The 72,089-nt window shown below is 34.3% G+C and overlaps 3 protein-coding genes across 3 annotated transcripts; 2 read left to right on the forward strand and 1 right to left on the reverse strand.

Moving 5' to 3' along the window:
- Positions 1-17,767: 17,767 nt before the first annotated feature.
- LOC100243967 (photosystem II 10 kDa polypeptide, chloroplastic) lies at positions 17,768-19,070 on the forward strand. The gene is made up of 5 exons (XM_002271755.4): positions 17,768-18,118; positions 18,251-18,309; positions 18,466-18,521; positions 18,679-18,731; positions 18,859-19,070. The coding sequence occupies exons 1-5, from the start codon at positions 17,962-17,964 to the stop codon at positions 18,951-18,953; spliced, it is 420 nt and encodes a 139-aa protein (XP_002271791.1). The 5' UTR covers positions 17,768-17,961; the 3' UTR covers positions 18,954-19,070.
- A 2,431-nt stretch (positions 19,071-21,501) lies between these two features.
- LOC100249133 (DNA repair protein recA homolog 1, chloroplastic) lies at positions 21,502-32,071 on the reverse strand. Its single transcript, XM_002271691.5, has 13 exons — positions 31,663-32,071; positions 31,375-31,466; positions 31,126-31,201; positions 28,261-28,323; positions 28,010-28,139; positions 27,789-27,874; positions 27,578-27,703; positions 27,261-27,365; positions 27,102-27,158; positions 26,424-26,486; positions 26,266-26,342; positions 23,272-23,344; positions 21,502-21,878 (listed from the first exon to the last, which is right to left on the reverse strand). Exons 1-13 carry the CDS (start codon positions 31,852-31,854, stop codon positions 21,771-21,773), a joined length of 1,248 nt encoding a protein of 415 aa, XP_002271727.1. The 5' UTR covers positions 31,855-32,071; the 3' UTR covers positions 21,502-21,770.
- A 30,150-nt stretch (positions 32,072-62,221) lies between these two features.
- LOC100257731 (protein root UVB sensitive 1, chloroplastic) lies at positions 62,222-71,118 on the forward strand. The gene is made up of 7 exons (XM_010646734.3): positions 62,222-63,434; positions 63,522-63,797; positions 66,024-66,080; positions 66,285-66,483; positions 67,310-67,425; positions 67,704-67,880; positions 70,319-71,118. Exons 1-7 carry the CDS (start codon positions 62,661-62,663, stop codon positions 70,601-70,603), a joined length of 1,884 nt encoding a protein of 627 aa, XP_010645036.1. The 5' UTR covers positions 62,222-62,660; the 3' UTR covers positions 70,604-71,118.
- Positions 71,119-72,089: the final 971 nt, after the last annotated feature.

Here is a 72,089-nt window from a genome sequence, read left to right on the forward strand (position 1 = left end):
ACCAAACCTAGAATGGCTAGCCTTGAGGCATATTAGCCAAAAAAAAAAAAAAAACCATCCAAAAGCCTTAGAATGACTCCTAAAATCCATAGAATGGTACCTAAAATCCTTAATATGACACTTCAACTTAAAAAAATGATAAAATGTTTTAAAACAACTACCTGATGTAATATCTGTGACAAAACAACTACCTCCAATAATACCAAGATTCATATGTATGCCAAGATATTATGGAACCTTCAACTTTATCCTCACTAAGTTGAATGTAGAATTTTGTATTTAGCCTGAAATATGCACAAAATGTCGTAACTAATCTATGAAAAATTAAGCATTGCCGAGATTGTAAACAAAATACAAACCAAAACAAATTTGAAATCCCTTTCCAATTGAAATTGATAAATCAAAACTTTAAACTAATTAAAACCTAATTATATCTCAAATAACCATTAATCAAACCACCCAATCGAACCTTTCCCAATTTGGTCTCGCCCTTTACAATGCACCGAATGAATCCCAAAGACAAATTATAACCCTAACTAAACAACTTATTATATAAAAAAAATCATTGAAAATAAATCCAACTCAAAACACTTGATCTATTCCAACAAAATTTACAAACAAATCAAACTCAAAAATGGAAGAAAAAGAAAAAACCAAAGCCACCAAAACCCTAATGGCAAAATTATTCACAAAAAAAAAAAATCAAAAGAAAGTTTAAACTCATTAAGACCTAATTACATCTCAAACAACCATTAATCTAACGCTAAGACACCAAATGAATCCCAAAGACAAGTTCTAACCCTAACTAAATAATTTATTAGTTATTACAAGGTAAATTAAAAAGAAATTGAAAACAAATCGAACTCAAAACACTCAAACTATTCCAACAAAATTTTACAAACAAATTGAACTCAAAAGGGGGAGAAAAAGAAAAAAAAAAAACCAACAAAGCCCTAATGGAAAATTATTCACAAAAAAAAAAAAAAAAAAAAAAATCGAAAAAAAAGTGAATATGAAAAATCAAAATCAAATAAAGAAAGTGAAAATAAATATGCTAGAAATGAGACACACCTCAAAATCACTATGACTAAAAGCTCCCAAAGAAAGATTTAAAAGGGCACTCTTAATTGGTGTTGAAGATGAAAATAGGGAAACTATCTTAGTGCTTTTCTCAAGAGCTGAAAAGAAAAGGGGAAAGCAAACTTAGGATCTAGGTAATGAGAGAGAAAAATGAGTAAGGTGGTCACAATCTTAAATTCTTTTTTTTTTCTTGTTTTTATAATTATATTCTAATATGACATGATGTGCAATATATTATATTTAAACATTTTAAGGATGTATGAATATTTCTTTTTATTTCCTTTTTTTTTTTGTTAATACAAGATTTGGTGGTATTTCCTTCTCTAATTGAGTTTGTTTCTATATAATTTTTTTTTTTAATAAACAAAGATCATATTTATTGCATTCCCATATTTTTCCATCAAAACAAAATTTTCATTTAATTTTTGTCAATTGATAATATGGAAATTAAATTGATATAATAACAATAGGAAAAATAAACTATGAAAAATAAACATGGGAATATCTCAAAATCATTTACTAATTTTAAGTTACAAAGACTGAATAAAAAGAAAAATAAATAGTATAAAAATAAAAAAGTAAAATACCAAACATGAGGAATAAAAAATGAGAGCCTAGATCTAGAGATCAAATGTCTTAGCTATGATATGGATGTTCCCAAATCAATTCCAATTAGATGAAGAAGTTCCATAGGCATTGTAGTTCTTGTAAACTGAATAGCCTTCCGCTTGGTCATTCTTTCTCATGGATCTAAGTGCTAAAGAAGGATGGTCTTCTCTCTATAAGGGAAGACTAGGGTTTTTCTCTAGAATCTAAAAAACAAGAGTGTAGAATGAAGCTCTAGAACCCCTAAGGGGGTTTATATAGGCTTTCTTATAGGCTTAAGCAACTTGAGTTCAACTTAGGCTTAGATCACTTCATCTAAGCCTACTTGAACCCTAATTAATTAATTATCCCAATTGAACTTCAATTAATTAGTTAGCCCTGTTCAAAAAGACTATTCATAAGATCTAATGCAACCTTATATTTTCACCAAAACACCATGTCGCACACATATTCCCTTAAAAAACCATGTCACCAAGACTAAGGTGCTCAAGCAAGGACCACATAGACCCAAAGGAAAATGTTGGCTCCAAAACCCAATTTAAAAGTTGACTCAACATCCTACTATTGAGAGTCAACTGCATTCTAGCATCCTATGATATTACAATGAAATATAACTCAACTATGTGACATCCTATCTACTACATCCAAACCCATGAACTAGTGTTCATAATTTAATAAGGTATTTACTATCATTGTCTCAAGATTAGCTCCTCATTCCTTAAATTAAAAATCCTCTTATTATGTGATCAATGAACATGCCCTAACTCACAAAGAGTATATGTCAAATTCCAATTAAGCAACTACTATGGTCATAATTTTCCTGATCATATGTCCTTAATATTACCAAAAATAACACATAGTCTTAATCTTATGAGGTATCATGGTGCCTTTATCTAGAATACTTATTGTCACCTTTCTTAATCAATAGTGACTCAATCCATAGGAAATATATGATCAATTAGGGTCTTAATATCCTCACCAAGTTGAAAGTCCATGTAGTATAGTAGCTTGGTGAGTAATGACTATCCAATAGCTAATGTCATGATTCATCATAGGTCCTACGCAATGTGTAATGATACTTTCTAGTGCACTCACCATAGGAAAACTATCATGATGACTATGAAAAGTTATTCCTCCAATTATGAGGTAATGCACTACAATCTCTAATGGATTGCCTAAATCCATGAACCGACTATAAACTACTTATCATCTAGCAAGGAAGTCATGACTTGGATCTTCTATACAACTCCTAATACACTCAAGTTATGTACAATGCAAGTGATAAGGGCTTGAATGTTCATATAACAATTCATGCAAATAATGATAGAAAAAAGGAACCAAAATCATAATAAATAAATGTGTTAATGAATCTATATTCTATTACATCATTTTATGCTTTCAAAGGTTCTATCCTAACACCTTAGCATGCTTAAATTAGGAAACCTAGATTGCTTTGTTCCTTAGCTTCAAAGCGATAGCCATTGTAGAACTATCTACTCAAAGTTCTCCCACTCAATCACTCCCTCATGAATCCTAGCACAATAGAAAGATGGGATTCTCTTCCTTTCTTAAGGGTGGCTAGGGTTTCCCTCTTACACTATCTTAAAGACGATGGTGAACATGGTAAAAGCCTTAACCCTAAACCCTTATGGGGGTTTTTATAGAGCTCCTTATGAACTTAAGTGACTTGAGCCCAAATTGGGCTTAGGTCACCTAATCTAGCCTATTTTGATCCTAATGAATTCCAATTAATTAATTAAAACAAACCATCAATCTAGAAAAATCATTCATATGATCTAGTGCAACCTTGCTTTCTTACCAAAATGCCCTTAGGCACACTTATAAACTAGAAATCTAAACCCCTCAAATAAAATGTGCCACCATGAACTAGGATCTCATACAAAGACCACTAAGACCTATAAGAAAATACTAGCTCCTTTAAAATCCAATTATGAAGCTAACTCAATACTCTACTAAAGAAAGTCAATTGCACTCTACTCTAATATATTATGAAATATTGACAAGAAGTTAAATCTCAAGTATGTAACCTACTATTCATTGCATGCAAACTCCCTATGAATTGGTGTCCATAATCTAACAAGGTAGTCTTATCAACCCATCAAGATTACTTCTTCAATCCTTGAGTTACATATCCTTCTATTATGCAATCAACTGACATACTCTATCTCATAAAGACCATATGTCAAATTTCATTTAAGGAATTACTACAACCACAAATTTCATGGTCACATGTCCTTAGGATCACACAAGGAGATATGTTGTCTCAATTCCATGAGATATCATAGTGTCTTTATTGAGAATACTTATTGCCACAAACCTTCATTAATAATGACCCCATCCATAGGGAATATATGACCACTTTAAGGTATCACCCATAAGTTAAAGCCTCTTATTGATTTCAGCATAAGTTCAATATCCTCTCAAGGTTGAGAGTTCATACAACATAGTAGCTTGGTGAATCATGATAACTCGATATCCATACGTCATGATTCATCGTAGGTCCTGTCCAATGTGTAACCATACACACTAGTGTACTCACTAAGAGAACCTCATCCTAATGGCCAAGACAAGTCATCCCTCTAATTAGGAGTTAATACACTACAATCTCTACTTGATTACCCAAATCTATGAATTGACTATGAACTAATTTTCATCTTGTAAGGAATTCATGACTTGTATCTTTTATGTAACTCCTAATGCAACTAAGTCATGTACAATGCAAGTAATATGGGTATGAATGTTCAAGTCAATATCAATGCAAAAGCAGTTAGCATGTGGAAGGTCATGTCTAACTTTGTTACATCATGTCTTGTTTTTAAGGGCTTTATCACAACTTAATCCCACTTGCTTTAAAAGCAAGTCGGATGCCATAGAAAGAATCTGCTCCATACCCACATTACCATATCTCACATTAAAGGTAGTACTTCCTCTCTATGTGTTTTCTCTTCAAGCGGTAGCTTGGTTCTTTAGTGTGTGTCAACACCCTACTATTATCACATTGTTAGCATCTAGGATGATATAGCCAAGGGAACTACCCTTAATTCCATAAAGAACATCCTAAGCTAAACAACTTCCTTTGCTACTTCAAAAACAACAATAAATACCACTTAAAGTATATGCATACCTAAAGGTAGATTTACAAGAGCCCTTATCAGATTGAAAGTTTAATTCCAGGCACCCAAGAAGTATAACTCATTGCAAAGATCCACAAGCATATATTCTCTCATTCTCCTAAAATACTTGAGTATATGTTTGACATCCACCTATAGTTCTAATCATGGATTGGACTAATAGCTACTCATTATCCCTATAGCAAAGCAAATATCAGGTTTAGTACATAGCATCACATACAAAAGGTTACCAATTGTAAAGGCATAAGGTACTTACTGCCTTAATGCAATTTCTCTTTTTAAATGTCCAAGGACACCCATATTGAGAAAGACAACTCCAAACTGAATGGTGGAAAACCCTTCTTGGAGCCCTACATCATAAACTTAACCAAATGTTTGTTAGTGTAGGTGATATAACGTAATTTTCTTATTCTTACATTCCTAGAGGACTTTAATCTCAAGAATTTATTACTCCCCTCCTAGATTTTCATCTAGAATTTAGTAGATAACCAAATCTTAATTAATGGCAATATCCTTGCATCATTCTAAAAATATTCTCTTATACCAACAAGATCTAAGAGCATCACCATGTTTCATTAGGCCTTCTTATACACACAAGGCCCTTTGCCAAATATGAGCACCAACATTGTTCATTGTTCATCATAATTCGTAGGATACAAACCTCTCACTATGATGAAACACTCATGTACTAGAAGTATTGGGAATGACATGTGCTTATACCTTTGGATCTATAGTATCTTATGCAAAAGTGGGACTATCTTGTAATGTATTCCAATATATATATATATATCATTTTTTACCTTATTACTTATAGTCTTCATACAAAATCTGGCACTTGTACTAACAAACACCTTATGATTATCCTGACTATAAATAAATAACCCCCAAAATCCTTTTAGATATCCTATAAACAAATATACTTCTTAGGTAAGGAAGATATAACACAGTCTCCAAGACATATCCCCAAAAGAATATGGGAAGTGATGAGAAATCAATCATCCATCTCACTATGTCTATTAAAGTTTGATTTTTTCTTTCTTCCACTCCATTTTTCAATGGAGTTCCTAGTGCACACAATTAGGATATAATCTCGTGCTCCTTAAGGAAATAATCAAACTTACTAGACATACCATCTCGATCCAATCAAAGTGCCTTGATATGTTTACCCAATAGGTTATCCAATTCCACCTTAAATTCAATGAATTATCTAAGGCATTGGATTTCCTACGTTCTAAGTGTTGGAAACCTCAATTTACTTCATTCCTATGCTTGGATCTCGTAGGGTGCATGCATCTATCCCTAAGCATTTCTAAGTCTATTGCAGAGGAATTAAATAGCAATAAAAACCATTATTAACTATAGATCTAGAAATATAGTACTCATACCTAGATATGAATGTTCCCAAATCAATTTTTCATGGTGAAGAACATGCTTGAATAGTCTAGAAGTCTCGTTCACCCAATATCTTCCATCCAATGACTCAAACCATGATCTTGGTATTCCAAAGTGTGGGTTTTGGAAAAATGAAAACCTTATCTTTCTCTTTTTCTCTCTATCTCTCAAGAGGTGGAAAACAACTGTCTAAAGCCATGGAAATCCTAACCCTAACCCCTAAGGGGTATTTATAGGGTTCCCTTACTAGGCTTGAGTGAATTAAGCTCACTAAGGCGTAGGTCACTTAATCTAACACAAAACAAGTCCTCATTGATTAATTTACCTCACAAGGTCATCTCATTAATCAATTAGCCAAATCCAAAGACTTTGTTTACTATCCCCCGTGCAATCTTGCATAATTATCAAAACACCCTTATGCACAAAAGTGAACCTAGAGTCGATTCAACCCTCACAACTTGTGTCAACATGGTATATGAGCTCAAAGTGGAGACCACTAGGACTCATAGGAGTACTAGCTCCCTCAAAATCCAATTCTAAATTTGATTCAACATTCCACTATAAAGAATCAACTACATTCCAGTACCCTATGTAAAGAACAACGAGACAAAGCTCAAGTTTGTGACCTACTATCCACTATATGCAGACTCTCTATGAAGTGGTGTGCATAATTTCACAAAGTAATGTTTTCACTTATCAAGATTACTTCTCCAATCTTTGATAAACAAATCTCACTTATTATGTGATCAACTGACATAATGTAGCTCTAAGGAGCATATGTCAAATTCCACTAAAGGAATTACGGCAGCCACATATTTCATGATCACATGTCCTTTGGATCACCAAATGAGACACATTGTCTCAATCCCACGAGATATCATGGTGCCTTTATTGAGAATACCTGTTGCCACCAACCTCCATCAATAGTGACCTAATCTATAGAGATATATGACCACTTTAGGGTCTCACCCATAAGTTAAAGCCTCCTGTTGATATTTGCGCAGACTCAATATCTTTTCAAGGTTGAAAGTTCATGTAGTATAGTAACTTAGTGAATCATAACAATCGATAATCTTACGTCATGATTCACCGTAGGCTTTATCCAGTGTGCATCTCATACACTAGTGCACTCACCATAGGAAACCCATCCTAATGGCCAAGACAAGTCATCCCTCCAATTAGGAGGTTATGCACTACAATCTCTATTGGATTGCCTAAATCCATGAACTGACTATGGAAAACTTATCTATTTAGAAGGAACCCATGACTTGTATCCTTTACGCAACTTCTAATGTACCTAAGTCATGTATGATGTGAGGTATATGGGTTGAATGTTCAAATACAATGTCAATGCATAAAGGGGATAGCAAAGGAACGGTCAACTTTGATTTTGTTATATCATGTCTTGTTTTTAGGAGCTTAATCCCAACACTTGGTATATATATCCAAACCTAGAGTATTCATTATACTCTCTCCATGCATGAACACTAAAAGTTCCATACATATCAGTATGCATTAACTCCAAACATTCCATGGCTCTAATATTTATAAATAAATAAATAAATCAATGGTCATCTTAGTTACTTTACCATCTATGCAGGATTTTCAGACTAAAAGATCCTCCAAAATCAAAATGTGCAAACTTAACCAATTTTTGGATCTTATTTAGATAAATATGACCTAGGTTTAGATATCAAATGTTTGATTAGCACTAAGTTCATTTCTTTGGTAAGATCTAACTATTCTCATTACTTGGCAAAGTGATCATGGATCACACATAAAAGAGAAAATTAATAACCCTCACTAGTCTGCATAGTTATTCTTGTAACTCAAGCTAAGGTAAGTACAATCCCATCATTTAACCAAACTTAAAGTATTCATTAATAAAAATGATGAAATACTCATACTCTCTCCATGCATGAACACTAAAAGTTTCATACATATCAATATGCATTAACTCCAAACATTCCATGGCTCTAATCTTTAAGGAAAAAAAACCAAAAGTACTCTTGGTTATTTTACCATCTATATAGGATTAGTAAACAAAAAGATCCTTCAAAATCAAAATGTCCAAACTTAACCAATGTTTGGATCCTGTTTAGATTAATATGACCTAGGTTTAGATACCAAATGTTTTATTAATGCTAGGTTCATTTCTTTAATAAGATCTAACTATTCTCATTACTTGGCAAAGTGATCATGGATCACACATAAAATTGAAAAGTAATAACTCTCACTAGTCTACATAACTATTCTTGAAACTCAAGCTAAGGTAAGTATAACCCCATCATATAAACTTTTCTCTTGTTTAAAACCTTGTAAAGTCTTATAGATAGTGGGCTTGGAATCTATCCACCATAATTGATGAAATCCACCACTATATATTCACAATGAGAAAATGATGTATACTTTCCTTTTTCCTTAGGTAGTCTGGACATTCCTTTTCTAGTGTCCTAAAAGGCTTCAAATGTATCACTTACCCCTAAACTTGCTCTCTTATTTCTTCTTCTAAATTTTCCTTATTTGGTGTTGTTCTTCTTCTTCTTGGTAGAAGAGCTTAAAGAACCTTTGACTGTCCTATGAACACCTCATATATTCTTTAAGAATCTCCTTAGCCATTCCAAAGGAATCTCGTAAGGTTTTAAGATCATATAAACTTTGGCATTCATAACAGTCCTAAGGGGCAACTTGTCTAAGCTGACTTGCCCTTATGACCAAATAACCCTTGCAAACTAAAAAGATAATATCAAAGTCCCTAGTAATAGACATATGTTGCTATTGCAACCCATTATCCAAAAATCTAAATATAAGACACTTAGTCTTCTGATTCATCTAATTCCTCCTTTGATACACTTTTTCTTCTTTCTAGGTTAGTTCATAAGGAATAGCTAGCTTTATCTAAACTAGCTTCTTTACAATTAGTTACTATATCTAGATTGTTATTCAATCCAAAAGAATAATTGAGCATGGTCTAATAACTAAATATAAGAAAGAAAGTGATAACAAATGCACATGATATCCTTACAAAGAAAGCAGCCATGCATTTAATATAATTGATCATTCAAGGTAAACAAAAATTTAGCAAAAATATAGTGTTTTTAGGACTACATATCCTTTTGCAAGGTATCGTAGTATCATAAGAATCAAGCCTACTTTAGGCAAGTCATGATTCTTATTACTAGGGCAAAGACCCTCTCTAATTAATCAACTTGCCTTAAACTTTAAAAGTTATCCTAAGGTATTGATCAACATACCTTTATGTTTAGCCCTTAGCCCATGCAAGTGGAACCACTTTGATTCTACCACTTCGTGTTTAAGTTAAGTATTTAACCAACATCCTTGACGTCAATGTTACTAAGTGAAGGGTTTCATCTTTAGGATTTGTCACTCCCACTACAAACATATATAGGATCTTGTCTATAAAGTATAGTCTATATCCTTCGATTCCTTAGGTTACCCCATCTTCGAGATGGTGATGTATCCAAAATCAAAATGGGTTTAATCTTGGAGGCTATGGGCTTGCTTGTGGTCCTCTCCTACTTAGCATTTTGTAAAAGAGGCTTCTTTAAAACATTAGTAATTAACTTGATGAATAGATTATTTACTTTAAGAATTTGCAAAAATATTTATTTCCTAATTGGAAACCTAGTCTAATAGGAGAATATCAACATGAAAATTTTAAAATTTCCATGAGAGTATTTTTATTTAAAAATAAATTTTGATAAAATATCTACTCTCAAATTTTAAAATCTACTTTCATAAAAAATTATCCCTTTCTACACAATTCCAATTAATAAATATTTTATCTAGGAATATTTTTAAAGAAAATTATTTCCATAAAATTACTATGTATCTTTTGGTTATACACTTTAATGATAAATTATTTCTAATGAAATTTTTCATAATATTTATTTTCCAATTGGATAACAAGTGTAATAAGGAAATCACCAATTTATGAGATTTTGAAAATCCTAAGGGCACCTTATCCAAGAAAGGAACTTTAACTTCTCATATTTGAAAATCCTCACAACAATTACTTTCCTTATTTCTACATCTTTCCAATTTAATAAATATTCTTAGACATGAAATTTAATTTCCATAATAATTTATTCCATTAAAATTACAAAAATCACAACCTTTAGTAATTCCTTAATGGGTAAATTATTCTCTATGAAAAAGTTTCAAAAATGTTTACTTTAAAAAATGAATTAAATAGTCTATTTTGGAAAGTACTTTCAAAATATTTTATTCCCATTAAATTACTACAACTTCCACAAAATAATAAATAAATAAAAATTTGGTTACCCTTCTTAATCATGAATTCACCATCATGAAAGTTTTCAAAACCTTTATTTATTACTTGAATTGGAACACTTGGGCTAATTGGAAATTGTTCTCAATTTCCTCGTCATTGAACTTTCATTATCCAAGCATAATCTTTTTTCTCTCAAGGAGGAGAGTCTGAAGGACTTGGTGCTATCCTCCTTCTCTCAAGGACGAAAAGCTTGGAGAACCATCTATCCCATAACAAAAGGATTTCAAAAAATAATAATAATAATAACAACCTAAAAATTAGCAACATCCAATTCTAAATAAATAATATTTGAAAAGATACTTCTCATGAAAATGTATTAAGAGTACCAAAATACTTTATCTTATAACACTTATTTTGTTAACCTTCTTAATTATAAATTATCTATCATTAATTTCTAAAAATTAACTTATTTTCTTTAAATCAAAATCTTGTGCAAAATAGGAAAAATCTCATTTTATAAAGATTTGGAAAATTAAGAACTCTTCATTAAAAGGAAAAAAATTATTCTTAGAGACCTCAAAGATTTGAGTATATTTTAAATAAAATTAAAATATCCAAAAATTAATTTTGAAAAGGGAAAGGAGATCTTAATCCTTTTCCAATTTATCTTTTTCCTAACATAAAAATTTTCTAATCATACACATTCCAACTTAATAAATCATCTATTTTTAAAAAATTACATAAAATTTTACTTCCTTAAAAATAAAAAAACTATCTAATTAATGCTAAACACATGCCTAAAACACATATAGCACAAAAACATAAAAGCAAACAAAATAAAATATTCTCCCATGGCCTTTCAAGGATTGTTGCATATTTGGTTATTAAATTTTAGATAAAATCTAAAATAGCCCTACAACCAAATATTAGGGCTAGCGAAAATTGAAAAACCCTAAAATAAAAATTTGGCGCCAAAAATTGAGCCCAACAAGAGGCCTAAAATTGGGCCCAAACAACCAAAAAGAACTTTGCCTAAACTCAATCCAAAACAGCATGCCCTTGATGCAACCTTGCTTCAATATCAATCATAACTCCCTTGTTTCAACTCTGATTTGCAAACCATTTAAAGCGTTGAATTCTTGACTTCTTAATCTTCAAAACCATATATGGTTTGCTCCAAAAAACTCATGGTAGGTATCTCAAATTTTGAGTCAAATTTAAGGTTCCTATGTTGCCATGGATCTTTAAAAAGAAAAAGAAAAAGAAACACTTCTAAGACCTATCTTCTTTTCTCTTAGGTCACTATAGATGGAGAAAAAATGAAATTTTTACAATAATAAAAATTTCTATGCTCCTATAATGGATCTTACAACTCATCTATTAAAAAGAAAAGATCTTTACAATGAAATAAAAATGACATACCCCTTATAAGGTATACAACCCAATCTAAAGAGAAAAAAAATAATACAACCACATCCATCCATCCATATTCAATATATGAATAATTAATAATCATTCATTCATCCCATAGGATCATGGGATGAATGAAACAACTCTAAAAAAACTAATTTAGCATGTCCTAGAAAGGATCTAGCATGCAAGAACCTAATTTAGGGCTTTGATACCAGTTGTTAGGAAACCTAGATTACTATGTTCCATGGCCCCAAATCATATGGGATGCATGTATTCTATCTTAAGCTTCTCTAAATCTAACATGGCAAAAACATATGGAATCAAAAATCCATATTAAGATCTAGATCCAAAGGTTAAAGTTTCATACATGCGATCTGGGTGTTCCCAAATTGAATCCCATTCAATGAAAATGTTGAAATAGTGGTAGTCGTCATAGAACTCGTCTACTCAAAAGTCTTCCACCCAATCACTCCCTTCATAGATCCTAGCATAAGAGAATGGTAGATTTATCTTCCTCCTAAGAGGGTGGCTAGGGTTTCTCTATTACTCTCTCTTAAAGAAAATGGTAAAAGTGGTAGAAGCTTGAACCCTAAACCTCTAAGGGAGTTTTTATAAGGCTCTTTGTAGGCTTAAATGACTTGAGCCTAAATTGGGCTTGGATTACCTAATTTAGCCCACTTAGGTCCTAATTAATTAATTATCCCTATGGGCTTTAATTAATTAATTAGCCCAAACCATCAATCTAGAAAGACCATTCATAAGATCTAGTGCAACTTTACATTTTTACAAAAATGCCTTTATGCACACTTATGAACTATAAACCCAAATCCTTTAAATAAAAATGTCACCATGAATTGGAAGCTCAAGCAAGAACCATTAGGGCTCATAAGAAAATGTTGGCTCCCTCATAATTCAATTATGACATTAACCCAATACTCCACCAAAGAGAATCAACCACACTCCAATATCCTATAAAATATTTGCAACAAGCTAAAGCTCGAGTTTGTGACCTACTATTCATTGCATGTAGACTCCCTATGAAATGGTTTTCATAATCTAATAGGGTAGTGTTATGAACTCATCAAGATTATCTTTCTAATCCTTAAGTAACAAATCTTCCTATTATATGATCAACTGGAATACTCTAACTTACAAAGAGTATATTTCAAATTCCACTTAAGGAATTACTACGACCACAAATTTCATGATCACATATCCTTAAGTTCACACAAAAGGACACGTTGTTTAATTCTATAAGATATCATGGTGTCTTTATTGAGATACCTATTACCACAACCTTCATCAACTATGACCCAATCCATAGAGAATATATGACCACTTTAGGGTCTCGCCCGTAAGTCAAAGCCCCTTATTGATTTTAGCATAGACTTAATATCTTCTCAAGGTTGAGAGTCCATGCAACATAATAGATTGGTGAATTATGACGACCCAATAATCCTATCTCATGATTCAGTGTAGGTCTTGTCTAATGTGTAACTATACACACTAGTGCACTCACAACCCTATCAAGACAACTAAGACAAGTCATCCCTCTAATCAGAGGGTAATGCATTACAATCTCTACTGAATTGCCCAAATTCATTAACTAACTATAAACTACTTATTATCTTGCAAGGAACCCATTACTTGTATCTTTTGTGTAACTTCTAATGTACCCAAGTCATGTACAATGCAAGTGATATAGGTTTGAATGTTCAAATCAATATCAATGCAAAAGCGAATAGCAAGTGGAAAGTCGTGTCTAACTTTGTTACATCATGTCTTGCTTTTAAAGGCTCTATTACAATAACTTGCATGTAGCTATCCTATGAAATTCATGAGAACTAAGCCCATTAAAAAGGCTATAGAGAGCCCAAGCATTCTTTTCACTACCCTTATGGTCCAATTTCCCTAATTCTTATTGGGGATTAAGTTTTCCAATAGATCTCCCAATTTCAATGGTGGCCCCCATCCAAATTCTAGTGAATTCCAAAGCGGTTTTCCTTTCATCTTTAAGAAAAACTCTATACGGGACTTCCAATGAGGATAGATGTTGCAATCAAAATAAGACAAATTATTAATGGAAGATCCAATCCTCGATGGTTCCATAACTTAGATCTAGAAAGATCGAGAAAAAAAATTATTTTTAAAAGTTTTTCTATTGTAATACCAAGTAAAAGTTTAAATATCTATATTAAAGAACACCTAAAACGAGGTGAATAAGTGTTAGGAATTGTTTAACCTAGAATTAAATATTTTTAATTCTTTGAATTTCACCTTTGATCTAGGGAATAAAAAAATAAAATCCGTGGACAAAGATTTTTTATGTGAAAAAACCACCCACACCGTCTCTTAAAGACTATGCGGAAGTAAAAACCATGGGTCAAAAGACCTCTAATCAAAAATCCACTATTTGAAATAATAATACACAATTTTACCTAGCGCATGTTATCACTAAGTCTTACTCCTGAATACCTACTTTGAACTTCACGTTTGTGATGTAGCACCATGCGTGCTTGTAGTGGATTCTACCTCAACACCTAAGGAGATCTAGATATCATTCTCAACCCAACAAGTGGAAAGACAAACGTCTTAAGAGTTTTGAGACACAAAGAAGGCTAATTAGGTTTTTATCAATATTCACCTCAAAAAATTAAAACCCTTTTTAGCATGCTTTTATAGAATTCAAATACCTAGTCGACTAAAACTCAAATTTTCAAAATAAAATCCATTAAATATAGAAATAAGTATAATTGCAGAGATTAATGGAATTTTTGACGCCAATGCATGAGCACCCTTAGGAGCGCTTGAGTGCTCAAAAGTTTTTTAAAACCATTTTAGCTCAATTTAGAAAACCTCCAATCAACTTCATGCCCAAACTAAATCCAATTAGCCTTTCCCAAACCTTCAAAATACATGCCTATATTATTCCGCTTGATCACACAACAACTTCAAGTCTTCAATGGAGAGTAAGACATAATCTAAAAGTCCTAAGCCAGAATGAATGGAACAAAATTCACAACATAAAAAATACAGTCTAATGTACTAACAATTTGTTTGAGGATGTACCATGTGTTGATGTCAAACTTCAAATGGTGTCTGGCTAGATTGGATTGCTACAAAAAATATGATCTAACTTCTTTTCCAAAGCATATAGTTCTCCTTGTCTATGTATTTTGGTTACAGCTTAGTGCTTTTGGTCCTTTGAAACAAAGCCATCTGATAAGAATTCAACTAAGCATGAATTATCGGTTGTGAGTTGTCCAATAGATAGTAATTTTTTCTTTATTTGTGAAGCAACTAAGACTTTCCTTAGATCAAGATTATCATGAGCAATTTTTAACTTTCCTTTTGTAGAGAACGAAAGATTTTTAAACTGTCTCCATTTCCAAAGAGAAAAAAAAAAATTGAATCAGTACCTCTATTTGGAAAGTTTTTGGACATTATACCTAGAGCATTTGTAATAAGCAATATTTTAGTGTTTATATCTTCATAAAAAGTGGGATCACTTGCATCCTCATTCAGGATCATTGCAGGATAGGCCTTAGAAAAATCTTGAGATTGGAACAAATAGTCAAAATGTTTCCAACAATCCACCCTAGAATGGTTAGCTTGATTACAAATTTGATAGATAGTTGTACCTTTAGGTCTTGAAATATATTGTTAGATCTACTAGCAAGAGTGAATCTTCCTTATTTCAAACTAAACCTTCCACCATGACTCCTTCCCCTACCTTGTAAGCTATGAAAGGCTTGTTCATAATTCAATTGAATTTTCTGCTCTTCGACTTAGAGTGTGTTTGATATTGATTCTAAGAAGTGTTTCTACTTTTTTAAACATTTGAAAATTTCTATTTTTCAAGTATAAAAAATATTAGAAGCACTTTTAAAAATCATTGTCAAACTCACTCCTAAAGTGTGTTTGATAGTGATTTTAGAAAGTGTTTCTAACATCTTTAATATATAAAAAATAAAAAAAATTTAAGTATTAGAAAGACTAGAAAAACTTCGTAAAATCACTACCAAACATACTCTTATTTAAGCAGAATTTGTTTATGTTGTTGTAAAGTAGGAAAAATTGATTGAAGGATGGATGTAGTAGTTTTGCGGTCTTCATAAAGGGATAAGGAGCCTTTCTTATAAGAAAACAGGCCGTCTATTTTTCTTTTGTTATAGGAAGTAATTGATGTATTGAACTGTTGTGCTTTGGTTTAATCCGGAAAGACTTCTATATTACCAAATACTGACACCACCAACTGAAGCTCTAAGCCCTAGTCTTATACAACTCAACTTAACTCTAAATATGTGTAATAAAATATAAAAATAAACTAGTCCATAATATAAAGAAAAATAATAAAAATTATGATCAAAAGCAATTAAATTTACTAATTTTAATAAGAATTTACTTGCGTTATCAAGTAATGGCAATCAATCTACTAAATCTTCAAATCAAAAACCGACAAATATTAGATATTTTAAAATTAATTTTTTAGTAAAATTATCCAAATAAATTGTTTAAAAATAATTTTCCAAAATTAAAAATATTAGATTTTGATTGTATAAAAATTTAATACAACATAATGAATTTTAATGTGAAAAAAAAATATAGTTTGCTTCCAAATCTGAGCACTATACTATATTGTATCATATTTCTATATTGATTCTTTCGAATAATAAGGTAGAACAATTCTAATTGCAAAGGAATTTAATAAGGAAATAGTCATGTTTGTCAAAATCATCATAATGAAGTGTCATATAAAAATAAATAAATAAATTTGCGAACACATTTGTGTTGCACAAAGCTAAATTAAAGAACTTTTAATGGTCATTTTCAATATAACCAAACTATAATTTTGGTGGTTGTTGTGGAATTTTGATTGTATAGAAATTTAATACAAATATACCCTATTACCCGAAATAACCAAAATTATTATTTGGCCTAGCTTAGATATGGGAGTTAATTGATTTTTTTAATTTTTATTTTTGTATAAAAATTCATTATGATGATATTGGGAATTATAACTACATGTGTACTAAATTTCTATGGAATCAAAATCTCACATCGCTATCATTCAAAAAAACCAAAATTATTGTTTCACTATATCCAAAAATGATCATTAAAAATTCTTTAATTTGGTATTGTACAACACTCGTGTTAGCAAAAAAGAATTTCACATGACACTCCATTATAATGCTTTTGATGAACATAATTATTTCCTTATTATTATTGTTGTTATTTTTTTATTTTTTGCAATCAGAATTACTCTATTTGATCATTAAAAAAAATAAATTTATTGTCATATCAAAATTGACCATAAACTAAAACTTAATATAATATAGTCTACCTCATATTAGGAAGCAAACTATTTTTTTTTTTCTTATCGAAAACTCATTATGATGATTTTGAGGAATATAACTACATGTGAATTAAATTTCTTTCCAATCAAAATCTTGAAACTCTTATCATTCAAAAATGAAAATTATTGTTTAACCATATAAAAATAATTATTAAAAGTTCTTTAATATTGTATTGTCCAAACACTTATCTATTAGGTTTAAATTTACATTTTTTATCACTCACATTAGTCATTAAAATTCCATATCTTCAAATTAATAAAATTAAGATCACCAATCTTTTGGTTTGAGAAGTTTTTCAATGATTTCATTAAAATAATATTTCATGGTATGGTTAGGAGAACTTCATTTATTTCTAATAAAAAGAATTTTAAAAATAAAGAAAATTAAAAATTATAATGATACAGAACAAAAGGTCAATCTTCGAAGGGTAGGCCCATGTCCACACGTCTTCAACACATAGGCTGGTACATAGAGATATGTGGATCTTTGGTGACGCCAGAAGTGGTTAAAAGAGTTGAGAAGATAGTGATAATGTTGTAACATCATATCCACAGCCCAACCACACACCCACTGCCACTTGTCTTCCCCATTATCACTCCCTCTGGTTGTGGTCTTAGTGTTACCACTGCAAATACAAAAGAAGCAACACCTGAAGAAATCTGATCAGGAAGGAAGGAAGGAGAAAAGAAGATTGAAGAAGATTGAAATGGCAGCCTCAGTGATGAGCTCATTGAGCTTGAAACCATCTCCTTTCAGTGTTGAGAGGAGAGCAGTCAGAGGCCTGCCTTCTCTTGCCAGAAGCTCCTCTTCTTTCAGGGTTGAGGCCAGTGGTGGCAAGAAGATCAAAACTGACAAGCCTTATGGTTACTCTTCTTTCCCCTTTCACTAAATTTTTTTTTTTTTTTTTATTTACTCATGCACATGTGAAGAAAATTGATTTTAGGGTTTGCATGTTGATTGATAATATTAATTGGAATGTTTTCTGACGAATATAGGAATTGGAGGTGGCATGAAATTGTCTGATGGACTTGACGCATCTGGCAGAAAGGGCAAGGTTGGTGGTTTCATTTTATGATTCCATCTGTTTGGATCCTGAGAAAATTTACATAAATGGAGGAAAATAGTTGGTTTGAGACATCATTCAAATTTTCTACTATTTTTCAATATTTCATAATTGATATTTATTTTTCATTTTTGAAATGTATTTTAGGGAAAGGGAGTCTACCAATTCGTCGATAAATACGGTGCCAACGTGGATGGATACAGGTAGAATTTATTTTTATTTTTTTAATTTAATTTTTAGTGGCTTAAAAAAAATACTGAATGCTGTGAATGATTTCTAATTTATTCAAATTTTAAAAATAATAATAAGAATAAATAGGAAAATAAAATTTCTAACTTTTTGATAATGATTTCATTGCAGTCCAATCTACAGTCCTGACGAATGGTCTCCAGGTGGTGATGTGTATGTTGGTGGTAAGCTACTCTCCAAATAAATAAATATATCATAAAAAAAATAAAAGAAAAAATATCTATATATATTTTTTTTTTTTGGGTCTTGGTGGCATTTTTTTTTTTTAATAAAAAAAAATGGGAAATGCAGGTACCACAGGATTATTGATTTGGGCAGTGACCCTAGCAGGGCTTCTACTTGGGGGTGCTCTTCTTGTGTACAACACAAGTGCTTTGGCACAGTAGGCTATTCTTATTGTAATCTAATGCTTTTATTTCAACTCTTCAATACTACATACTTTCCTTTGTGTATTAAAACTTGTAATATTTTTATTATGTATGGATAATTCTACTTCTAAATTACTTTTTAGTTATTCTCTATTTATATTACTTAGCTCACATGGCATGACTATGTTTATCTAGGGTTGGAACTTAGGGCTGGAACTTGGACGGGTTGATCGGGTTGATAATTAAACTAAGTCCAACTCAAATTAAGTAACAATCAACTTAAACTCAACTCAATCTGAATTCTAACCCGAAGTACTTTATTCAAGTCCAACTCAACCTTATTTTTCTGAACTTGGGTTGAGTTTGGGTTGTTTTAGTTAGACTAAAGTTAGTTGAGTTAAACTCGAGTTTATTGGGTTGAGTTCAAGTTGGTTAGATTACATAATTCAAAATTCATCTATAATATTTTTTTAAAAAACATAAAAATTTGAATAGTAAATAGGATAAAATTTCAAGATAGTAACAAAAAAAATGAATATAAATTTACATATTTTTCCTTAAAAATGAAAAATATGATATAATATAATTTGACATTTTTTCTTAAAAATAGAAAAAGAAAAGAAATATTATTATATAGAATAATATGCATTATAAATATTATAAAAACATTCAATCGATGTTTGGGTTAGGTTTGAGTTATTCTAACCTTAGCTTGAGTGAGCTTGCATTAAAAAAACTTAACTCAAACTCAATTCAAATATTGAAAATGATTGTTCAAGTCTCCCCCAAACATCGGATTGGATTTGGGTTGGGTCAGATCAATCTATCCAAGTTGCACCTCTATGTTTTTTTCAGGAAAATATTAAGATACATATAAATAAATAAATAAGGCTTATGTAAAGTTCTCGAAAAGCACTCTTAAAAGAAAAAAATTAGGTTCAATTATCAACTACACCCATCGAAAATAGGATTGACTATGGATTCGAGCCATAACACATGGTTTCATAAAAAGCGTATAATCTTCCCAATCTAAAGTAAGCAATGAAGAAGACTTGACTTAGCATATCCTATTTGATATAAGTAAGAGAAGAACCCGACTCGTAGATAATCTCATTTCTTTGTATGGAGAATGAGTTCACCTCCTTATATTTCTTCATCTAGGATCCGACTTTTTTTATTATTATTATTATTATTATTTATTTGGTATGAAAGGTCTTTACTACAAGTTAGACCTGCATCAAAGAGGGAGGAATAATCCATCTTGAATTAATTTGTTTGGTAGAATAGGGTGCTATAGAACATGTAATTAGATATAGATAGTAGGGTTGTTTACTATTCCATTAGTTCAATTAAAATAAGATCAATTGAGCTAATTAATTGAGTTTAATTGATCTAAGTAAACCTACTTCATGGTTTTATTAGGCTAAAAATCCAATTTCTTTGTTTTTTTTGGGGTCAAAACCAAAAAATCTATAATTAGATATTGTAGATCAAAAGATTTAAATACTCTTATAACAAATTCCTTAACACTTGTTTAAATCATATCATTACAATCTATTTAACATACTACATTACTAACTATTATTATAATTTGTACCAACCATATTAATAACAAAATAAAAAAATAGAAAAATAAATAAAAATAAATAAATTTAAAATTAATAAATTATTTTTATATACTATTTCAAACTCATTTTATTTATCTTAATTATTTTATGTAAAAATTAAATAATTTAAAATTGCATAAAATTTTATTTATATCTATTTTTTTCATTTTTATGACAATAATATAACAAATTAGTTAGGGGTTATTTAATCATATTACTACAACCTATTTCATATTTAAAATCTGTTTAACAATGATTTTAGGAAACGTATTTAGTCTAAAATATTTTTGAAAAAAAAAATTAAGTATTTAATAAAATTAAAAAAAAAAACTTCAAAAAATATGAAAAATCCCTTATGGATTAAAAAATCACTTGTAGTGTAAAAACACTTTATGGGTGATTCTCCTAAATAAGCTTTTAGAGAACGTTCTATTAAAAATACTTCGAAAAAAAACTATCAAACGCACTCTTTTTATCGTACTCAAACAACATCAATAACTATTATTATAATTCATACCAATCATAGTAAAAAGAAAATGGAGAAAAATTAGAAGAAAAGGAAAAATAAAAAATTAATAAAATCAAAATTAATAAGTTATTTCTACACTTCTTCAAACTCATTTTGTGTAATTTAATTATTTTATATAAAAGTTAAATAATTTAAAATTACATAAAATTTTAATTAATTTTAATTATATTTTTTTTCTTTTTTTTCACAATGTTCTCTCCTTCCTACTTAAGCACCTGGAACCTAACAGAGAGGCACCAAATATTTTTCCCAAGAGCTTGCAAGAACATAATTTGAAAGTTAAAATTTATATAGCTTTGGAGAGAGACCCGAATGAGCAACAACCCCTTTCAACATGAGTCTCAATTCCCTTTTCTCAGTTGGATGGAGAGGCTAAAAAAGCCTCTACTTTCCTTCCAATGGATCTCCCTAAAAAGTATACCACACCAAATTTGAAACAAAAACTTGGAAAAATTTTAGGAATGAGGTAAACCAATACAATTTGGTATATACTTTTTCTGTCTACCAAAATACAATTTGAATTTCCCACCTGCATCACTATAAAACAAAGCCAAAAAAATAGAAGGAAGAAAAGAACTTCCATTGATGGAGGGTGTCAACACATCAAACCTCCATAACCCCCAATTTAGGAGTAACTGAATTTCCCATGTAGCCCTTTGCGTTTAAGAAAAATTGGATCATCCCAGTCTTAGCTCCATGTTACCTGATCTCCTCAAGAATATCTTCATCTTCAGGCGATGTCGGCGAGAGCCTCACATGTGGAGCGCCTAATTGTCCAATTCCCTCAGCCATCATGGGTCGAACTATCTGTACATGCAAATCAATACTGCCTCAAGCCTCTCCCCAATGGCCAAACCAAAACGAAATGGCATGCAAAATGCGAAAATGCAAGTCCTACCATTTCTAAACCCGGATTCAGAACATAAATGTTTTAGTAGTGTCCAAGTTGACATATTTTCTGGTTTTTAGAGTCTAAAATAGTTCCAATGTCTTCTTTATTTGTGGTTTTTGTCATAAGCTTCTGATTATGTATTTTAGTTCTCAAATTTTCTTGTGACTTGTGATGGGGCACTAACGATCACATTAGCTGTTGTAGTCATATAGATATATCTAAATATTTTCATGATTACCAATCCACAATCTCATTTTTTTTTATAGGTCCAATCAACAATCTCATTGGGGATCACCATTTCAAAAATGTCTTGACATCACTTATATATTGGTTGTGTCACTGCACACCCTGAAAATGTTTTTTAAACAAATAAAAAATAAAAAATCCCCTTAATACAAATGGGGACTTGAACCCAGATCAACTAATGCCCCCGCCTAACAATTACAACGCTCCATTGGGCTAAGGGCCACAATTGTATTAATTGGAAACATTATTTATGTATTGAGGTTGCGCTCAGGAACTAAAATGTATTGTAACATATCAAACGAAATAATAAAGTATAATGTTAGAATTTAAGAGCATATTGAACTTGCTCAACAAGATGCTTTATCATATTGTTAACATGAAAGTTTGGGCATTATAGTGTTTTCTGCACTCAATTTATCAATGCAGTAAAATGAACTATCATATTTGAAAAATGTATCTTAGGCTCCTACAAGGGAAAGTACGAGGGGGCAAATAGATGGGGAAAACAGAAGGAAAGAATAAACAAAGAAAAATGAACATTAAGTTTAAATTTAATAATTTTTCTAACATAGTCAATATTTATGTCTCTTCATTTATCAATGAATTTAAAAATGTGAAAGTTTCTAAATAATTTTCATCATATATTTTTTTCATATTTTCCGTAAGAAAACAAACAGAAGATTTTGGATTCCTTACTACATTTTTACCTTTTTCCTATTAATTTCCACAATCCAAAAAGGACCTTAGCTCACTCATTAAAATTACATGGTATGTAGTTATTTTTCTAATTACTAATTTTTTTTTTTCAAATATATTTTCTCCTCTATTTATCTTAAAATTTTAAGTGCATGTCTTAAATAAAAATAATTTCCCATTATAGTACATAATTTCAGAACCATGCCTAAAGCTCTAGTGAGAGGAGCAAATCTATATTCACTACAATTAAGCAGTAATAATTCAAGGTGTTGTTGCTTCATTAAAGATAAAGATTAAATGCTTCATTCAGATTCAAAAATATAATGCTCAACCATATTTATAGAGAAAAGTATCAAGTAGCCAAACCTTTTCGATTTCATGGCAAACAAGAGGGTTCTCTCTCAAGTACTGTAATGCTCTGTCTCTTCCTTGTCCCAACCTTTTTGAAATATAAAAACATGGCATGACTATAAGACACAAGTTCCTATTTCAACAAGAGTACAGCATTAAAAAATAATATATATCTATATATATATATATAGATAGATACATATATATATTCCAAAGGTTCTCTTTGTTTCAACAGGAAATAGCTCTCGGAAAATTTTCCAGCAGAAAATTTTTTCTGTAGGCTCCATTTATCTCCATGGATGTTTTACCATTTACCATGAAGCTTAAGTTTCAACTTGCTCCCATGAAATAAAAAATCACTCAACTAAAATTAAGACCCTATTTGGTAACTTCTTTTTAAAACAATTTTTTATTCTCCAAAACAACAAAACAATAAAACACGTTTGGCGATCAAGATGTTTTCAAAAAACATATTTTAGTTATTTTTAGTTGTTTTAACCTGTTTTTTGAGGACTGTTTTAAAAAATAATTACATAAATATGGAGAATGGTTAAAAATAAAGCCCTACATATAAAAGTTATTTTTAAATATATTTTAAAAATATGGAAAAACAGGTTAAAAACATTTTAAATTCTCAAACAGACTTTTCTTCTATAAAATATCAAAGAACGATTTTTGAAAACTGTTGTCAAAAATTGTTTTTCACAACTATTTTAAAAAACGCTTCCACTAAATAAAATGAACAGCATTTCCCATAAATATAGGTGAGGAAGAGTATTCAGAAATGCTACCAGTAAACCAAAGCTCTTGTATCTACAACAGGTCAAATCTTAAAATATAATCATTAAAAATTAACAGGATATTTTACTAAAAGATTTAAAATATTGTGCTACTTAGAAGCAACAAACTTGTGTCTAAAGAAATTTAATAAATTAACTCCAAACCTGGACTTATGTATGAGCACTAAATAGTAGGAATGACAATGGAGAGGTTATAGGCCAACAACACACTATACTCCACCTTCACAGTATAGGTTTGTGATTCCTGCAACTGAGGTTGAGTCAAAGAGTTTCTAACCCTACTCAAATATGATTTACATATTATGCTTTAATAGCTTTGCCAAAAACCTTCTTTGGTATTATCTGTTTGTGTATATACTATGTGAATATATTTAAATTGTTAATTAAGGCACTCCACTTTTACTTGTTGGAGTCTACTTTATGAAATTACTCCTCTCTCCCATGTTCCAATGAAGGTGATGGCATTATTAAGGACAATGATATGTTCTCTTATTCTACTAAGCCAATACCATGTTTTCTCTCCTTGATGCCCCCTTCGCATCCCTCAGGCTAATTAGTCAAAAGGGTTCCCATCTCCTATATTCCACAAAGATGGTTAGGTTTATCAAGGGACATGCACAAACACAGCTAACAATTTACATAGGGATTTTTGGCTTTTCTAAACAAATTTCCTTCTTTGTGAGCAAAGGCATTTTCACACCTTGGAGATGAGGAAACACAAATTTGAAGCCAGAGGTTTTCTGAGATTATTTTATATTCCGTTTAACTATTCCACCATGACAACTAAAGCATGGATAGTGACAGTGACACCTCCTCTCGGTTCAAGGGTGGATCACAATGCTCTTTAAATTGGGTAGTTTACCATGGGCAACACTTAGGCTATTGCAAAAGAGTAAAAAAGCACACATGGAAACATTCCAAGGATGAATGCTAATCTTGAATGACAAGCACCATGGCCACAATATCATGGGTATCAGCGAGCAAACGCACTAAGCCGTGGACTAGGTACAGCAAAAGAGAACTAAGGCACAGGATGGCAAGGCAAAGCAACCTTGCATGCTTGCACAAAGATTTAAGCATGGGCAGCATTAGCACACAAGAATATAATCATAAAGCAGCATCAAGGTCCGAGCTGAGACAATACACCTATTTGGTATAAGGTCAGTGGTTCAGAGACATAAGGCTCAATGACAAACATACTGGTAGAACAGGGTGTTTTGCCAGAGTTTCAAAGGCATCTGGACATGCCTTGAGAAGAAAGAAATGTTTAGAAGAAGGTTCAAGGACATCTAGTCAGGGTAAGGTCATGGCCAAATTTGGGTGGCAGCAACTGAGGCCTTAAGTCGCAAAGCCACACTCAAGACAACCCTGAAGTTCACATGATCAGAGGTTGCATACATCATCACATTCAAGCATACATGCACATGCAGAGACATGAAGTCATGCATATGCAGTGCTGGCATGCACACTTACTTAAGGCAGCATTGGCACACAAAGAGCAAGCAGCACATGGGGGTAACTTTTCAAGTCCTAAAAAAGTTTGCTTTCTCGGGCTGAAGCATTTTTCAAGCCCTTGGGAAAATGCATTGCTGGGCTGCCTTGGGCAATGAGCACTGCCTAGCCCTCCATTGCTGCATCCAAGTTCAGCCATGACCTCATCATGGCTAGATGTACTTGAAACTTCTCCAACACCTTTTCCTCCTCAAGGCATGTCCAAGCTCTGCCCAATTACCCTTATCCTACCAGACATGCAAAATTTTTGTCTTAACGCCATGTAGATGCAAGGTGCCACCAAACATGCCTTGGCCTCTGTCGCTTTGCTGTTAAGGGCTGTTAATAGGTCCTATGAAGTGTGCATGAAATTGGACAGTAACAAATATATGGATGAAAATTGAATAACACTTCTCTTCTTTTTAGTGTGGGGTGTCTGAAGGGTGAGGGAGGAAGTTATTACCATGAATACTTAAACTTCACCATCATCCACTAGCAATTATGTGAGTGACAAACAAAAAAGGGAACTTTCATTGTTGTCATTACAATCATCATCATAATGATTATACCCAATAGTCACAAATTGAACCTTATTTTGCACAGGTGTTCAAAATACAAGAAGAATGTAAATGGCAAGAATAATCCAGTTATAGTGATGTGAAGGCAACTCACAATAAGATTAATTCCAAGGGTAAAAATAAGAGTCTGAAAGGCATACCTATTGTCCCCATAGCTATACCAAGAGCCCTTCTTTACCACAACATCCATCAGTTCAGCACAATCCAAAATGCAACCCTGCACTCAAATAGAAGTCAAAACAAAGTGCAGTCTGTGCCTTTAGGAAAGAAATAAGGGCTTTTATATTGCAATACCAACCAGTTTACTCACTCCCTCTCCAAATATTATTTCAAATTCAGCTTGCTTGTATGGCCTGGAAACCTGCAATAAAACCAGTCAGGAGAAGGACCACTCTACACAGGCAACATCAATAAGAAACACAGAGATGGTGAACCAAACAGGGTATGTGTTGCACATGTTTTTATTGAAGGACATATCATAAGAAGTTTGCATAATCTGTGAAGCAGAAGAAACTAACAGCCCTAAATCTTTTCCACACTAAGAATAGGTAAGTATCATGGCAAAAGGAGAGCTCAAAATATGATTGGAGCAAGCGATAGATAGATATGTACAGTCTGTTCCAACCAGTCCTTGGCTAACATATCACAGGTTTGGTGGGACTCTCAAATGCAATATAATGGAAGACTAACATAAAAAAGAGAGCATATAAGTTGTACAATAATAATTGCTATTAATTGTATAATGGGTTGCAAGTTTTTATCTCATGGTGAAGGGTCACAAATCATGCTATTTTTCATTCATGAAACAAGTCCAAGATATAATTGAAGAGGTACAATACTTTTTTTCTCAAGGAAAAGGGGTCATAAAAATTATGAATGTTATATGAATGCCTACACTACAATTAAAATGAAAAAAGAACACAGTAGAACCAAAGGAACCATTGGATACTGTTTAGCTGAATTTAGACCAACATACCTTACTCTTTTGCACTCTCACACGAACTCGTAGCCCAATGTCTTCATCACCTTTACTCTAAAACAAGTAGAAGAATGCACTAAGATGGATTTTTATGGATCAAAATTTCATAGACTAAAAATATAAATGCTAAAACAATCAAGAAGGAAAGGTGCTTACAGACTTTATTTTTCCTATAGGACGTATCTCCAGGCGCAGTGAAGCAAAGAACTTTAAAGCAATACCACCACTGGTGACTTCAGGATTGCCGTAATACACACCAATCTTAAAAAATCCAAAAGAGCAACATTCTTTTCAATTAGAAAGGTGAAAATCAAAATAAGAAATATATATACTTTTATACAGAGAGAGCAATTAATTCAGAATATATAAATGATTTTAAAAGTGATAAAATCTGGTATCTTTAGTGAGGCCCCCTCAAGCAGAACAATTGCAATTGTCTCAAAAGAGCAGCTTATAACTTAAGTCATAAATACCTTATATCTTATTTGATTCAAGAAAATAAGAGTACATCCAGCTTTGGAAGCATTTCCTGACATTTTACGCAAAGCTTGGCTCATAAGACGTGCCTGCAAACCCATTTGCTGCATCCCAATTTCACCCTATGTGAAAGAACAAAGCAAGAGAGAATGAGACATGAACAATATCACAAGCTAAAAATTTTAAAATTGCAACATGATAGCTTACTTCAATCTCAGCACGTGGTGTGAGAGCTGAGACAGAATCAACACAAATAAGATCTATAGCACCAGATCTGCACATACGGTCTGCAACTGAAACAACCAAGTTTTGATTAACCAATATGACTCAAGGACATATACAATAATTCCATTATTATCGCATTCAAATTCCAAATTTTCACATCCCATTTCTCATATGAAACCATGGGATAGGAAAAGAAATATTACTCTCCAGTGCCATCTCCCCATGATCAGGTTGGCAGACAATTAAATTTTCAACATCGACTCCCAATGCTTTGGAGTATGCTGGATCAAAAGCATGCTCAGCATCAACAAGCATGGCATTGCCTCCCAGCTTCTGCATATTCACCATATAAAAGCTGCATGTTGGTCTCAAAGCAGGGAGTAACATTTATGAAAATTGCCTCCTCCTAAACCAGTGTTCATAATAGACAAAGAAAACCACCTAGATGTAATACCTGCACTTCTGCAATAGCATGGAGTGCTAGGGTAGTCTTTCCACTACTTTCTGGTCCATATATCTGTAAAGAAAATTGCAGATGTTATCAGCCCTTTTGATCCCTGTATCAGTCATTGTGAAAAAAAAAATTTGTTTAAACCTAATAAAAATTATAAAATACTATCCCTATTTGCACTACAAGGACAAGGAAAATGCTGAAAAGATGAATCCAATATCCAAAAGATGCATAATACATTATAAATTGAGTTTCCTACTGAAGTAGGATGCTATGATATATTATGCACATGGAGGATGAGTTTAAATACAATCATCCATCCTCTTAAGTTTTGAACCAGCTCAGGCATATCAGCTTACATGGTGCACACCAACTTTTTTTTTTCTTCTCAAAAGAGAACTGCATCTATGAGAATGTGATTCTTCTAAAAAAATTAATATACAATAACATTTTTGAACTTCAGTTTTGTTTCAAAACAATCCTATTTTAAAGTTTACTCTAGAACCACATTTTGGAAATGCCACCCCCATACTCTAATTTCTCATGACACTAAGAAAAGAATAGATGAATTGGTTTTTCAACCAATATAAACTTATCAGACTTACAATCTCAAAAAGTGGGGAAAAAAAACACGATGAGATAACTCAATTTTATTATTAAACTTTAATGCAAGTTATCAAAAGCTTGAAATTCACCAACAATCATTACAACAAGGGAAGATTGCCACCAAATAGGTGTTGGAGAATATGATATACCTTATATGCCCAAAATCTTAACAGCTTATGTTTTTAGGAAAATTGGTTATTCAACATAATTATATTAAAGCCATATTTGGTAAAAGGTCACATGTTCAACCTCACTGTTCATGGTTTATGTGCCTACAGCCACGTGTGCCCCTCCATATGCAGGTATGGAACCACACTTGACAGAGAATGTTGGAGAGGATGATATAAATTGTGGGCCCAAATCCTAATATTTAAACTTTTAGGAAAATTGGTTGTCCATCACATGGTAAAAACAAATCCATTGTACGATAACTCAAATAAAGCAAGCAACTCAAAGCAAAAGCCAAACATTTAACCATCGAAAAAAAAAGCTGGATCGTACTCTAGAGCAATGGCCCCAGCCATAAATCATTGATAAAGGAGGTACACAACTAATACAGTCTTTCTTTCTCTCATCCTATTCTAGCAACAAAGTAACTTCATCATTGGAGCACCATCAGCCCTAGGCTGGCTAGTGCTCCATTTGTTCTTTTTCACAAAATTCTTTCTGATTTGTTTTTCCTTGCAAATAATGTGCACAATAATAAACCCAGCAATTTGACACTGTTCTTGGTAAAAAGCAAACTCCAAATAGATAATCAACTACACAAAATCAAATGATCAACATATAAATAATAATCTTGCTATATATTTCCCCTGTCAACTCCAACAAAGTTACAACATTTTAAAATTAACAATTCATATTTATAGAAAATATGCAAAATCAAAATATTTTAAAAAATTACATAATATATAATCTTGTAGAAACAAATTACATGAATAATGTCAAATTTCAAAACCTATGTAAATTATAAACTAATTACTATTTAAATTAAACCTAAATTAGTTTGTCCAAAAATTATCTTGGGCTAACCATCTTCACAAGCTGTTGGATGCATGTACAATGAAAAACAGGCCATTGGATATGGAGAGGGTACTTTGATTGAATCACTCCAACATAAGCCAGCTTTGTCTCATTTCCCCTCTCCCTACATTTCTCCACTTTCTCTCTTCACATTTCTTCTGTTTTTTCCCTTTATTCTTTGATAAAGAGATCAGAGCTGGAGAGCTTTAGGGGAAGGAGACTATTTGGAGGGCTTCAAAGGAAGGAGCCTGGCAGGGGTGACCCAATGTTCAACTAGCTTAAGTTATCCCTCTTGGCAGTGATTATTGATTTGAACATGCAACTGTGGCCCACCAACATGTCCACTACAATTTAAAAGAATGATTTTGATTGCCACTGAAATGGGCAAAAATTGCCGACATCTGGCAATAAACTGTTAAGCAACCTGTGTGACATATTGCAAATAAAATCACCTATTTCTCCCGATACCACCCGATTATTTACCAACTTATTTTTTAACCCCTTATATCGCTGGCCACTGATATCCAAGATTTCTCTAATTTTTCAACAAAATTTCCCAATATTTCCATCCTTGCTCTTAGTGGAGGAGTCTCCTATGTAATGGATTCTACCGCATGGGATAACTCACCCTTCTCTGTTTTCAGATTTTATCAATAAAATCCATCTCAATTTGATTTTTCTAGATATGGGGTTGTCTACTTGAATCCTCAAGGAAAATCCATACAAGGGGCTCTTAATCCTCTTGCACTCTTAGCTGGGGTGTCTTGGGTGCAATAGATTCTACTCTGCTAGTGAGAAGGATATTCAAATAAAACCAGTAGGTCAGGTTTTCCAACATGAAACTAAAGCATATTTTAATGATAAATTATAAAAAGCAATCACAAAAGGAACTTAAAGCCCTGTTTGGGAGAACTTCTCAAACGCTAAAAGCAGTGTTTAAAGTCCACATGCAACTTTTAGGAGTGTTTATAGATAGAACTTTAAAACCGCAACACCTACATTTCCCAATGCCATTTATCCATGTTTTGAAGAGACGGGAAAATCCATGCTTTTCCTTAACAGTGATGATAGTAGTGGATTTTATTTAATTAAAATTTTAAAAATATCATATTCATCTTTATCTTTAATAAAAACAGTTTAAAATACCATTCCTAAGCAATTACTTCTATCTCTTCTAAACCCTCTCCCAATCAAGGCTTTAGATGGAAATGCAAGAGCAAATACGGAAAATAATAGTACCTCCACAATTCTCCCTTTGGGAAGGCCACCACCAAGGGCGAAGTCCAAAGTCAAACAGCCACTGGGAAAAGTTTCACTGCAAATTCCACAAAATCTTACATATTAAAGCCTATTGCTCAGTCAAATGGAAGCCGTATCCACAACTCGAATGCAAAAACAAAATAAAAAATCCATTGTTTTCTAGTACTCCATATGACTGATTAACCGGAAGCTAAAAAAAAAAATCGAAATGGATCAAAAGCAACGTACACGAGAGCTCCACCAGCACTCCCCAATCTCGTAACACTACCTTTCCCAAATGAACTATTGATATCATTCATTGCAGCTTCCAGCGCCTTTTGCTGATAAAAAAAAAAAAAAAAACATACAATCAGCATATTTCAGCGAAAATTGAAATTTCCAAACAAGTTTCTCTGCTGAATAATAGTTAGCTGATAAAAAAACAATCAAATCAATTGATTCCATGAAAATTGAAAAGTCAGAAGAAGTTTGGGCAGTTGAATATCAGGCAAAAGCATAGGATTATCAGAGAATAACCCGGTCGAGGAATCGGGGGTCGGGGTCGGAGGAGAGAGCGCCATTCACTTTGACTTCGAACTCACAGCGGAGTCTCATTTGCTGCCTTTTAGCGCCCATATGGGGAGGTAAAGAGGATGACGGGAAAGCAGATGGGAGTAGAGTTTTGAGAGGAAAATGGTGGAAATTGAGGGCTAGTCTTCCTAAATCCATTGCTCTCTCTTCAATCTGTAGATGAAGTGGGGATGGAGCAGATTGCAAGAGTGTGCTTTTGCGGGGTTCTGTCAGGGTTTAGGGCTTTGCAACTAAAACCTTCATCTCCTGACAGCAATCCAAAGTGCTATATTTTCTCACCTCCCTCTTTAATTTCAAATTTATTCTAAACAAAGCCAGCACCCTGATTAACTCCCGTTGTTTCGGCTTATCCTCCGCCTTAGAGTATTATATAACATTCTTAAATATAAACCTCTTCCTTTTCTATTTTCAAATAAAAACAAAAATTATCATTGAAAACATGTGTGGATTATATTTTCATATTTTTACTTCCTACAAGATTATATTTTCCAATTTTCTTTTTTTTAAAAATTGAAAAATTGATAGGAGTAAAATCAAATAAAAGAAGGAAATAACTCATCAAACCTACCATATAAAAGGAATACATATATGAAATAAATAGTAAATGAATAAAATATTATTTTATTCATATTTAAAATCAAATATCTTAAAAATACTAGATAAATAATTTGTTTATTTACTTTAAATTTTAGTCCGTTTTATGACATGTGATATGGAAAAGCATTAGAAGTTTGAACATCATTGGTTAATCAGCAAAATTGAAAGTAAATCTATAAATATTACAATCGATCCTATCATATCGAATTAGTATTATGTTAAAATAAGAAACAGTAAAAATTTGTTCGATTTGAATATAATCTATTTAATAGTCTTGTTGGTAAGACCTAGCGGACATAAATATTTATGATATGATAACCCCTAAATGAGTTAAGTTATATTTTGTATAAATTAATATAAATAATTTAACAATTGAGTATAACTCATTTAACTTTTTAAAAATTTTAAAGTTATAAACGTATTATTTTAAAATATTTATAAGTTATTTTAATTTTCTACGTTTTAATTTTTTAAATTCTTCATTAATTTAGTATTTATTTATTAATTATAATATGTTTATAATATATAAAATAATTTTAATTTTAATTTTAATTTTTTATTATTTACTTAAATATTTTAATTATAAAATATTTTTAATCTTTATAATGAAATATAAGTAATATTTTACTTTACTTTGTTATTAAATTTTTAACTATATAATATTTATAATTAAAAAATATTTAAAATTTTTATGATTTTTAAATATATAAAATTAATAAATTTATATAAACTAAACGAGTCTTGTATACGGGTAGAATCAAACAAATCTTTGAGAAATTTGATCTCCCTCTCTCACTTTGAAATTTGGAAACAATATGTTTTTTTAATTTTTTTTTTAAAGTAATTATCCTGTGAAATAAATTTTGTTTTTCTTTGAAATAAGGTCAATGCTCTTGAACCATGGTAACGAAAGTAGTATTTATTTGTAGTTATTCCATTTGTAACCAAGCATGCCAAAGTGAAACAATTTATTAAATTTCTTGGGCACCTCAAAAAGGTAATCCAAAATTTTATTCATCACTAGTTTAGAGCCTATTTTAAGTTATTTTTCTAGCTTATATTATTTTTATTATTACTTTTATTTATGTGAATGTAGCTTTAATGAAATATGTTTTCTAGTTATGGTCAATAAAAATGCAATTCCTAAAAAAGTATAAAAAGTAGGACAATGGAACTTTATATAATTGTATCCGTTAATGATACATTTGATTAGGATTAATGGATCTAAGTTCTATAAGCTTAAAACTCTAGAAGAAGAGATGAAAATTATTAATGTTCACTAATCTAATGCTATTAGGAGTCTAATGTATGTTATGATATATATAAAACTAAATGCTAAAATATGTGCTTCAGTAGCAAATATATAATATGATTTATGCCATATAAAATACTCAGCTAATCCAAATTAAGTTGAATTGATATTAAGTCGTAGTTATGGATCTAACCTATAATTTGAGTTAAATTTCAAGTCTAAGAGGAAAAAAAAAATACAAGTTACAAGAATTCATTTCAAACCAAGGAAGAGGAAATGATCAAATATGCCTATAGAAAGACTTGGAACTTGAAAAGCATGAGAAGATCCAAACAAGGGCAAAATGAGCAATTCTTGGGCATGAAAGGTAGAGAACCAATGTTATGGAGTGAGATAGAGGAAAAACAACCATGAATAAAAGAGATTGAAGGTCGCTTAATGTTCAGCATTGGAATTAGAAGTAAAAATCTAACAACAACAAATACCTTGACTTTGAGCTAAATTTAGAAGTGCTTTCTAATAAAATTTTGGAACAAACCACATATTAATTTCAAGATCAAAGGTTAGGAATCCAAAGTTTTAAACAATGTGCAAATTAGAGTTGAAACAAAAAAGTTACAACCAATTAAAGCAAGTTGCATTGTGGTAGACTAGTTGAAATGAAACAATTTCTAATGTCAAAACACAATTCCAATGTTGAAATGTAGCAACTTACCATGTCAAAATCCATTCCACATGAGCACTTTAATTCAACATCACCTACAAATTCTCAAGATTTGACACATTTTAGCACTCCTCCAATCCAAAATCAAAAGTTTTATTTCATTAGTTTTTAGTTATTTTAAGTAGTTTTTATGAAATAAGTGGTCAATAGCAACATGCTAGATGTAGGATTTTTACTCAAACTATAAAGACGCAAATTGTAGGGTTTCTAAGGAGAACTTGATTTTTTTGGGAAAAAAAACCAGAGAGAAGATCTTGGTTTATTTTCTTTTCCATTATTATCAATAATTATGTTATTTTTTATTTCTTTAATTTTCAAGAAGGGTTCTTTGTCTTTCTTTAATGGATTGTACATTTGACAACACATCCATGAGAGGTTAAAAGGCTTTCTTAAGGTGTAAAACATGGAAACCTAGGGTTGAAGCCTAAGAAAAACAATGGATAAAACTTAAGCTAATAATAAAATGAATGAATGGTTAAGACTTAATTAATTAAAATAATGATACCCTTCAAGATTGGTTTAATTAGGGGATGGTATAATTACTTATTCCTTGATACTAAGAATTCTTGGTAATTCCTTATCCCTGGTTATCTAAGGTTTCACAATTATGATCTAGCTTAAGACAAATGTATATAAAGTGGTAAAAGTTTGAAATTCTAGACCTAAACCAAGATTTCATCTTTATTTATCTAATAGATAATTCAAAATGTAACAAAATAATAATAAAAGTAGGATAGGAATACAAACCTTGGTTATTAAGTTAGGTTGATCTTATTTGCCTCACATTTTGAATATCACAAGATTGATAAAAATAAATACTCTTGTTTCACCTAAAGCCTAAAACTAAAGTTAGATTGGGGTTTATATCACAAGATTGATAAAAACAAATACTCTTATTTCACCTAAAGCTTAAACCCAAAGTTGGATTATGGAAACTTTAATCTTGAAATATTTGAATAAATTTTCAATTAATTTGTGCATTTTAAGTTAGATGTATTTAGTGCAAGGAATCTTGGATCACTCTGTTTCCTATTCCAGTTAGGTGCATGAAAATCTACCTAAGGCTTCTAGATCCTAGCAACAAAAGCAAAATGACAAATTTTAACAATAAAAAGATCTATATTTATGGTTTCAAAAACATTATCGAAGATTCGATGTTCCCATATCAACTCATTTTAGTGAAAGTGAACCCTGTAGTCATCAGAAGATTCATATACCCAAAATATTTCACTCGATGGCTCTTCCTTATTTCTTAACACTCAATTGTGAGGGGTTTGTGAGGATGGAGTTTAGGGCCCTTTCTTTCTTGACGGTAGAAAACTAAAAGTTATAGAAATTCTAATCCCTAAAAGGGTATTTAAGAGAGCCGACCATGGGCTTGGATCACTCAATTTAGCCCAAAAAGGATCTTAATTGATTAGTTAACCCCACAAGACCATTTAATTAATCAATTGGCCTAATATAGAGATACCATTCACTAATCCTTATGCAACCTTCAAATATTACCAAAACAATCTTATGCACATAAGTGCACTAATAGTTGATCCAACCCTCATGAACCAAGCTAACAAGGCATATGAGCTTGACTAAGGAGCACTAAGACCCATAGGATAGTATTGGATGCCTTAAATCTAAATTTGAAGTTGATTCAACATCCCATTGTAGAAAATCAACTACACTCTAATACCTTATGCAAATAACAACAAGACTCTAAGTATTCGGGTTTATGACCTGTCATTTATTGTATATAGTCTCTCTATGAACTGATTTTTGTAATCTAATAAGGTGAAAGTTATTAGCCTCTCAAGACTACCTCTACCATCCTTAAGTTACAAATCTTTCTATTGTGTGCTCATGGTGAAAGTTGTCTCTAACATATCTCAACTCACTAAGAGCTTATGTCAAGATTCACTTTAAGATCATCCAAGTAGACACATTGTCTCAATCCTATGAGATATCATGGTGCCTCTATTGAGAATACATACTACTACTTACTTTCATTAACATGGACCCAATTCATAGGGAATAAATGATCTATTTAGGATTTCACCCGTAAGTTAAAACCATTGTTGACTTTGGCACAAGCTCAATATTTTCTCAAGGTTGAGAAATAATAAAAGATAACAATTTGGTGAAGTCATGAATATCCAATAGCTTTATGTCATGACTCACCGTAGGTCTTGTTTAAAGTGTAACCAAACACATTAATGCATTCACCATGTGAACCACATCCTAATGGCCAAAACTAGTTATCCTTCCAATTAGGAAGTAGTGCACTGCAACCTTTAATGGGTGCTTAGACTCATGAACTGGTTGTGAACAAATAATTTATTTGTAAAAAACCGATGATTTAGATCTTTCGTGCACCCAAGTCATGTACAATGCAAGAGATGTAGGCTGGAATGCTTATAAGGTACAATGCATAGAATGAGGATAGATTAAAGTGAAATAAACTCTAAATTTGTTACATCATATTATACTTTTACGAGCTCTATCCTAACATTTAGCAAAATAAATTTTCATAAATTCAAAATTTAAAAAACTTGGTAAAAGAAATCCTTTGACCTAGTTTAATAAAGTTCATAGGTCAATTCTTGAGGATGATACCCAAAGTACTACAAAAGTTACAATTATTGGGAACCTCAAATTACTTTGTTCCTAAGCCCTAGATCAAATTTTTACATGCAATCTACCCTAGGCCTCTAGATCTTAAGAAAAAAAAAACATTTTTATGGTCATACAAAAAAATAGGTTTTTAATGACAAATCTTTAGTCACGACCACAAAATATTGTGACCAAAGATATTCTTTTGTCATAGTTGGGATAAAATTGTGATTATATGTGTTTATCAATATAGGATAGGAAAAAACATGTTTAGTCACAATGATTTTATCAACCGTCACTAAAAGGATTGATGAGATGATATTTTAGTCACAAATATATTTGAAACTATAACTATTTGTAAATTTATGGAGGGAAATTTTGGCGCCAATAATTTTAGTCATGGTAATTTTATTATTCGTGACAAAAAGTGTAACGAAAGGATGTTTTAGTCATAGTTTTTTGTAAAACCGTCACTATATATATATATATATATTGTGACTTTTAGTCATGCCATTGATTGACCGTGACTATCTGGTAACCTATAGTCACAAATTTCACATTTGACCATAACCAAAGGCACAAATGTTTATTTTAAATATTTTGAACCTATGGTCATGAGGTTCTCACAATCGTGACCAAAGTCTATTATTTATTTTAAATGATTTTTAGGTTACTGTAGACCCCCCCGAGGAGCTGGGGGGTTTTCTTTTTATTATCATTTTTTTTGCTGCTTTTCAGGGGGCCTCTCAAGTGGGCTGCTTTCGGGCGGCTGAAGGGGACTGATGGGGGAGGCTTTTGGGCGGCAGATGGGACGGGATACGGACATGGCTTGCTGAGGAAGACACAAAACAGGGGAAGAAAAGAGGAGCTCGGAAAGAAAAGGAGATATCTGGGGGGGACTTTTGGGAGCGAGCAGGAGGTTTGAACTTTCTGGAGAGGCCAGCGGTTACAGAGAGGGAGAAAAATTCATTGAGAGGGTCGAAGCTCGGTTCTTTTGGTTTAAGGAGTCCAGGTATGTATACTGTTTTCCTCTCATTCTTTGTGATTCATTGTTTTTCTTTAGATTGTTATTATACTTCTAAGCATCATGTTGTTTGGGGTGGATATTAAAGGCCAATAGTAGCTTGTTGAGGTGAAGTCTTGCATTCCTATTTGCCATTGTTGATTTAGGTATGTTTTGCTTATATTATGATGATGCCCGTAGCTGCATTTGGGATGGTTTTTCTCACCTAAACAGGGGACTTACTAAAAACCCATGAAGTAAAGTCTCTGAGTTTTACTTTATTTATCTATTTTCTTTTGTGCTCTGTTTCTCCATCTTCCCCTGTTCCCGTATCTGTTTCTGGAGCATATTATTTTCTCATCTCTGTTCATGGGAGCAAGGAGTCATAGATAATACATTCTCACCAATGGACTTGTAATGTTGTGATCTCCCAATGTTTCACGTTCTGCTTTTGGGCAATGGCTATTAGATGGACTTGAATGTTGTGATGGATGCATGGGAACAACATGATGATTATCCAGTTGTTGATTCTGAGACAAACATTTCAGCAGTCTCTGAGGGTGAAAAGCGCATTATCTCAATGGGTCTTGGGGATGATGATCAATGCATTGAGGATGACTTCACTGTATGGCGTGAGTCACTGTGGCTTGAGTTGGATCTATTGCTTCAGGATGAGGATGATGCAGCAACTATATATACCCATTTTCTCATCCCATACACTCATAAAACCCATTTCATGATTCACCACCTTTTCTCTCTCCATAACCCATACCTTTCTTTCATACCCATTTCCCATCTCTGCATGCCTACCTCTTCATATCCATTTTCCCATATTTCCATCTCATTACTATAGTTTCCATCTCTACACCACCACCATACCCATGACCACACCTACCAACCCATAGCCCATCTCTTGCACCATACGTGGCTGTCAAAAGCTTTTCCAAATCATCCACTCACATGCATGGGAACCATGCAAACCGAACCACCTAACCTCCCTACCCACTTCTCTCTCTATACCTTCATATTCTTTCCTTACCACCTTTCTCTCCCTAAGCTACACCGGGTACCCATTTTCTTTAATGCCACCACTCAATGCATATCACCACCACCCCTTATGCCTACTTATCCATTTTTCGTTTTTTGCTTGATTCCTACGTGCCTAAGGTTTCATGTATGTACCCACTTTCAAGCCCTCATCCTCTCATCTTTCATGCTCATGCCCACCATACTTCATTCATCCCATGCATACCCACTTCATCCCACCACCTTTCCTCTCTCTACACCACATGCTCTTCATGCATACCAACTCCTCACTAACCTCCACTATCTACCCACTTTCCTCTCTCTAAGTTTCCCCCTACTCATCATCCACCCGCTCATCACCCAAACACGACCTTATATTGAAGAGAAGCAAAGGCTATGCCTTCAAGGTTGTGGGTTTAAGTTGGAGCCCAGCCCGTATGTGAAGATAAAAAGCTCCAAGTTGTTTTGCTGACCCATCTTAAGTTGGCCCAGTTGGAGATGTGGGCTTAAGTTGGAGCCCAGGCCCGTATGTGTTGATGAAAGGCCCTTTGTTTTGTTCTCTCATTTTAAGTTGGCCCATGCCCATTCCAAGCCCATGCTCACTTCAAGTTTGTTTTGTTCTCTCATTTTGAGTTGGCCCATGCCCATTCCAAGCCCATGCTCACTTCAAGTTGTTTTGTTCACCCACCTTAAGTTAGTCCATGCCCATTCCAAGCCCATACCCACCTCAAATTAGCCCTTTTGTTTTCAATTTGTATGATTTATCTTCCTAAAAACATTAATTCCTCAATAAATTTTAATTCCAATTTTTGAAATTTTAATTTTCACACCAATTCATTTAATCATTATTTATTGATTTATTTATTTGTTTATTTTTAAAATTCAACCTTTAAATAATACTTCAAAATTCCGATCTTTAAAATTCAATTCCTAAAAATTTTCATACTCACATTAATTTATTTAATCACTAATATTTATTTTATTTATTTTAAAATTCTATTTTAAACAATTCTTTAAAATTTCCCACTTCCGATTTTAATTTCTAATTTCAAAATTTCCAATATTCACATTAATCTATTTAATTATTATTATTATTTTTATTTATTCTAAAATCCCATTTTAAACAATTCATTAAAATTTCCGACTTCCGATTTTAATTTCTAAATTCCAAAAATTCCAATGTTCACATTAATTTATTTAATTATTATTATCTTATTTATTTATTATAAAATTCCATTTTAAACAATTCATTAAAATTTCCGACTTCCGATTTTAATTTCTAAATTCCTAATCTCGAAAATTCACGTATTCCCATTAATTTATTTAATCATCAGTATTTTATTTATTTATTTTAAAACTCCAATTTAAATCAATTCTTTAAAACTTCTGATTTCCGAGTTAAATTCCTAATCCCGAAAATTCCCGTATTCCCATTAATTTATTTAATCATTAGTATTTTAGTTATTTATTTTAAAACTCCAATTTAAATCAATCCTTTAAAACTTCTGATTTCCGAGTTAAATTCCTAATCCCTATTCCCACTAAATTATTTGATCATTAGTATTTTATTTATTTATTTATTTCAAAACTCCATTTTAAATCAAATTCTTTAAAACCGCTGATTTCCGAATTAAATTCCTAAACCCGAAAATTCCCATATTCCCATTCATTTATTTAATCATTATTTTCGTCCTTATTATTATTATTCCATTTATTTATTTCAAAATTTCATTTTTAAACATTTATTTGAATCCCAATTTCCGAACTTAATTTTCGATTTCTAAAATTCTAATTTCTTTCAAGTTTGACATCCTAAAATTCCAATTCTTAAATTTAATTCCCAATACTCCAATTTTCAAATAAATCTCAAAAATCCAATTTTCTCTCTAACAGTTTTAATTCTCTTCGGGTTTCAAATAATCTTCGATTTCTCTTGATTTTATATAAGCATGAATGCTATTTTCATAATTTCAGAATAATGGAATTTGTGAGACTAATTCGTGCAAAATAGAATGGGCTTTGGTGGGGGCCCCACATATGAGATTTCATGATTGATTGATTGATTGATTGATTCATTTGCCATGTGTGATCGATTTATTCTGTTCTTTGATATACATATAATCATTTTGCGTTTATTCACTAACCTCATTCCATGATAGCGCGTTGTTGTTTGCTGCCCAGGTACGCATTCACTCATTCTGAACATTCACTATACATATTCTGATTCTCATATATGCATAATTGATGTGAGTATCCATTGACTTTCTTATTCGATTGTCACGTCAGTTTCATTCTATTAGTAGAGACCCGACTTTAGGGACTTAGAGGGGTGCTACGGTTTTTACCGTACCTTCCCGATAAGTAACCTGACCCCCGAACCCGATCCGGTTTTTTTTGCAGACCACCTTTTCCAAAACAAGGAGTCACACTTAGGGTTTTTCTTTCTTATTTTGCTTACCCTTTAAAAATAAAACAAAAATAAGTGGCAACTCCAAGTCATTTTCAAATAATCAATAAAAAATCAATTTTTCAAATAAAAATCGAGCTCGCCATCGAGTGGAAAACGCATGAGCCGAAATGCGGGATCCACAAAATGGCGATTCCACTGGGGATTTTTTTTTTTTAGAGGGTCAAGCTTGAACTTAGAGTGAAGCAAACGTGGCATTTGATTGGACGATCAGTGGATGCTTATCTCTTGATTGTACATTGAGGATTTCTTAATGCATGCTTAGATGTCGTATTCATTTGAGATTTTGACATGCTGGATTATTGATGATTGATCTTATTGCATCGCTTAGCGTATTGATTCTGATTTTGGCATGATTGTTCTGATCACTTCACATGCATACACTCACCATTGTATATCACTCAGCTTGACATGTTGATTCTCTGACTTGTATACTATTTTGATCGTCTTTGAGCATGATGTTTGTATCACTATTCGTCTTGATTGTAGTATTCTCGCTTATCTTGTGTGCACATGAGTGATATATCCTGCTCTGCCTGATTGTATGATGCATGACTGCCCTCCCTCTGCATGATTGCATGTCGCTTGTCTATGTAGGTCTCACTTCTATCCCCTTACTTCCAAATCTCTTGGTCTCGGTCATTCCTTTCATCTCGGTTCTCACTATTGCAAGTGTGAGACCTTCTGTGTGCTTGCTCTCTAACCGAGCCGGAGATTAGGAGTAGGGTCTAGCGACGGGCTATATCGATGCACGGGAGCATTCTGGAGGAGAGAGACACTTTGACGTCGATTGGAGTTCGATCATTGAAGACCTGTATAGCCCCGAGCTAGGTTTCATGGATAGTCGTGCGACCAATGTGTTTCCTCTTCTGCTCTAGATTCTTAGGGTTTTCGGATGCACCCACACCATTCACTGTGCACTTTAGTTGCCCATTGAGCGTTGAGAGTTTGAGAGGTTTCACCATAGGAAACCCCTTGGGATGTCGAGGTAGTGCATGTGTGGAAGTGATGACCACCTTGCATGGAAGCACCCCGTCTCTTTTTGAGGCGTGCAGAGGGTTGCGTACCGCCGGAGGGTATGATCGCCTCTGCTAGGGATCTCTTAAAGTCCACCCATATCCATTTAGAGCCACCTTCACCTTGTAGGTTGAGCCGTAGATCCTCCAATTAGGACTCCCTCCCTACACATGGGTGCATCTGAGGGCCTTCGGCGCCTCTGTGGTCACATTTTGGATTCGACGCTCCCTCTTTAGTCTCCAGTTGAGAACGCACAGAGATCAGTGTTAGTTTTGAGTACAGTCGGACCGTTCATCTTCACTTGGATGCTTTGCTGGTTCCCGCTTAGATTACCTTTTCTTTTGTACATTCTCAGAGCCATATCCTTATTCCGTTCTTCGTGCTTTCTCAGGGTCGGACCTTTGTTCTTCATTTGGATATATGATTACTACCAAAAAGTGCTATTTTGTAGACCTAATTATAATGGTTTTAAGCACCTTTGAGTAGTAATCATATTCATTTAACCCAATTAATTCATTAAGGTCCTTAGTAATTGGTTTTAACCATTTTGTGGCAAGTTTACATGTTTTTATCAGCTTATGAATCAATTCAAGCATGCCAAATGATGGAGGAGCTACTTGGACAAGTTATGGCAAAGCTTTTGGAAGCTCAAATTCATGAAGAACCAAGCTTTGGAGTCCCATAGCCCTTTGCCAAAATCGTTCAAAGTATGCAAGGAAAGAGAAGCAAAGAGAAGCAAAAAGAAGCAAAGAGGAAAATAGAGGACAGCAGCTACAGTCTACTTTGGCACTTTTGGAGCACTTTCCGAAGTCCATTTTCTACATTCTATATACCATTTCAAAGCTCAGGAAGTCAAGAATCCAACGCTTCAAACCGTGTATGATTTGGAGCTGAAATGAGGAAGATATGGCCTTCGGAAGACAACTGCTCCAGGCTTGTGCGAAATTTTCGCACAACACCTTCCAAATTCGCACGCCCCCTTGCGTGGTGCGAATTTTCCTCTGTTTTTACCGACTCCACACGAGATCTTTTCTTTTGGATATTTTTGTATAAATTTCCATTCTTCTCCTTGTAATCCACCAATCATAAGATTTCTTAGCTAGGAAGGTTGGAAAAACTTCTCTATTTATATCCCCTTGCATCCGTTGTAACAATTTGATATATTGATATATAGATAGAGAATATTTACAGAGCTCTCCCGTTTCTATTTTCTTAGTAGCCAAACAGCCTCTGAGGGTTTTTCCTCAAAGGATGATTGGCTAAAACTTTTAGTTTCTCAAAGTATGGATGTTATGTGATGGCTTGGATGCAATCCCATGGAAATTTCTCGCACCTGGAAGGTAAGGTAGACGTTTTTCATTAAAGGTTCATTAATGCAAAGTTTGGTTTTTATTTCCTTTGGACAACTTCCAACGGCCAATACTTGATAAGCTTTTGGATTTCTATCCATTAGTTATCTCCTACGAGCTATTGGAAGGTGAGGTTTTCAATTCCAAGTTTTGTATTAATCCGTTAGAACCAATTTCAATGGCCATTGAAAGGTGAGTTTATCACTTGGAATGACTTTGAGTTGCCAATATTTGGTAAGCTTTTGGCTTTAGACCATTAGTTATCTCTTACGAGCCATTCAAAGGAAGTCTAAGGTGAATAACCATTGATGAAATTCACTACCATCTGTTTTGTCATTTTAAAGGATTAAAACTTGATTTGCTAAATCCATACCGGTTCGGGAAGCAAGCATCACCATAGTTGCAACCCCAACGCGAGGAGCCTATCTTAAGATTTCCAATTTGCATAAGAGCCAGAGCATAGCTATCCTATCTTTGAGAAACTTGTTTTTACACCCTTTCATTTTAGTCTTTAATGTTAGCTTAGATTAGTTTAAATCTTTCTAAAACATTTACATCTTCTTTTAAAGCTAACATCCATAAGAAAATCACCTATTTTCCTAATTTGAATATCACTTGTGTTGGCGAAAACCCTTCCCAGTGAACGATCCTAGAACCACTATGCTATAGTAGCTTGGCTACTTTAGTAATAGTATTCAAGGTATAAATTTTGTTGATACGCCTTTAAAGCTAAGCTACCATGAGTCGAATCAATATACCTTCGTGGGATAGAGTAGAGGAGGAGTCTTGTCAGGATCGGATTTTGTTCACAGCTTGGATACACCCTCTTGGGTCAGGGTTGAGGGGAGATTAGTTCGATATTCAGAGAGACAGAGTATGGATCAGCAGGTTGTTACCATGGATCAGTTCACGGCCACCATGGCTTCTATCCAGGAGGCTTTGGCTAGCCTCAGGCAGGAGATCGGTGGTCAGCAGGGTAGACCACCAGTGGCTCGGGATGACGCCCAGTATGACCCTACAGTGCCACCACCTCCTCCACCCAGTCAGTCAGCGCCACAGGCCATGCCGTTCACTCTGCATAGTCAGACCGGGGTTGCCCCGCCTCCCATCACCGTGCCCACCCCGACCTCAGAAGACCCACATGCTCGCATGGATAGGCTTGAGCAGGGTTTGAGACAGTTGAGGACTTCAGACAGAGCCACTACTTGGGAGGGTTTTGATGGAGTACCGGTAGCCAGCTTGCCGGCTAAGTTCAGGATGCCTGACATTGAGAGGTATACTGGCATTGGTTGTCCACGCCTCCATCTCCGATTATACAGCACCGTGATGAGGGCTCATGGACTGGACGAGCCTCAGATGATTACTCTTTTCCCACTATCTTTGAGTGGGGCGGCCCAGCGTTGGTTTGCATCTTTGGAGGCCTCGAGGCGCCGTATATGGGACGACTTGGCCCAGGAGTTCCTACGACAGTTTTCGTTTAACACTGTCGTAGATGTATCGAGGAGGGAGCTCGAGGCTTTGAGACAGAGGGCGGAGGAGTCTGTTTCTTCTTTCATTTCCCGCTGGCGCGGGAAGATAGCTGAGATTATCGATAGACCATCAGAGAGGGACCAGATTCAGATGGTTTTGAGGAACCTGCAGCCGCGGATCGCCAGACATGTGGTAGGGGCCCCGTTCACAGATTTTGGGTCTCTGGTTATGGCTCTGTATGATGTCGAGGACGGCATCTCGAGAGGTTTATGGACAGATTCTTCCCCTAGTGATGTTAAGGGGAAGAAACCATTCATAGGACAGAGGTCGACAGATGTTAGTGCTATCAGTTCATCCAGTCAGAGGCCTCCTAGGCGTCATCAGCCGGCCCCACAGCTCCTTGAGACTCATCCGTCTTACACACCTCAGCAGTTCAGGCCACGGGCACCTTGCCCGGCTTTTTATCAGACATATCAGGCTCAGCCATTGGCTCTACCTTACTATGCCACTTAGGGCATTGAGAGGCCTCCTGTTTCATACACGGCCACTGGACAGCCATGCTACGCTGCACAGTTCACTCCGAGGCCCGCACCTTCATACCCTAGGCCTCGAGCTCAGCAGACCTCTGCACCTTTTGCTTTGAGGACGCAGAGACAGTTTTCACAGATAGGCATGCCGTTGAGCCAGGCTCTTCGGAAGCTCATAGAGGCCGGTTTGTTGACTACACTCACTTCGAGACCGCCCCCTCAGCCTCTACCTCCTCAGTTCAGGATGGATTTGCATTGTGCCTATCATCAGGGGCTAGGACATGAGATTGATCGATGCACCGCACTGAGGCACGCCATTCAGGACTTGATTGATCAGGGTTTGGTTCACTTGGGTTAGCCGAGTGTAACCCAAAACCCGCTACCGGCCCATACCACGCATGCAGTTCCTCCACCAGACGGAGGTATTCATTTCCTGGATTTTGCTGATTCTGATGACCATGTCTGCATGATGAACTGGGATGACATAGATCCAGAGCCCATAGAGTTGGATGATATTTATGAGATGAGCAGCATGTCTTTGGGGCCTCAGGTGCCCACTCCCTTCAGATTATTTCCTGAGACAGCCTCAGTACATGCGTCCATTGTCGAGCCTCCGACTTCCACGCGCTATAGCGTTCAGACGCCATTCGTTTTAGTCCCAGATGTTGAGGAGTTTCAGGCTCCACACAGGGATGATCCTCAGACTCCGGACGTTCAGTATATCTCCGGGGAGGGAGAGTATTGAGACAACCACCTCCAGCCGCTGCCTTTAGACCATTAGGGGGTACGTCATCCCAAGAGGAGGTTAGAGCAGAGGATGACGAGATTTTGAGGCAGTTGCAGAGCACTCAGGCTCGTATTTCTATCTGGAGCCTTTTAGCGTCCTCCAGTACTCATCGGGATGCACTGACTCGAGCTCTGAGCCAGATCAGAGTTGATACCACGACCACTCCCGAGGGACTCATTCATATGATGACGGCTGACAGAGCCACTTGTATCGTCTTTTCCAATGACGACTTACCACCAGAGGGTTCAGACCACACGCGTCCTTTCTATATATCTGTTGGCTGTTCAGGTCGCCGAGTTCCATCTGTCCTTCTGGACAATGGCTCGGCCCTGAACTTATGTCCTCTGGCCACCGCCATCGCTCTTGGATACACACCATCCGATTTCGGCCCATCCGCTCAGACCGTCCGAGCTTATGACAGCACCCGTAGAGAGGTCATGGGTACACTGGAGATTGAGCTTCTGATAGGCCCGACCACATTTATCATTGTCTTTCAAGTTTTGAGGATTCCTACATCCTTTAACCTGCTTTTGGGCCGACTATGGATTCACCGAGCTGGAGCCATTCCTTCTTCACTTCATCAGAAAGTGAAGTTCATCCATGAGGGCCAGGTAGTCGTCGTACAGTCGGCAGGAGACATGTTCATTTCCGCTGAGCTCGTGCTCCAGATCAGCCATAGCGATGACGACTTACTGTTGACCGGGTTCACTTTTGATGAGGTACAGACTCTTGAGCTAGAGGACTTTTGCCAAGACTTCGTCGCTATGTCCTTTGACCAGCATGGCAGCACTGTAGTGCTTGATATGATGAGAGACATGTCCTATCTTCCTGGCATGGGATTGGGTCGACGTCAGCATGGACCGAGCGAGTTCATCACCATTCCTGATCATGACGTACCATTCGGACTTGGGTTCATCCCCACTGAGGCCGATTATCTCTATATGGCGCGCTTGCGCAAGGAGAAAGTGAGGGCTCGGCTGACTCATATGCCTTTCTATTATCCTGTGCGCCCGTACACCAGGAGCCTAGCAGATTACTTTGTGAGGGCATCGGAGCCGCATGCATCATCCGATGGGGTCATCAGAGGACTTAGCACCACCCAGGAGGCCGAGCTTCAGCACCTCGTCCAGCAGTTACGATTGAGAGACGGAGCCCCTGGCCCTTCGACTTCTGCGTTGATCGCTCCTTCCTCTCCAGATCGCACTAGCCTTATGACGCTTTGCTTCCCGGACGAGACCGATGAGCATGGGACCTTTGCTGAGGTTGGGGACATAGTGGACGGAGCCGTCCCACACGACGTGTACATCGACGAGATGCTCGCCCTGAGCCTGAGCCTGATTGAGGAGACTATTCAGCCTGGGCTTGCTTCATCATTTGATCTCTTCGGGGTATTCGTCATCGAGCTTGCCGAGAAGAGCCTGACTACCCCTGCTCTGGAGTCTGCTGAGGACCTTATAGCTTTTGATGATTTGATTGATAGCCGTGTTGACATTGTTGAGGGAGCGTCCGACTTTGTGGACCCACCTCTTTCGTTTGACGTTCTGTCTTATGAAACAAATCTATCATGTTGTGGAATGGCAGATATTTACACACATTAAAGTCTTATGTACGTAATAAGAGTTGTCTAGAAGGTTTTATTGGTACATAACAAAAGAATGTGCAACCTTTTGTTCAAGATATTTGCATGATGTTGAAACAAAGCATGACCGTGAAGAAAGAAATTATGTCATTGAAAATAACATAACAAATGGAGGGTTAACCATTTTCAAATCCATGAGACATACAATAGGAAAGTCAACATCTCATGTTCTTAGCATAGAAGAATGGTCCCAAGCACATTTATGTGTTGACTAATTGTGAGGAAGTGACGTCATTTATTGAGTAAGACACTTATTTGAATAAAAATTTATACTAATTCTCAAGCAAAAATTTAATTTTGGTCTTTGTGAGCATTATAATAATTAATTTTTTTTATCAAAGAGCATAAGCAATCTATAAGGGCTAAGTCTCGTATTCGTGCACGAGATGTAGATTTGATTCACACAAGAGAATTCATTAGTTGGTTTGAAGAATGTGTAAGTACATTCATTACATAAATTATTTTATTATCTAATAAACATGTATGTATTGACATCTTATATTTGAATATATAGATTATACAAATGCGACATGAAGGTCCAATTTCTGAACACATACTATCATTGTCTCGTGGACCAAGTACATTAGTTACATGTTATAGAGGATACATCATTAATGTGTTCAGATTTCACATAAGAGAATGAGAAAAAAGAAAAAAAAAACTCAAAATAGTGGAGTTGTTGTGACCATAGAGGTATCAAGCTTTGCAAGTGCAAATGATATGAACCCAATTTCTGGTCATGTTTCTTACTATGGTGTGCTAACTGATGTAATTGAGTTACATTACCTTAGTGGAAATAAACTTATTTTATTCAAGTGTAACAAGTGGGATGTAATCAATATTGGAAATGGGATAAAGAATGATGAATATGGGTTCACGTGTTTGAATTTTGAATGTACCATATGCACAAATGAACCATTTGTGCTTGCATCTCAAGCAAAACAAGTCTTCTATGTTCAAAATTCAAATGAGGAAAATTGGTACACCGTTGTAGAGATACAAACTCGAGGGGTTTATGATATGAATAAAAAAGTATCTACTAATGATCGAGAGCCATATCAACAGCCTATAACACTTCATAGTCAACATGATGTGCATGAGTTGGTCGAGAATGATTTAATCGATTGGGATTGAAATGATATTGTAGGAGAAATTGTCCAAACGGATGTTCTACTATCACGATAAGGAAACACTATTGAAAAAGATAATGAATTTATTCATGACGATGATATAGATGATGTGTAGCTAATAATATTGGTAAGCACATAAATATATATTATTTGATATACAAATTTTACTTTATTTCATATTATTTATGTAACTTATTTTATATTACATTTTCTAATTTACTTCATTATGTAGGGAATGTCACATCGAATGGGAAGAGTACAAATAGTGTCTCTAGAATATGAGTTGGACAATCTACAACAACTCATAGACATACATTCTATTTGCAACTACTACTCTTAGTAGTTCTGGTCCTTTTGATTCTTCAGATCCTTCTGTTGTTGGTATGATTAAGAAGATTATGTTTAACTTTGCATATGATAAATGTGTTTACATATGTTTAATTTCTTGAATGATAGGTTTTTAATGTTTAATTTTATATAAGATAAATAAATTATTTTTCTTTCAATTTTATTATTACTCTTAATAAGTTCCTCCTCTAGCAAAAAAAAGACACGTGGCCCAACACGCAACTTAGATTTACCTAGCATGAAACCGGGGGGAAAAAAACTACATGATTCAATACCAGAGGGCAAGTTGTTTATGATAGAATATGGGAAAGATTATCAAGCTATATGGGGACATTGGTGCGATCTCAACACATGTACCCATCCAAGTTCAAGATTGGAATCATGTTAGTGAAAATGTGAAGGAAAAGATTTGGGTCTTAGTATTGGTATATGCTAGCCACTATTCAATCTAAATTGTAATGCTATTGTTTAAAAATGATATCTCTTTGTAGACCCTCCATTTTGTCCCTTTAGCATATGTCTTTAAGTTCACTTCTAGTGTTCCACAGTGGTTCTTTAATGGTCCATTACTACTCGAGTAACTTACATTTTCTGAGCTACTTTGGAGACTTTGGTTGAAGGGTTTATCCGGCTCCACATTATAACATTAGATGCCCTTCAAGTTTAGATTAGGTTTCACTTAGGTGCACTTTAGTTCAAACTTAGTTAGGCCCACCTAGTCTCACCCTAGGCCCATATAGGTATACCCGACCCATTAGACACCTTAGGTTCATCTAGGTTCACTTAAGCCCTCTTAGACACACTTGGCCTATTAGACCTTCTTTAGCATTTCTTGCATGACTCACATAGTCGTATGACTTGCATCACCCGCATAGGATTGACCATTTTATTTTATTATTTTCTTTTACTTTATTCATTTATTTTATTTTACTTTATTCTTTTATATGTTGCAAGATTGATAACTTTTTTTTTTTGGTTTTATTATTTTAATTTTTTGTTTTTTATCGTTTGGCAAGAGAATTGGAGGTTGCTGATCAACTCTCACTAAGGCACGTGTACTCAAAGAAGGTAAGAAATATATTTTGGAGGGAAAGGGATTAATGTGGCTGCATACATATGGAAAGAGGAGATCCTGCATAGAAAAGGAAAATCATTCTAATTTTCGAAAAGAAAGGGAAATAAAAGAAAGGAAAGTGGATTTCCTTCATGAAATTGAGTTTTTGGGAGGCTGATACAAATACAAAAGAAAGAAACGAAGATTGCAGAAATGAAGAAAAAAAAAAGAAAGGAAATGGGGGATTTTCCCTTTTAGAACAGATTTAGGTTTTAGGGGCTGATATATATACGTAAGAAAGGATGTTGGAAAAGAAGGAAGAAAATTCTTGGGATTGCCTTTGTGGAAAAGCACACAAGAACTAGAAAGGGGTGATTGCAGCCAAAACTATCCAGGTACACTTATGGTTACTCTCGGTGTTCTTATCCATATTTGATTTCTCCATTTGGTCATTTCTGAATATTCAAAGTATTGTTGATTGGTGTGGACAAAAAAAGGCCACAAGTTGTTTGGTTGAGATTGGTTGCATGCTTGTTTGCCTTGTTTTGATTATGATTCCTTTATGTGTCGTTGATGCCTGCTGAAATATGTGACTTTGTGCCTAAATTTGATCAATACTCTGTTTATGTTTAAATCCTTTTCCTTATTATCCCCTTGTCTAGCCCATGGATTAACATGAGAAATGGTGTTGTCTAGTTTGAATCTGTTCTTACCTGTACAAACTGTTGAAGATGTAACTTCAAGACATGCTCCTACATCCCTACAGAGAGAACTGATCCAACCTCTGGACCACTTAGCATTGGAACCCGCTTTAGAAGAAAATAAGCTTTAAAGCACTTGCCAAAATTCAGAAGGAACACCACACACATACAACTTGGAGACATTGCAATAGTCTGCGCATTTATTCGAAAAGCTACATCTTCGAATGATGGAAGTGGGCCATCGGTGAACTCTCTCATATAAGCTACAAATGATTGGTTAGGATAACTGAAGAGGAAGAGGATGAAGCTCATGATAAGCATGAAAACAAAGAATATGAGTTAGAAATTGATCCAAACGAAAATTGTGAGAAAATAGATGAAACAAATGAACTCCTGAGCGAGGATTTGAAACTTCAGAATGAATGACAGCAAGAGAGTCAAATCTGAAACTAGATTTTGCTGCTTTATCACAATCTTTTATTGATAATTCGAGTTATGGTTATGAAAAGCCAGACCTATCAGTAATCTACAGAAGACTCCTCATGCAACCACCAACAATGCAGTCCCAATCACATTCTCGGATCTCACTCCATCTTGGCCATCTTACTACGCACCTCCTCCTTTATTCGTTTATTTGATTGGGAATTTACTACTTTAAATCGAATTTTCAAATCATTTTTCAACTAAACAATTCCAGCTTCGAAAAATCCATCTTTAAATCTTTTCTAGATGCTAAAATCCAATTTTCAATAAATTTGCTGTCATTTTCCTTCAGGCATGCATTTTCCTTATTTTCTTTTATTTTCAACTATTTTCATGATTTTGTTGATTTTTAACAAGCATGAATAAACTTCATGGTTCCAAATAATGGAATGCATGGAATTAACTCATGCAAAATTAATTTGGGTTTTGGAGAGGGCCCGACATTTATGATATTATCTTCGATATTGTTTGCTTGATATTTGATTGATTTTTGATTCCTCTTGATGATATACATGAATTTTTTTTTGTATTTATTGTTGAGCTACCATTGTTTCCCATAGAGGTGTGGATGCTCGCTAATCAGGTACGCTCTTTCTACCCTCCAACTCTAAAATTCTATGAATGTGTATGTTATCATGAGCCATGTCCATGTTTGATGCCATACTTGATTGCCTTGATGCTTGTTTGATCATCTTTGATAAAAATGCATGTTATGTGTCATATTTTCAAACTAACCTTTTGTTAGCCTAAGGGTTCTCATAATCAGGTTTTGATGATAATAAACCATGGTTAAGTGACTAATTGGTTTAATGGTTAAGAATCTCAAGCATAAACTCGAAAATTCATCAAATGACCAAATGGATACATGATCGAGACACTTGGAATACTTGTGATCATAGGAAACTAATGTAAGATGAATGCATGAGTGCACTTAGGATTTACACACGTTTCATGCAACTTAGAAAACTCAGTTTATTCTTTAAAACTTCGATTTCATTAAAACCTAAGTTTTTAACTAATGTACCTTAGGCAAAATGTTTTATAATTGACTTAATAATTCACCTAAAGACCTTGTCTGAGTGTTAGAAAATAAAGGAATTGAAAAAGATAGGTTTTCGGGGCCAAAATGCTCAACTGGTCGGGGCTATAGCCAATTGGCTCAACTAGTCGAGGAACCGATCGATCGGTTGCCCTCGTCCGGTCAAGGACCGGTCGAGGGATGCCAAAAACTTTATCTCTCTCCCAGTGGCCTTCTTTTCCAGGTCGAGGTGATTCTCTTCCCGGCGAGGTCCGGTCGAGGATTAGTCGAGGTCCGGTCGAGGACCGGTCGAGGTTCGGTCGAGGACCGGTCGAGGTTCGGTCGAGGCAACGGTAACCTGTCATGCATTAAATGCTCCAAGGCTAGTGAACCGGTCGACCCCTAGCTCGACTGATCGAGGTTACTTTTTGTTGTTTTTAACTCCCGAGCTTAGAAACCTATAAATTAAGAGTTCCACTTCATTTATTGATAAGAGAACACTTGCAATCAATTGTTTACCTACCTGTTCTTGATAAAAAAAAAGCTCTCATTTCTTTCTTAGTGCATTAAATCATCACTTACATATCCTTTAGTGCACTCTTGTGTGTCATCCTAGCTTTGTCTTGTATTTGAGCTATCCTTAAGCTAGGTTGAGGGATTCTTTATTGTAAAAATCTGAGTGTTAAAGCCTTCAAGAGGTTTGAGTCTTGAAGGGATTGTGGAAGAGCCCATTGGAGTCGGAATCCAAGTGTAAGAAGATTGGAAGCTTGGTTGAAGTTTCAAGTTAGTGGAACATTCACTCGGTTAGGAGATTGAGGAGAGTGGACATAGGCAAGGAAGTGTTGAACCACTATAAAACCTGAGTTTGAAATCTCTAACTCTATCTCTTTATTTTGCTTATATTGTGTTTGAATTTGTTGTGATTGAAAAGTTTTTAAAAACCCAATTCACCCCCCCCCCCCCCCCCCCCCCCCCCCCTTTTGGGTGTTTTTTCTTAATTAAGCATAGCCTTTGTTTTCTCACCTTTGATGCTTTTTTTATGATGCTTAAGAAGCAGTTCAGGTACACACCCTAACTCTTCTTTATTGTGATTTGATCTTGTTTGACATGCTATTTTTTGAAATCACCTTAGCCTACCTAAGTATCTATAATTAACCAGTTAATTGTCCCATTTCCCTCAACTTAGTCATTAGAGACCTTTATAGGGCTTAGAGGGGTGCTACCTTTTAGAGGTACCTTCCCAATAAGTAACCTGATTTCCAGACCTAGACTTGGGTTTTTCAAAGATACGCTTTTCCAAAAATTATGGAGTTATTTTTTTAGGGTTTTCTTTCTTGTTTTATTTTTCTTTTTAAAATAAAATAAAATAAATGACGACTCCAACTTTTTCAAAACTAATTTTTCATCAATAAAAGCGAGTCTTGTTAATTGAGTGGGGGCGCACGTGAAAAATGCGGGTCCACACTCTTATTTATACATGGCATTTTAATGCAATACAAGAAAAATATGAAATAGAAGAAACATGTAAGAGCTACATTCTTCAATGCTATGAAAATTTGTTTAGAAGCTACAGAAATAAAATGAAGGTCAAGTATTATAACCCTTATAATATAGATGAGGAGTGATTATGCCATCGACCTCCACATTTATCGGATGATGATTGGAGGTGGTTCATCCACTTTTGAGGTACACCTGAGGTCAAGGTAAATATAATGATCTTTTGTTGATAGTGTATCTTATGATACTCATATTCACATAAAATGATATTTATTAGTTATATCTAACCTAATACTTCATGTATATAACTTTTATTATGTTTCTATTACCTATATGGTGACATGCTATTTTTTAATTGATGTAGGATATCTCAGAAAAAAAAAAAAAAAAAAAGGCAAATAGGGCAAATCAAGTGATAAAGCATACATCAGGATCAAAAAGTTATGCTCAAATTCGATATGAACAGGTTGGAAATTTATTATTAATATGATTTGTTTGTACATAAATAATTCATCATAAATAACTCAATTGTTTTACTTGTAAAAATAGGCATAAAAGAAGTAGGATCGAATTGAGCCTAATAGAATTGAGATGTTTGCTTTAACACATACAAAAAAAGATGGGACGCCTATTGGTGATCGTTTTAAGGAGATTATGGTAGTGGAGTAAATAAATATTATATACTTGTATTTCAATCATAGCCACATACTAAAATTATTTTAAAAGTCTAATAATTATTTTTGTTTTTTATAATTTCAGGATTAATTTCAGCAATTACTATCCCAACCTGAGGGGACATCTTCTTCTGCTTCTGCATCATCTGGAGCATCTACATTTGTAGATGAGATATATACTCAAGTCATGGGTCCAGAGAAACATGGTCGTGTTCGAGGATATGGATTTGGTCCTACCCTTACCTTAATATTTGGTTTTACTAGTAAAAGGCGATTAGGAGCTATTTTTTCAACACAACTTGAAAATGCCCAAGAGATGCTAATAGCCGCAGAACAAAAGTTTACAACTGAAATTGAAAAACTCTCAAATGTGAAAGAAGAACTCTCACATGTGTAAGAAACATTTGAAGAGAGGTTGATAGAAGTTCAAAGGAAAACATGAGAAAAAAATGAAAGAAAAGTTTAAAGAAAAAAATGATGGAAATGAAAAGAAAAATACAAGCACAAATTCAAGAACAGATGATGGAAACGATGCAACAATTTTAGCAAAGGCAATAGAAATTTGAAGATTATGCTACATTTTTGTATGATAGATTCTCTTAACTTTTTTGAAGATTATGCTACTTATTTATATGATAGATTCTCCTAACTTTTTTTGTTTTCTATGACTATTATCTGATGTTTGGTTGGTTGATTTGTTATATTGTGTTAGAATGTGAAACTAAATTTGAATCTCTTTTGTGGGTTTTTTTTGTTATATTATGTTTTTGTTATTTAATGACCCATATTGGTATATAAGTTATGAACTAGCTTGGGATAATTAATTGTAATATATTGTACTATATTGAAATTTTGAATTATGAAATTATTTTAATTGCTTAATTGCATACACAAGTCTAAAATGAGTTTGTTCATATTTATAACAGGTTTGGAAAATCTGAATTTATAAAAGACCAATGTCTAAATATAATAAATTTTAGTCATGACCATTAAAAACTAGTGACCATAAGTCTACTTTTAGTCACAATTCTTAATGAACTGTGACCAAAATTTAGTGATCTAGAAGACATCATATGATTAATTTTAGTCACGGTCATTAATAGTTGTGACCATAAGTGTATATTTCGTCACATTCACTTAACTAATTGTGACTATAAGATTACATTTAGTCATGGTCACTTAGTTAACCGTGCATAGATGTACATTTACTCACGATTAACGAATTGATTGTGACCATAAGATTACATATAGTCATGGTTGCTAACTTAACCTGTGTCTGTAAGTGTACATTTAGTCACGATTTATTACTTGACCATGACTATAAGTTAACTTATAGTCACGGTGGATTACTTAATCGTGACTAAATTAGCTAAAAAAACAACAAAATATTCCTAACTCTTGGTCACAGTTTTTGTGCGACCATCACAAAAAAAGAAATCATATGGTCACGATCACTTAGGAAACCATGACCAATACCTTTACCTGTGCCTCCTACTGTGACGCTCGGTCATAGTTTCATAAGACCACGACAATAGGTTTTGGTCACGAATTGATAAGATATGGTGACGGTTGGTGACTGTCACCTAAAATCCTATTTCTTGTAGTATATGATCCAATATTATGCAAAAACTTTACTTTTGATTTAGATGTTCTCAAGTCAATTCCTTACGATGAAGATGTGAATCAAAATAATCAAAAGCTTCATAAACTCACGATCTTCCACCCAATGACTTAATCTTGATCTTAACACTCTAAATGATGGGTTTTTGGGAGGATAGAGGCTAAAGCTCTCTCTATTCTTAGGAGGTAGAAAACAACTCTATGGAAACCCTAGCCCTTTATAGGGTATTTATAGGGTTCCTCACTGGGTTTAAGTGACTTGAGCCCATTAAGGGGCTTAAGTCACTTAATCTAGCTTTAAAATGGTCCTAATTGATTAACCCAACAGGGCTATTCAATTAATCAATTAGCCTAATCCAAAAATATCGTTCACTTACCCCTATGCAACCTTATGTACTTGTCAAAATGTCCTTATGCACATAAGTGAACCTAAAGCTTATCAACTACATCATCGAGGTACATGAGGTCGAACAGGAACCATTGGAACCCACAAGAAGTACTGGCTCCCTCAGAATCAAATCATGAAGTTGATTTAACATCCTAATATAGAGAATAAACTATATTCCAGTACCTTATGTATATAATAATGAGACAAAACTCGAGTTTGTGATATACCATCTGCTACATGTAAACTCCCTATATACTGGTATTTGTAATCTATCAAGGTAGTGCTATCACCTATCAAGATTACCTCTTTAATCCTTAAGTTGCAAATCCTCTTTATTATGTGATCAATTGTCATTCTCTAACTCTAAAGAGTATATGTCAAATTTCACTAAGTGAAAGGTTATGACCATAATCTTCTAGATCACATGTCCTTTAGATCACCCAAGGGGACACACTATCTCAATATCATGAGCTATCACAATGCCTTTATTGAGAATATCTATTATCACTAAACATTATCAATAGTGACCTAATATATAAGGATATATGACCAATGTCCCACTCATAGGTCAAAGCCTCATGTTGATTTTGGCATCAACTCAATACCCTCTTAAGGTTGAAAGTCCATGTAATATAATAGTTTGGTGAATCATGATAATTGATAACTTTTCATCATGATTTACCATAGTTCCTATCCACTGTGCATCACATACACTAGTGCAATCACCATGGGAAAACCATCTCGATGACTAAGACAAATCATCCTCTAATTAGGAGGTAGTGCACTACAACCTTAGATAGATTACCAAAATCCATAAACCAACTATGGACTACTCATTACTCTATGAGGAACCCATGACTTGGATCTTTTGTGTAATTCCTAATGCACCAAAGTCATGTATAATGCAAGTAATGTGGGCGTGTATGCTCAAATAACTAATTAATGTATATGATATGATAAATGGGAAACTAAGAAACATAAATAAATAAATTTACAAATGAATCTTAATTTGTTACATTATGTCATTCTTTCTAGGGCTCAAACCCAACAATAGTGACTTTTTCTCTAGTTTCTCTTGACTAGAGTTGCTACATTAAAGGATTAACATTTTAGACGATAGAGAAAATTGGTTAAGAAATGACCAACTACTAATAAGTAATCCTAAAATGATGCATTGAAGAGAAGTAAAGAGATTCTTAAGTTTCTAAAAGGCGTTATGAACTATTCATGTTGTTATGTACAAGGCAAAAAATTGTGCTTAGTGGGTTTTTTCAAATGTCGATTAGGTAGGAGATTTAGATAAGCACAAACCAATAATAAGATATACATTCTTAGTAAATAATGGTGTTATCTCATAGGGTAACAAGAAACAAACTTGTATGATGTTAACCATGGAAACTAAATTTATTGTGATAGTCAAATTGTAATCACATATATAAAGGATCCAAAATATCACATAAGAATGAAACATATAAACATAAGGATAATTTTATAAAAGACATTACCACATAAAAAGAGGTGATCCTAAAATATTTACCTACAAGTGAAATGGATGATGATCCATTCACAAATCCATCCAAAGAGGCATGTGTTTCTAAACATGTAAAGTTATTAGGACTAAGTAGGTTATAATTTATGTTGATCAAATGTCATGAATCATTGTTAATTGGATGTAAGACATTTCATAAGTGATAAATGAGATGAGCATTTGTGATTCATATCATTGAATATGAAATTGGAAAATAAGTGCTAACATATACAAGCACTTGAAGGTATGTCAACAGGTTGAACATAAGCAACTACCGTAGTTGACGTGTTTATAAGTTGGGGATGAGATACTATATACTTATGTTGATAAAGGAGTAAAAAGTATACAAAATGATGAGTGCTTGCCTAATTAAGTATCAAGATGAGGTATCTAATAAATGACATCTTAATTGAATATAATTTCTTACAATTACATTTTCTTATTTAAACTAGTATGGAGTTCTAACATAGCAAGTTTAAGGAAAACTATAGATGTGAAATTCAAACAAGTTGTTGGTATAAAGCTTTTGGTTAAAGTTCATATGGTAGTAGCTTGACATATGCTCTTAAAATGAAGATAATCCACTATAACATGTATTTTATACTATATGTGCTTGAATATAACTAATACAAAAAGTAAGTGATTAATCCTTACATTCTCATTTTGTGAGATCCTTAGGCGTATTATAGTTTTAATAGCCCATAACAATACTCTTTGCACTTTTGATTATGTTTTGAATGATAAATCAATGTCATTATTTGATATTTTTTCTAACAAAAATGAATTAATTTATACTTATATGACATATAAGGTAACTGGTTAGTTTGAATCTATAAGACATCGACTCAAGAGGAAGACTATTTAACTTACATTGACATTGAGGCATTCATCGTTGACTAGTTATGTTGTCTTTATAACTTATATAATTGTGAATACATTTATGATATTGTATAGTATATAACTTTAAGGGATTATGTGTACACCTTAGAAAATGTAATTAAGTATGATGTATAGCAAGAAATAATTAAATAATTATTCATTCATAAATTTAGGGATTGAACTATTATGTATCCAAATGAGTTAACCCCAGAGATCCATATATTAACTAAAAAAGGGGGGAAGGGGTATTTTTTTATGTGTTTTAAAACTATTTAGAAACTTCCTCTATTAAAAAGAAAATAAAATCATAGATTCGATAGTGTTTGTTTTTTTTTCAACTTAACATTGAATGCAATTTGCTTTTAAACTTAGATGATTTAAATTTTTGTTTACTTATAACTTATTTTTAAATTTTTTATTGGATAGAAAAATCTAAAATATTTTACTTTTTGCTGGGTGTTAAAAATAATTTTTTGAAACAATCAAAACACAATTTAAATATGACTCTCACCTTATTAATACGTAACAAAAATAAAATAATAAAAAACTAAACAACTTAATACTTAATACTATTAAGTTGTATTTAAAGTAAAATTGAATTCTATTTAGATTTAATTTAAAAAACAAACACCACGAAAGTTTAACATCATTGACAAGAAGATGTAAATTAGAGGAAAGAAAGACAAAGAAGATGTTTGGTCACTTCTAGATAACATTGTGTATGCTAAGTTAGATTTAAATTACAATGAGGCTTTTGCAAAACTTGTGTGTAAAAGTTCCTTAAAAAAATTTGGGATAAAATGATCACCAATATTACAGAGTTAAGAGAGGAGTGTGACTAAACAATTTATACACTGTTGTTGATGCACATGAATAAGCTTGTGATCATGTTAGACAACCATATTAGTAGGACAGATATTATGATCATGTTAGACAACCATATTAGTAGGACAGATATTATAAGGTTTGGTCCAATAGCTATTACGCTTACCGATTTCACTACATTATGTCCACTTGTTATGTAATACATTGAAATGTTGCCATTTAATAATAATCTCAATAGGAATGGCAATGGGGTGGGTTTGGGACGGGTCATTCCCATCCCATTCCCACACCCGATTATACAGTTATTTCTCATCTCTGGCACAAACCTATGTCGGGGCAGGTTGATTGGTTCCCATCCCCTTTAACAAAAGAATTAATAACCCCATTCCCGTCCTGACCCGAATGTCCATTAGCCCTAACCCTAACTGGCAATGAGCAAATCTCATACCCAAATACACTTTCCTTTCACTTATTATGATAATATACCAAATATGAAAAAATAATATCAAAATTGAAATTAACACCACAACAATCAATAATTTTAAGCCCATAGTTAGCTTAAATGATTCAAAATTAATGCAAAAAAAAAAAAAAAAAACCATCTGAACCATTTACAAGAGAACATAATGAGAACTGAACCAAACGAGAAAATGGGTCAATATCAGCCATGGATGTGATTCCCTCTTCAAGCCAATCTTTGACTAAGAATTCATCAAATCCACTACTTCAAAGGCTTTCACGTTCCTTTTGTGTGTGTGCTCTCAGACAAAGACTTCAAGATACTCTAGATGATTATGTTGCACATATTTGGGGCAAGGAGATCGAAGTCTGTGACTAGTTTCATGTTGTGAAAGAGGGGTTTTGGGCTCTGAGGCTAAACCAAGAACAAGATGGAATTGATTTCAGAGTATTTTAGTTGGTGTGAGGGAGGAAGAAAAAGTAGTATTGATCCTGGAAATAGGGTTTTAAGCAGTGCATCAGAAGAAGAAGAAGAAGAAGCGGTTGTCGGAATTAGGGCTGGGAAGAATGAAATACCACTGTATCAGAGGAAGAAGAAGAAGGAGCGGCCGTCAGAATTAGGGCAAATGGGGAAGAATGAAGTATATATATATGGGGAGTTTTTTGACATTTTAGTAGTTGTTGAAGGGTAAGTTTGTAAATGTATATTTGGAGCGGGGTGGGGCTGGTTGGAACAAAATCCATACCCGTCCCAAACCCGATTCAAGTTTTTAAAATATCTCCATACCCGACCTATACCCGTTTATTATATTTTAGACCCGTCCCAATAGGGGCGGAGCGGGGCGGGTTACCCGATTAGCCCAAAAAATTGCCATCCCTAAATCTCAGTATAACTTTACATTTGTATTAGTTATTTATCAAGCTAGGACTTGCAATTGTTGATAGAAAAATGTTATATTATGAACCCAAATAACAGAACTAATGTCTAAAACACACCAAATTATCCAAACTCAAACTTCCCAAACCCTTAACGGAACTCAACTAAATTTAAAACAAATTTTGAATTTAGTAAAAAGCAACACCCTTGAAACAAATTTAAAAAATCCCTTGTAGAGAAAAGCCCTGTAGAGCTAAGATGTATAAGAAGGGGTCGTGGATGACATTGACCATCACTGAGCCCAAGGGGTGATCAAAGTGAATCAATCGGAAAATAAGCTAAAAAATGGGTACTGCACAAGGCCTAATCAAGTACTAGAAGCTAAAAATGAATAAAGGCTAATGGTGAGATGGAGGGGCAAAAATTACTCATGGAAGCTTCGGTTTCTAACTATTATATAGTCGAGTTTGTCGGAGGATTGTCATGGTCAAACTCCACTGTAATTTCTCTTCTAAGAGACGACAAATTAGGGCTTTATTATTACATCCAACTACAGCATAATTCTCCCAAACTTCCTCCATAACAAGGAAAAGAAAACCACTGAATTTAACATGGCCGGCAAATCTAATCTCTCGAAAAGAAGCTACTCTCCCTTTCTCACAAGGCAACTATTCAAAACGGCGCCGTTTCTATGTCCCGAAATAGGCATTTCATTGGATTTTTCTGGGTCCTGCCTACTAGGCCGAAGTTGGGTTCTCTCAGCTGCTGGGTTTTCGTTCTTTCTATCAACCCCCTGCTACTCTCTGCAATCCTTGTGTTGCGTCCCTTGTTTGTTTCTTAGGAATTTCAGAAGATTAAATTTTTCTACAGATAGTCACTGCAACAAATTGTAATTGTAATTTTAATTTCCCCTGTTTTCATTTTCCTCCCCGTTTTTTGGATTCTCAAACAACCAGATAGTAGAGCTTAGCTCTGGTGGTGGACATGAGCCCTAGAAAATAATGGGCAGCAGTAGTCGATTGCTCCTTTCAGCGACTTGCTTTTCCACTCCTTTCAGCAATGATGGGTTTTTGTGCTGCAACAGCAATAGACTTGCAGCAACATCATCATTATCATCCACAGCCAAATGGCAACAAATTTATGAACGATTGTCATCATCATCATCACCATCGCAATCATCTGTTGTCGTAAGAAGCCCCACTTCTCCATTTCATTTTCTGCTGCCAAATCATGGCTCCAACAATAACAACAACAACAATGATGGCGGTAATGGTGGTGGTGGTGGTGGTTGGAATTCCTCCTGGGGTTCGAATTGGAATTGGGGCTGGTGGGGTAATGAGGAAAATGCCCTTTTCATTTTCTTCTGCTCCCGTGTGCTCCATGAACACGGTTCTGAGACTGCACACATGCTTAGGGCAGTTTTGTTGTTCGTCTTTTCGGTTTTGTATAGCTTCTTCCATTTTCAATTGGATACGGCGCTGTCCAAGGAGAAAGAGGAGGAGGGTGTTTGGGAAGTGAGAGGAGGCAAATGGCATAAGATAATCCCGGATTCTTCCAAGGACGAATTTCTTGTTGTTACACCTGGGATTGGAGCTGTTGGTGCTCCCAAGTCCTCGACTCTTCCCAATTTGTGGCTACAATGCAAGGAGCTCTTTCTGCGTTTGATGCTGCCGGAGGGCTTTCCACACAGCGTTACCTCGGATTACTTGGACTACACCCTATGGAGGGGTGTGCAGGGTGTTGCCAGCCAAATTAGCGGAGTCCTTGCCACCCAAGTTGGTTTTTTTGGCTGTTTGTTATTGTGTTTTGTCCTGTCCTGTCTTGTTTAATCTGCCTTGCTGATTCTATGTTGATTTTGACAGGCCTTGCTTTATGCGGTTGGATTGGGGAAAGGGGCCATTCCGACTGCCGCTGCAGTCAATTGGGTACTCAAAGATGGAATCGGCTACCTCAGTAAAATCCTCTTGTCAAAATATGGCCGGCATTTTGATGTCCATCCCAAGGGTTGGAGGTTGTTTGCCGATCTTTTGGAAAATGCTGCCTATGGATTGGAGATATTGACTCCTGCCTTTCCTCATCAATTTCTCCTAATTGGTGCTGTTGCTGGAGCAGGACGATCAGCAGCTGCGTTAATCCAGGTAATCGCCTGTTGGAAATTGGAATGTTAGGTCATATATATCAATACCTGCCAAGAGTTTCATTTCTTTTAAAAGAAATATGTTTTGATGTAGAACAGTTGCTTTTTCATACACATAACCATCTTTCATCTTTTGCATTACTGTTGGGATCATATTTTCCCTTGAACAATCCAGCTATTGGTAACTCCAAAAGGAAGATGCCAACTCATGGTGAAGGAGATGGTGGTGAAAATGTCACTGCCTTCTTAGGAGGTCCTAGGTTTACCTGATACATTATTCTTGGGAAGGAATCATGTATATGCATTTGTGGTTTTCAGTGATCCTACAAAAGCAGGGCAATTGGGTACAGGTTATTTATTTATTTTTGAAAAATTCTTTCCTTTTGATGCATCTCTGGCAAGACTGACATGAACCTTTTATTCAACTACTATCCAAGCAACCCCTTTAAGTTTCAGTAGCACTCTACAAGATTAAATCACCTTAGAAGAAGAAAATTTAGGAAAATTTGATACCTCTTCAGTGGCAAAAGCTTGAAAAATAATTTGCCACAGAAAGATCCATTAGGCTTGAGAAAAATCAAATGTTTGGTCTTGAAAAATTAGGGGTTGAATTGTCATCATTAAGAATTTGAATGACCAGCATTAGTTTGTAATTCTGGTTTTTGGTTTTGTCACTGGAGCTAAGGGCAAACTTATAAAGGAATGACTAGTTATTACCCTGACTGATGGCTTCTTAAGGGGCTTTGTGAGTCTCCTTAGTATGAGGATATGCAGTCTAGCTATTTGAATCTGTACCTGAGTTCATGGCAGCCATAAGCTATTAGAATCCCCAGGAAATTGCCACACAAGCTTTCTCGGTAATGGAACAAGCATCGTCACCATACTGCTACCTTGTAGCCGATCTAAGATCTTAGGGTAAAGCACAATTGATCAGTTGAAGGGTGATCTTTCCTATCTTTCCCAACTTTGATCGCCGAGAATGCACTTTGATATTAGTTTACAAGCAATCTTGCCCAGGAAATTGCCACACAAGCTTTCTCGTTAATGGAACAAGCATCGTCACCATACTGCTACCTTGTAGCCAATCTAATATCTTAGGGTAAAGCACAATTGATCAGTTGAAGGGTGATCTTTCCAATCTTTCCCAACTTTGATTGCCGAGAATGCACTTTGATATTAGTTTACAAGAAATCTTGCCTGACACTTAACAGTGAACATGAAGTAAGCCATATTTTGGAAGGGTGGATTTTTCCAGGGTAATTTCACCACTTAATGGAAACTTTATATTCTTCCAACTAGCCAAGAAATTGCTTATTATTCCCCCTAGTCAATTTCAAATATCTATTCTATGGTTTCCTCCAAATAAAGACCTAGAAGCATGAATAGCCACTCAGTTATAACACATGCTGCTGGTGGGGTCTGACTTTTTGGGGAAAGAAGCTTGAACTATGTTTTCCTTGAGGAGTCCTTTTTTTATTTTTTTATTTTTTATCAAGAACAATATTTCATTTACTCCATAGCTATCAACTACCCCATGTTCTAAGTAGACTATGATAGCTAGATACCAAGTAGGAAGTTGAAAATTTTAAACAAATTGCCATAGACTTTGGATAAAGATCTCTAGAGGTAAACCACAAAGAAGAACAATGTCTTGACATATTATCCTCCTAGAATTCTCACTTCTGTGTCCTTGCATAATTGAACTCTGTCATCTTCACCATGATAAACTCATGGATGTGAGGAAATTTCCACATGCTTTAGATATAGATTTAAGATATGTAATTGGAAACACATCTTAATCCTGCAATGCTCTTCAAATGAAATATTCCATGCCTCACTAAAATGTGAGACCTTAGTATATTGTTAGGCTCCTTCTGGAATGCCCCATCCAATTCAAGCAGTGTGGTTGCTTTCGGTTTTTCTCTATAACTTCCATTGCCATTGGGATTGGATATCTCCATGACTTTTCTAATCATGTCTAACATGCATTTTGGTTTGTCATTATTTATTTAATTTTACCCATGCAAAATCTTGTGTGTCACTAGACTGGCATGATTTGTTTATGATAGAACTGTGTAAATTTTCTTAATTAAACCTTCTTCTGAATCTTTTTATTTTTAAGATAGTCCATCAGCATCTCAATATAAGATCACTGTTCACCTGTTATCATCCTCATATGGACCTTATGATGTTCATATCTTAAAAGTACAAACTTCTCATTTCACAGGCTTCTACAAGGAGCTGTTTCTACGCTGGCTTTGCTGCTCAAAGGAATTTTGCTGAGGTAAAATGAATTTACTTCCAGATAGCTTTGTTTAAAATATTAAATGTGGAAACCTTTCGTGAAGCAGGCAAGTGTTTTACATCCATCCAACTTGCCTGTATTTGATTTTGTTGGAGAAATGGCTTGTCTTTTTCTAATTAGTTGTGCTATTTTTTTTTTTTTGTGTGACCTGTGCTTCTACCTTTATGGAATTACTGGTGGTAGGTAATTGCAAAGGGCGAGGCTCAAGGAATGGTGAGCAAATCCATTGGAATCATGCTTGGCATAGCATTAGCTAATTGCATAGGCTCCTCTGCACCTCTTTCCTTTGCTTCTTTTACTGTGGTAACTGCGGTCCATATGTTCTGCAATTTGAAGTCATACCAATCCATTCAATTAAGGACTTTGAATCCATACCGTGCAAGTAATATTTTCTTCTTCTTCTTCTTCTTCTTCTTCTTTTATTATTTTTTATTATTTTTATTTTTAATTATTGTAATGCTATCTTAGTTTTGTTTTATATGATATAAAGTAATTTACTGTGCCTGAAATATGAAAATAGTGCAACATTGTTGACCAACCTTTAAATTGGAATTCATTGTGTTATATGAGCATAGTGGTTTTGAAGGTTTTGGAATGGTGGTGCACATTGAAAGTCTTAGTATCCATATATGTACACCTAGGATCCAGTGCCCTAGTAGGATTACATAAAATTGACATTCCTACTCTGAGTGGCATCCACCACTTGTACCAGGTCCTCTTCATTTCCAATGTCGTTTCCACCTCATCGTTTTCTTACTGTTTTATTCACGTGTTGCATTTCTTTCTTCTGTTACAGAGAAGAGAAAGGAAAATTGAGTCCTTTCTTGTTGGTTTTGGCTTTCCTTTCTTTCTGTGGTTGTTACTTTTCCTTTAAGGATATCTATCCTTTTGGTACTTTCTATTCATGATTCAATGAATTATGTGTTGTTTCTCATTGAAAACGAGTTGTTTCTAATTAAAAAAGAAAAAAAAGGAAAATTGACAAAATGCACTTTTTTATTTTTATGGTCATCCCCAATAACTGTTTTTTTTTTTTTGGTGTTCCATAAAGCCTATCATGGGAACTTGGAAGTGATTATGTGGTGATGTACAGAAAAACTTATTAATGAAATTATTATTTGGGCTCATATCATTGACCAGCGCTAATATTGTTTTGCTTATTGGATTCATCTTATAATTGAAAACGTATTTCTTGATTGTTTTAACAGGTTTAGTCTTCAGTGAATATCTGCTTAGTGGCCAAGTTCCTTCAATTAAGGAGGTTAATGAAGAGGAACCACTTTTTCCAGTTGTACCCCTTCTTAATGCAAAGCCTACTTATAAAGTGAGCTGATTTTTGTTTCTTGTTTCCTTGAGTGTTGTCTATAATTCTTTTTCCCTTGATTGGGTAGACTTTTTGAAGATAATATGTGTTGCTGACCTCTGATAATACCCCGCCTAATTTAAGTTTTGACATGAAGTTGGCTTTGCTAGGTTCCTTCAAATTACTCAATATGTGATTCAACCACAATTTAATGATGTGTTTTATTTCATTTTAATTCATAGTAGACCTTTTGATTTCTAATTGTCTGAGTTGTGTGTGATTTGAAATGTCACTTTAAGGCACAATCAGCAGTACTATCCACTGAAGCCAAGGATGCAGCTGCTGAAATAGAGCGCCGGTTGCAGTTGGGATCCAAGCTCAGTGAGGTAGTTAGCAGCAAGGAGGATGTGCTTGCACTGTTTGATCTGTATAGAAATGAAGCTTATATTTTGACTGAGCACAAGGGACGATTTTTTGTAAGTAAATTACTAGCCCTGTTTTTAACACCTTGTTTAGTTGATTTGTTTGTTTATTTGTGTTTTCCCCCTCTTGTGGGCGGTAGTGAGAGAAGGGATGGGTTAGGCTGATTTCCCCCTCTATGCTTTTTAGTTTATTCTCATTGCATTTTATTGGTATCCCATTGCTTCTTAGGAAAAAATAAAAGTTCCTATTGTTACTTTAAAGGCTAAATGGTTAAATTAACTCATCAAATTCTCTTTTAATAATATTATGTCATTTTTAAATGTCAAAAATGTCAAAATGGCTGAAATATCAATTAACATTATTTGATTCCCCTATTTCTGAATGAGTAGTCTGGTACCTAAAATTTTTAGGATTGCTTTTATGACAAGGATAGTGAGTTTGTATGCCTATCAAGAAAAAAAAAGGATAGGCACTTTATATAGGAAAAACTAGCAAGTAGATAATGATGTCTATAATTGGTTATTGATGGTCTTACAACTTAGGATTAAAGATGTTAATGTAAGCTGCAAGTAGTTCTGTTGCTTTCATGAATAGAGGAGGCCTTTACCTTATTAGACCACTATGCCCAATAGGAATAAAGGTCCCCTCTTATCCATTACCACAAGGCCCCAAATGAACTTTCCCCTGTATGAAGCCAATGTAATGCACAACCTGCACGCAAACCAGATGATGCCCCACTTTTTGCTCAGAGGTCCTAGGTTGATGGCAATCTTTATTGGTTCCTGTCAATGCCCACACACAGACATGTGTCTATGTATATACAAGCATATATCGGTATATAAAATATGTATGGAGTGATTATCTGCTTACTCATCTCCTTCTCTGGTGAAGTGAGAATTCACTCTACATCCGTCCCTCTGTTGAAATATAGGATTCCTTTTCATGTATATTGTAGCTTGGTTATTGGGCACAACTACAACCATCCATATCTTACCAGATTTGACTCACATCATTTAGCACAACAGATGCAACCTGGTACTCAGCACCTGAACTAGTTATTAAATTTAGTTCTGCAAAGGCACAATAGCTTATTGTGGACTTCAGGTGTGATCTCTCACCAACCCAATAAGCATATGAAAACCTAGTAATCTCTAAATCAGTTGATGGCTCAATAATAATGCTGTTTTGGTACATTGAGATATGATGCACTGCTTTTGCAGTATTTGGTGGGATGAATGTCTAAACTGACTAACCACGCTCATTAAGATTGCATGGGTTAAAACTTGAAAAACCAAGAAGGATTGCCAATTGACCAGTTGCCTGACTACGACAGGAGATGGGGATTTCTAGGTTGAATATTAAGGAGCAGAAGGCCTTTTTTTTTTTCCCAACAATTTTACGAGTAAGGCTGGTTTGTTAAATCTCATTTCATGGGGTTCATTTTTTTGTTATTCTATAGACATGGTCACATGGTCCATAGAATAATATTGTACACCTTTTTGTGGTGAGATCCTCAAACCTGCCTGTTTTCTTTAAACACTTTCTTTTGCTTATTCTTCTTCAAAATGTTGTCCAACATCATACTCCCACTGCAAGCATAAAGTGTCTGTTTGTGTAAGTGCTTGCATATACTCACAAGTTTAAATTGATTTATACGAGACACTTATTGAGGAAGATAAGTAGCCTTGTGAGATTTGCCTTTTTGAACTAGTATATGCTTATTCTCCTTTTTTTTTTATCGGACTTTGATGTAGGATTTTATACTTCTTGGAAGGAATCTCATCCTTCTTTGTGCTTATTACTTCAATGCAATGAATTGATCATTTCTTATCATGCCCCCCCTCCCCTTAAAAAAAAAAAAATGAAAAGCAAAAATAAGAAGTGGTGGCTGCAAGTTATCTCGGTGCATAAATTTTCAAGACATATACAAAGTAAGGCAATATATGAAGATAACACTATGTTTGATTATAGGAAAGTACTAATAAAATTTAAAAAAAAAAAAATTGAAGAAAATAATTTTCTCATATTTGATTCACCATGAAAAACACTAGAAAATAAATATAATTAAAATTGATTAAAAACTCATGCATTTTAAAATTATTTTATTTTTATAGGGAAGAGAAGAAATAAATGAAATGAGTTCGAAGAAGAATGAAACAATAATTTATTTTTCCTTTGCCTTTTCTTTTCTTCTATTTTCTTTCCCTTGTATTTTCCTTTTTCCAAAGACAAAACATGGGGTAGAAGTGTAGAAAACCAGAGGAAAAAGTGAGTTCAGCCTTACTGCACTGGGTTGTTTCCATATCTGTAGCCAATCACAATGGTTCGGGTTGAATAGATCAGAAATTAGGGATCTTTGTTGAAAAAGGGGCTCTCTTTATTTTCCTTGTTTGTTTTGCACTTCTTTCTTTCATTCTCTTCTTTCTTATGTTTTCTTCTCTTTGAAGTTGCAAAACTTATATTATCAGTTGTGTTTGAAATATCGAACCAGGTGATACTTAAAGAAAGTTGCTCACCACAAGACATGCTGAAATCAGTGTTCCATGTCAATTATCTTTACTGGTTGGAAAGAAATGCAGGAATCATATCTATGGGTGCCTCTGATGACTGCAGACCAGGAGGCAGGCTGCAGATATCTTTAGAGTACGTGCAAAGGGAATTCAACCATTTAAAAAATGACAGCGAGTTTGTAGGTTGGGCCACTGATGGGCTCATTGCAAGGCCTCTGCCTAATAGGATCCGTCCGGGTCATGTTGCCTCCACTCCGACAAGCTAGTATATACATCGATGGCCGTTCCCTTGTGTTATCACTTGCATGACTCCCCATGTGCCAGAAAATGCTTTGTGATCATTGCCCGGCTACCTATATCATTCCATTTCCTCTTTTGTGAAGATTGTGATTGGAGAGTTCTGGTTGGGAAATATAGAATGGTCAAACCTTGAGGCTGTGACCTGCCAAAGAAGGCAGGCTTGTGACTTCCTCTGGACGTGGTTGGGCGGCAATTGGAAGGTGCTGATCATTGAGTCGGTAGAGAAAGACACCCTTGCCTTGGAAATCATTAATTGTTCATCTAGACATTAATACATTGATTCCTCCATTAACAAAACTAGACCTTGCATCATCTTTGCAAAGCATATACATGTTGGATCTTAAAAGTTCATTTTCCATGCTAACATTTCAAGACTAGTGCTGCATCAAGCACCATTCTGTCTTGATCTGTTTGGTTTTTTCCAAAAAAAAAGGGATGGTATCATTTCATTATTCTCTCTAGGAAAATGAGAGTTTTGTCCTGTTTCTTTGCATTTTTTCTTCAGTGCCAAACAAAGCTGGGCAAATGAATTCAGTGCTGGGCCAAGCAGCAAAAGCCACAAAACAGAAGAGGTGGGATTTTCGCATTTGAAACTGAAGGCAGAAACGGGAGATGGTTCTGCTCAGCCCCAACCTCAATCAAGCTGGAAAACATTCTCTTCAACTTCTAGTTTGCATAAGGTAAATCTTGAATTGATAGTAGCAGGGTTTAGTTTGATGATAAATGCACAGCAAGGGATAAGAAACATCACTCAGTAGTGAATACCTATTGATAGATGAAGTCTTATTTGGTAGAGCTTTTTAAATATTTAAGAAATTCAAATATAATTTTTAAGGATATTTGAATATAACTCCCCATATATATAGGTCTCATAAGTTACTCAACATAATTTATGAAAGTAGGAGAGAGATTTTGTTTGATGAAATCATCTAAATTGTCAAGACCATCCTTATTTTTATGACAGTTTCTAAACATACAATCATTGCACTATTATAATATTTGCTTTTATTTCTATTACCCCACATCATAAGATAAGACCATAAGAGTATGTTACAACATTGGAATAGATAATGAAAATGAAGAATCTATTCTATTTTCCTATTTATCATTGTATTTTCATTTTAATTAGAAATAAAAATTATTCCATTCACCTTTATTTTTATTTCTATTTCATAGTTACTAAATAGGGTGTAACTTGGATAAGTTGGCTCGAGCCAACCTAATCCAACTCGATGTTTGAGTGAGTTTGGGTAAATATTTTCAATATTCGGTTTGGATTAAGTTTTCTCAATTCGAACTTAATTTGGATTGCGTTTGGGCTAATGTTCGAACAACACGAAGCTAACCTGAACTCGATTTAATTTTTTATAATATTTATGTCTTATATAATAATATTCGTTTTCTTTTTTTATTTTAAATAAAAAATAAAATTATAATTATATCATATACTTT

The sequence above is a fragment of the Vitis vinifera genome, chromosome 19 (genome assembly GCF_030704535.1).
Source record: "Vitis vinifera cultivar Pinot Noir 40024 chromosome 19, ASM3070453v1".
Classification (NCBI taxonomy): domain Eukaryota; kingdom Viridiplantae; phylum Streptophyta; class Magnoliopsida; order Vitales; family Vitaceae; genus Vitis; species Vitis vinifera.

What these genes read in the sequence shown, in the direction of transcription:
- LOC100243967 (XM_002271755.4), top strand. Translation starts at nt 17,962, where the DNA reads ATGGCAGCCTCAGTGATGAGCTCATTGAGCTTGAAACCATCTCCTTTC. An exon ending in GCCAACGTGGATGGATACAG is followed by an intron (nt 18,522 to 18,678) that starts GTAGAATTTATT and finishes ATTTCATTGCAG; the next exon opens with TCCAATCTACAGTCCTGACG. An exon ending in TGGTGATGTGTATGTTGGTG is followed by an intron (nt 18,732 to 18,858) that starts GTAAGCTACTCT and finishes TGGGAAATGCAG; the next exon opens with GTACCACAGGATTATTGATT.
- LOC100249133 (XM_002271691.5), bottom strand. Translation starts at nt 31,854, where the DNA reads ATGGATTTAGGAAGACTAGCCCTCAATTTCCACCATTTTCCTCTCAAA. An exon ending in TGAATCAAATAAGATATAAG is followed by an intron (nt 27,366 to 27,577) that starts GTATTTATGACT and finishes GGATTTTTTAAG; the next exon opens with ATTGGTGTGTATTACGGCAA. An exon ending in CTATAGGAAAAATAAAGTCT is followed by an intron (nt 27,159 to 27,260) that starts GTAAGCACCTTT and finishes TACTTGTTTTAG; the next exon opens with AGTAAAGGTGATGAAGACAT.
- LOC100257731 (XM_010646734.3), top strand. Translation starts at nt 62,661, where the DNA reads ATGGGCAGCAGTAGTCGATTGCTCCTTTCAGCGACTTGCTTTTCCACT. An exon ending in GCGGAGTCCTTGCCACCCAA is followed by an intron (nt 63,435 to 63,521) that starts GTTGGTTTTTTT and finishes TGATTTTGACAG; the next exon opens with GCCTTGCTTTATGCGGTTGG. An exon ending in CTCAAAGGAATTTTGCTGAG is followed by an intron (nt 66,081 to 66,284) that starts GTAAAATGAATT and finishes TACTGGTGGTAG; the next exon opens with GTAATTGCAAAGGGCGAGGC.